This window comes from Salarias fasciatus, chromosome 4, assembly GCF_902148845.1.
Source record: "Salarias fasciatus chromosome 4, fSalaFa1.1, whole genome shotgun sequence".
Lineage (NCBI taxonomy): Eukaryota > Metazoa > Chordata > Actinopteri > Blenniiformes > Blenniidae > Salarias > Salarias fasciatus.
In genome coordinates this window covers 21,712,240-21,777,447 of record NC_043748.1, presented here as the reverse complement: position 1 = coordinate 21,777,447, position 65,208 = coordinate 21,712,240, and the positions used below count along the sequence as shown (strand labels likewise).

General features: G+C 47.4%; 7 protein-coding genes across 9 annotated transcripts; 5 read left to right on the top strand and 2 right to left on the bottom strand.

Annotated features, from left to right (window-relative positions):
- The first annotated feature begins 11,204 nt into the window (after nt 1–11,204).
- On the top strand, nt 11,205–20,613 carry ift70 (intraflagellar transport 70). Its single transcript, XM_030089563.1, has 19 exons — nt 11,205–11,356; nt 11,705–11,770; nt 12,849–13,058; nt 13,642–13,698; nt 13,777–13,912; nt 14,058–14,162; nt 14,243–14,371; nt 15,596–15,645; nt 16,231–16,383; nt 16,480–16,545; nt 16,664–16,717; nt 16,816–16,881; nt 17,139–17,215; nt 17,322–17,529; nt 18,438–18,509; nt 18,589–18,692; nt 18,860–18,938; nt 19,379–19,508; nt 19,619–20,613. Exons 1-19 carry the CDS (start codon nt 11,309–11,311, stop codon nt 19,753–19,755), a joined length of 1,947 nt encoding a protein of 648 aa, XP_029945423.1. The 5' UTR covers nt 11,205–11,308; the 3' UTR covers nt 19,756–20,613.
- Nucleotides 20,614–21,149: 536 nt separating this feature from the next.
- c4h16orf89 (chromosome 4 C16orf89 homolog) lies at nt 21,150–24,257 on the bottom strand. Its single transcript, XM_030089599.1, has 8 exons — nt 24,059–24,257; nt 23,006–23,158; nt 22,750–22,900; nt 22,097–22,214; nt 21,803–21,965; nt 21,600–21,704; nt 21,421–21,510; nt 21,150–21,296 (listed from the first exon to the last, which is right to left on the bottom strand). The coding sequence occupies exons 1-8, from the start codon at nt 24,240–24,242 to the stop codon at nt 21,193–21,195; spliced, it is 1,068 nt and encodes a 355-aa protein (XP_029945459.1). The 5' UTR covers nt 24,243–24,257; the 3' UTR covers nt 21,150–21,192.
- A 3,845-nt stretch (nt 24,258–28,102) lies between these two features.
- Nucleotides 28,103–32,750, top strand: alg1 (ALG1 chitobiosyldiphosphodolichol beta-mannosyltransferase). Of its 2 annotated transcripts, XM_030089576.1 has the most exons (13): nt 28,103–28,424; nt 29,127–29,204; nt 29,317–29,420; nt 29,500–29,648; nt 29,752–29,841; nt 29,943–30,056; nt 30,297–30,436; nt 30,634–30,672; nt 30,760–30,819; nt 30,927–31,037; nt 31,250–31,364; nt 31,549–31,624; nt 31,820–32,750. In XM_030089576.1, exons 1-13 carry the CDS (start codon nt 28,121–28,123, stop codon nt 31,952–31,954), a joined length of 1,515 nt encoding a protein of 504 aa, XP_029945436.1. In that variant the 5' UTR covers nt 28,103–28,120; the 3' UTR covers nt 31,955–32,750. The 2 variants fall into 2 exon arrangements, with proteins under 2 accessions (XP_029945436.1, XP_029945435.1); XM_030089575.1 differs by having other exon boundaries at nt 31,250–31,624; nt 31,820–31,961.
- Nucleotides 32,532–34,788, bottom strand: eef2kmt (eukaryotic elongation factor 2 lysine methyltransferase). Of its 2 annotated transcripts, none has more exons than XM_030089601.1 (8): nt 34,661–34,788; nt 34,228–34,290; nt 33,837–33,917; nt 33,658–33,759; nt 33,452–33,585; nt 33,131–33,375; nt 32,919–33,062; nt 32,532–32,839 (listed from the first exon to the last, which is right to left on the bottom strand). In XM_030089601.1, the coding sequence occupies exons 1-8, from the start codon at nt 34,775–34,777 to the stop codon at nt 32,721–32,723; spliced, it is 1,005 nt and encodes a 334-aa protein (XP_029945461.1). In that variant the 5' UTR covers nt 34,778–34,788; the 3' UTR covers nt 32,532–32,720. The 2 variants fall into 2 exon arrangements, with proteins under 2 accessions (XP_029945461.1, XP_029945462.1); XM_030089602.1 differs by having other exon boundaries at nt 33,658–33,756.
- Nucleotides 34,789–36,015: 1,227 nt separating this feature from the next.
- pigq (phosphatidylinositol glycan anchor biosynthesis, class Q) lies at nt 36,016–44,077 on the top strand. Its single transcript, XM_030089566.1, has 14 exons — nt 36,016–36,087; nt 37,328–37,500; nt 37,662–37,848; nt 37,988–38,196; nt 38,475–38,671; nt 40,416–40,547; nt 40,619–40,739; nt 40,821–40,947; nt 41,097–41,250; nt 41,556–41,667; nt 41,932–42,012; nt 42,204–42,318; nt 42,681–42,742; nt 43,374–44,077. The coding sequence occupies exons 2-14, from the start codon at nt 37,348–37,350 to the stop codon at nt 43,524–43,526; spliced, it is 1,803 nt and encodes a 600-aa protein (XP_029945426.1). The 5' UTR covers nt 36,016–36,087; nt 37,328–37,347; the 3' UTR covers nt 43,527–44,077.
- Nucleotides 44,078–48,656: 4,579 nt separating this feature from the next.
- rab40c (RAB40c, member RAS oncogene family) lies at nt 48,657–60,125 on the top strand. The gene is made up of 6 exons (XM_030089615.1): nt 48,657–50,138; nt 54,860–54,920; nt 55,316–55,376; nt 55,477–55,554; nt 56,175–56,397; nt 57,457–60,125. Exons 1-6 carry the CDS (start codon nt 49,997–49,999, stop codon nt 57,729–57,731), a joined length of 840 nt encoding a protein of 279 aa, XP_029945475.1. The 5' UTR covers nt 48,657–49,996; the 3' UTR covers nt 57,732–60,125.
- Nucleotides 60,126–60,390: 265 nt separating this feature from the next.
- On the top strand, nt 60,391–64,792 carry LOC115387042 (zinc finger protein OZF-like). Its single transcript, XM_030089570.1, has 2 exons — nt 60,391–60,654; nt 63,229–64,792. Exons 1-2 carry the CDS (start codon nt 60,471–60,473, stop codon nt 64,656–64,658), a joined length of 1,614 nt encoding a protein of 537 aa, XP_029945430.1. The 5' UTR covers nt 60,391–60,470; the 3' UTR covers nt 64,659–64,792.
- Nucleotides 64,793–65,208: the final 416 nt, after the last annotated feature.

Below are 65,208 nucleotides of genomic sequence, written 5' to 3'. Positions count from 1 at the left end.
TTCACACACATCGGATATTTAACAGTCCACCTTTGCTTCACACCAAACTCAAGCCAGCAACCTAAATATGCGTCTGTACATCGTTCCTGTGAACTCCAGAAATAAACACGGAAACATTTGGATGTTCTTCATCTCTCGGGACCTTCAGGCTCCACCGGTGGGCCGCGGGCCACGCTTTGGGAACCGGAGCTCCAGGAAGTCTGTTTGTGTTTGAACTTTTCTCTGCTCTGTCGTCTGCTGCCAAACACAACAGATGTAAAGTACCTGCTACACACACACACACACACACACACACACACACACACACACACACACACACACACAAACACACACACACACACACACACACAGAACCACATGTGTCTGACATTGGAAAGCTCCTCACGTAGGCTGAGCAGACGGTAGAGGCTGGCAGCAGTGTGTGTGTGTGTGTGTGTGTGTGTGTGTGTGTGTGTGTGTGTGTGTGTGTGTGTGTGTGTGTGTGTGTGTGTGTGTGTATGTGTGTGTGTGTCTGTGTGTGTGGCCCTGGTCTGCCCACAGGAAGTAGGACGGCCGCCCATCTTGTCTGGATCAGACTCTTCAGTGAGTTTGTCCCAGACGACATCAAAGGATGAAACGTGATTGTTGTGACAGTTTGTGAGAATCAGAAATCGATGATTAGATTACAGTTACTGACTGTAGTGACGAGGACCAAACATCTTCCAGCACCGAGTCCAGCTGAGCCGACTCACATGTTCCGGGACCCCTCCGACCGGAACGGCGTTCCTCTTCACCGTATCGGTCCACTCAGCAGCTGTAAAGAGGACAGGTCTCATCGTATGCAGATGATGGTGTAATAAACGGAGGTAAAAGCTCGGTTTATTAGAGAAGCAGTGTTCAATTCAAAACACTGGACAACACAAACAGCTCGAAGAATTCCTTCATACAGTGCACGACTCGAGCGTGTGCGGACCTGTGTTATTTTCAGCCCTGAGCCGAGGCCCCGGCTCAGGAGAGCTAACAAGCAGCCATGTCCCCTCAGCAGGAGGCGCTGCGTTTGTTTACCTGTGCAGGTGTTTGCACCACGTCTCCACTCAGACCCAGAGGCCTGGCTGCTCTCCACCGCTCGCCGCCCCATCTGGACCCTCCGACTCTCCAAACAGCAATCCATTTATCCCCCAGCCTGTGCTGAGGACATATGGTGGACCTGCATCCACTCTGCATCACTCTCCATTAACACTGCAGCAACAGAAACCTGCGGACACAATTCTTTCTTTCCTAGAGTCAGAAATAACGACCAGGAAACTCAGATCTGACGTGGATTTGTCTTCACTGCTTAATAAAAAATGTCTGCTTTAACATTTGTGAGTAATGTCACGTAAACAACAACTGATAGTTTCTACTTTCATATATTTCTTTTATCAGTTTTTTTCTTGCATTTAATAGAGGGCTCCCCCAAAGCCCTCTGGCGCCCCCCAGTGGAGGGAAACAGAATGAAAACGGCAGGAAGGGAAGTGTTTTTATTTCATTTTCACAGCTACGTTGAGCAACGTTGTCGAAACGAGCGACGGTCACAAATGTTTGTCTGAAAATAACACTTGTTTTTGTTGTTTTTGGGCTTCACTGCAGCCTTTTCTCTTTTGTTATTTCTAATCCCAGGGGGGAATTGTTAAACATTTCTTCTTCTTCCTCTTCCTCTCTTGTGTAAACAAACTGAGGCAGAGGAGCTGAATCGAGGCGGGCAGAGTAATCCCTCCTCCATCTCCCTGTCATGGCTCCTAATCCAAGTCCCAGATGCCCCGACTCCTCAGCCAACATTTCTGTGTGTGTGTGTGTGTGTGTGTGTGTGTGTGTGTGTGTGTGTGTGGGCAGACAGAGTGTGACAGACGGAAAGCAGGGGAATCAATCTCAAATTTATCCAAAACATCCCTTAAACTTTGACTAAAGTCTCCGACTGCCTCAATCATATAAATATTAATTTAAATCATATAAATAAGATAAATGTTGCTTTTTCCACCGTCAGAGCTGGAGGTTCCTCTCGGCTTGTTCACAGAGCTGATCTGGAATTGGTAAATTTAATATGAAGCTCAAGAGTCAAGTGGAAACTTTGCCTCGTTATTTTGTTTAAGTTCTTTTTCCATCTTCGATTTGTTTCATTTATTTCATGTTTTTATCATTATCTACTGTTTCAGTGCCAGACTTTGAATTATTCCTTCATAAATGTTGTACCTCTTGTTGTTTTCCTCAGAGCTGCAGTCATATTCTCAAAATGTGTTTATTTAAAATTTGATTGACACATTTCTGTGCCTAACAGTTCAACATTTATTCCCACAATTCTTTCACATGTGATCTGTTAATTTATTCGATAAATTCAAGTTAATTATTCAGGTAAATTAAACTGATTTATTTTTAAACAACATTTACATTTCAGATCCAAAAACAGTATCAGGGATTGAAAGAAGCGACCTTCGCTGGTCTGAAGAAGGACTCCTGCTTTACTGTTTTTTTCAGCCTCAGTTCACTGATGCCTCCTTCAGGTCGCTCAGGAGAAACGACTGAGGTCAGAGGTCAGACCGCTGGCGTCTCACTGACAGACGCTTAGATCGCCTGTCAGAGGACAGACAGCAGAGGACACACACACACACACACACACACACACACACACACACACACACACACACACACACACACACACATACACACACACACTCCTCTGTATAATGACTGGTGGTTCTGATAGAAAAGGAGGAGCAGTGTAGTGTGACTGCTGAATGATGATCTGATCCTGCTTCAGCTGCCGACTGAAGGTAAACCACACACACACACACACACACACACACACACACACACACACGCACACACACGTGTGAAGCTCTGAGAAGATTGATTGAAAGCGTGGAGGATCTGATCAGGACAGTTCGTTGTGATTCTTATCAGCTTCAGTTTGAGTCCGATGATCGACTCTAATGTGAGTCTGTTTCTCCTGTTTGTCATTTGATGGGACTGCTCACCTGTCTCACACACACACACACACACACACACACACACACACACACACACACACACACACACACCTGCCTGTGGATGGCGCCTCTGGAGAGCTCCCGGTCGAGTCCTGAGCCGGGTCTCACTTTCACGCCCTGATTCACCGTCGCAGGTTTTCATCAGCTCGCCTCACTCCGTCGCCTCGGGACTGGATCCCTCCCGGCCGCCGGAGTCAGAGGGCGCCCGGATCGATACGGAATTTCATGGCCCCCGGTGTCGGCGACGCCGCGCTGCCAGCCGTGTTTCTGGAACACAAGCTGCTTCTGGAAGAGGGGTGGATGGTTTTCTGACGAAGCCAACTCTGGTTGTGGAATCCTGCTGGACCGTCTGGTCTGAACCTTCCGGTCTGGACCGTCTGGTCTGAACCGTCTGGTCTGAACCTTCCGATCTGGACGGTCTGGTCTGAACCTTCCGGTCTGGACCGTCTGGTCTGAACCTTCCGGTCTGGACCGTCTGGTCTGAACCTTCCGATCTGGACCGTCTGGTCTAAACCTTCCGGTCTGGACCGTCAGGTCTGAACCGTCTGGTCTGAACCTTCCGGTCTGGACCGTCTGGTCTGAACCGTCTGGTCTGAACCGTCTGGTCTGAACCTTCCGGTCTGGACCGTCTGGTCTGAACCTTCCGGTCTGGACCTTCTGGTCCAAACGGGCGTGCTCGGCAACCCTCTGATGCCTGAATGTAAAACCTGGGCCTGCTTTCAGTCTCAGCTGCAGCTCGATTGCTTCATTTTTCCCCGGCGACACGTCGTCCCGCCTGCTTCATTTCCTGGATTTAAGAAGAGAAACCTTCAGCCGATAAAGCAAACCGACTTTTATTAGCCGCAGCTGGATGTCGGGAATCTCGTCCAAAAGCCCGTGATTCGACTCAAGAGGAGGGAAAAAGAAGAAAGATGAGAGCGGCGGTTCATAAAGTCTGCCGGGGGAACGTTTGTCTGCGGCCACGTGTGATACAGCGTAATGTAACCCGGCTTTCTGAGAGGTTCAATTTGAGCTAATGCTAGCATGAATCAGGTGGAGGGGGGTGGAGGGGGGTGGGGGGTGGAGGCGGCAGCTTCCCCCTCTGCTCTCCATCTCAAACGTCAGGCGGTTCGATTCCTGCAGGGTGAGGAGGAGGTTTGATCCACTGAAGCTTTGAGAGCATAAAGACAGGCGAAAGGAGGTGTGAAGGCTGACCGAGAACACACACACACACACACACACACACTGCATCATAGAAGCACGTTTGCCTTCACGTTTATAGAATATTGGGTGACAATTTCCTTTTCCTGAATTAATTTTGGCTGCTCCTGATGGGGGTCGACCAATCCCTGATCATCGATCGCCTCACGCCTCCTTTTGCCTGCTTCACGCTGAAACCGACTGATGACCATCTCGTCTGCTGTGGGACGTTCCTCCGGTCCCGGCTGAAGACGAACCTGTCCCCTCGGCACACCGAGGCCCTGTCCACGCCACAGCTCACACTCTCAGGCCTCGCCGAACCCTGAGCACGCTCACCTCTCCGTCACCTCCGGTTTGACCCCTCCCCTTCGGCCGGCCTCACCGTGAGGCCCCCGGCCTCTCGGGCCGATCCGCCCCACATCGCCGGAATCCAGAGCAGCGGCAGATTACACACAGTCTGCTGCCGAACATGTTTGGGATTACTGCTGTTCTTCTCACTGGCTCTGATGTAACAGAGCTCAGAGACCCGGGCGACGCGCAGTTTTATGGGTTTTTTTTTCTCCTTTTTGTTGCAAGATTTGAAGCCTTACATGGATTATATTTCATGCTCACAAATCTTTGTGCTTAATTTTGAGGCCACATATTTAAAGCTCCCATGTATCCCGAGTCCTGATGGGGGAATCAGAGTCCCAGAAACAGGCCAGATATCGTCAGCAGACAATCACTCTCTCCTGTCTGTCTCTGACGTTTGGTTCTGAAGTGTCGGAATATTTCATCCTGATCTGGTGCCGTTACTGTTCTGTAAAGTATCTGCAGCTCCTCTCATTTCACGTCAAACTAAACTCAATTTTGAAGAAACAACCACTGAACGGATGACTGGATGCAATCAGGCAGTTTATTCGCAGCTCATAGAATCCAGCAAGCAGGCAGAGTATCGACTCCAGCAGTGACTATCGTTCAGGAATCTGTGGAAAACGTCTCCAGTCCTCTTTAATGCGCTGTACCCGGTCACACTCGCAGGGGTCAGTCCATCAGATGTGCATGTGCAGCTCTTATCTGAGTCGTGACTCAAGTTCCTACTTTATTTATTACATCTGAGAATCGACTCGGGCGCCAGAAAAGTCTTATTCTTACGGTTCACTCCTCTCAGCATCTGTCCGAAGAATCAAAGGTGAATTGCAAATCATTCAGAAATAATTCAAAAGAACTGATCCAGCCCTCATGACAGACTCCTAATTTCCAGTTTTGCATCAGTTTCCAAAGTCACAATAATGGATTTCATTCAATTGGCAGTAATGGGCTTTGTCGGTTATTTGGTTGTTAAAATACAAAAAGATCCAGCATGTCAGGTTTCTGCAGTGCTGCTGTGGTGCATTAGAGGGCAGCAGCGAGTCACTGTCTTCATTCCAAAACTTTACATTTCTGAGTTTGCTGGTAGAAAATGAAATGTGTCGTCACCTGACTCTTCTTTTTCAAGAACAAAGTTTGGTCCAAAGCGGTTTTAGAAGTCTGGAAGTTTTCGGTCGGTTCGACACCTTGTTGGTGGATATCTCCACTCACACACAATGCCTTTTGTTTTAAACATATAACTAAGTGAAAAATCACAACTCCTACATTTTTAAAGCAGTTACCAGTTCTTCACCTGCAGGACTGATCACAGGTGAGACATGGCGCCACCTGGAGTTGGAAAGTGGTACTGCAACACCAGATGTGATTCATTGTACAAAATACCATAAAATTGTTCATATAAATGATAACTTTTTTTTTGTTTAAAGATCAGACATGTCAGAAATGCTCCAGCTGAAGGCTTCAGCCTCACAACAGTTTAAAAGATTCATGGTTCGGAGTAAACAGCCTTAAATATAGGATAACATTTCAGTTTGTGTCTGTTACAGACACAGATTACTGAACTGTGCGCACCATAAGAAGTGAGAGTAGATGTGTTTTTTTTAGTTGTTTTCTTTTTAACCCTCTAACATGCAGTAAGCTTTGAGCGACAGTCCCGAATCCCCGAGAGGCCATGCAGAAGCTCATTCAGTCACCAGGCTCCAGGCTCTTCAGGTTAGGATGGAGTGGTGGCCTTCTTCCTCACCACCCTCCTCCCGCCTGGCTGCCGGGGCCCCGGGGCCGGGGCCGGGGCCGGGCCGGCGGCGGCCGGGCCGGTGTTACCGGCCTTCACCTCGTCGATGAAAGTCTCGATGGCTGTGAACTTCTCGGTCAGGTCGCCCAGGTGGGCTTTGAGGGCGTTGAACTCCTTGTAGAGGTCGTCCAGCGCCTCGGACAGCGGCTGGATCCTGAAAACCAGAGCAGCAGCAGACCGTCAGAGGAAGCTCCCGTCAGGGTCTCACAGAACGCCCTCAGCTGCTGCTCAGCTTCAGGAAGAACTGAAACTTTAGAATGAAGAATTTTCACAGCAGTGGAATTCTAGTGAATGATTAAAGTTCATGTTACTTCTTTAAAAAGTCTTCAGTTACTTTCTTCGTTCCTATAGAAAGAGACAAAGTAACCAGTTATTCCATTTTAATGATAACTGATATAAATTCATCTGAAATACATCAGTGAGAGGAGGGAGATGCTCTATAGAGAGAATTTTGAAGGACTGAATACAAACGTCCTCTTCATCTCAGATCAGGTAAAACATGACACTTTTACTTCAGTGCAGGAAGAGAAAACCAAGAGAAAGAAGAGGTGAATGTAAATAAAGGAGGGGCGTGTTTATGTTGCTGCTGCAGAGCTGCTTATTTCACTGCTGGACCACAGCTGGACCGAGCCGGAGGCAGGAAGTGGGCAGGAAGTGGACAGAGAGCAGTGGGAAAACTCTTCTTTCTCCATAACAACAGGTTTCTATTTGGGCCTTTAAACGGCAGCCAGAGCTGCAGGAGCAGGACCAGGAGACAGGAGACATGGAAACAGCAGGAAACACCAGCCTGCTGACTGTCGTCACCCGGTGGCAGCACTCACAAGAGGAATGAGAGCGTTTAGTAATGAGGCCACACACACACACACACACACACACACACACACACACACACACACACACACACACACACACACACACACACACACCTGGCGTAGTCGGGCAGCAGGGACTGGTGGTCGTTCTGCAGGAGGCTCTTCATCTGGCTCAGGATGTCGAACCTCCAGTCGTCCAGGACCTGCGTCAGGTTGGCCACGTTGCGCATGTTGACCCTCTCAGCTGACAAGAGGCACAGACGAGAGTTGGGGTCAGAGGTCAGAGTCTTGCTGACTTTCTTTCTGAAGTGTTAAACTAGTCCATCCTCATTGATACTATTACGTCTTCCTCTCTACATTGCTGCTGTCATACTAAATGCGTCCACTAGAGGGCAACATGCATCAGCTCTCCAGGCTACGGGAGGCTGAACGAGGCTCCAGCTTGCTCTAACGTTCCCAACCCGGCACCAGGCTAGTCTGGATGCTCACAGCCGTCCCTGTAGTTCCACTCATTGGTGGTGGAGGAGGAGGAGGAGGAGGAGGAGGAGGTGGAGGTGGGCCGTTTCCTCTGGGCCAGCACCGTGGACACGGTGAAGACCAGGATCAGCAGCAGACTCAGTCTGGAGGCCATGATCCAAGCAGCACCTGGAGGACCGGGCAGAAGACTCGTTTATTCTGACAAACAGAGACGGACTCAGGCGAGGAGCAGAGGGTCAACAGAAAACTGATGTCTGGAATTATTATAGTGACGGTCAGCTCTACAACTACCAAACTGTTCTGTTTCGACTGCTTCATTTGAATGAAAATACCTTCTTAAACATGTCTAACTACTTTTATTTAAAAACTTTTCCAAAGTTTTTGCTGTTATTGAGTCACCTGAATATTCTAAACAAAAGAAACAACATGAAATCACACCTCAGCAGCGGGTTTGGCTGAAGGGAAACGTGATCAGATGTTTCAGAGCGAAGCAGCAGAAACAGGATCGGCGGCGTCTTCACACTCTCTCAATATTTCAAACGCCTGATTTAAATTCACGCTTCACATTAATGGAGAGCCACATTCGGTTTCATCTGCAGCGCGCCGCCGCGGGACAGGCCCCCCACACACCAGTGTGTGAGTGTGTGTGTGTGAGACTTAATTTATGTGTGTGTGATTAGATTTGCCAACCTGTATTGGCATTTGTGCATGTACAGATCTGCGCATACTGATTTGTGTGTGCATATTATGTTTATTTGTGTTTTTCTTTGTGTGTGTGTGTGTGTGTGTGTGTGTGTGTGTGCGCGCTCTTTTAGTTCTTCTATCTGAGTTCCTCACAGCGAGCAGAGTCGTGTGTTTGTGTATCTTAATCTGTGTGTTGAGGCTTGTGTCTGTCATGCGATGTGTGTGTGCCTGCATGGGATTGTGTGAAATACCACTTTCTTTCCCCTCAGTTCAGACTTGCAGGCTGTCCCCTCGCTGTAACGTTATGGTTAAAATCCCAACGCAAGAGTGGAACTGATGAAGGCTCTGTATCAGGGGTGTTCAACCTGCGGCTCTGGAGCCACATGTGGCTCTTCAGTCCCGCTGTAGCGGTTTCATGAAGCCTTCACAACATGATACGTGAATAAGCATTTATCTTATTTTTACAATATTTTACGACTCGTCACTTTCGGTTCAAAAGGGAATCAAAGAAGGTTCAAGTAAAACTGGGAATAATAGCAAAAACCACAAGAAATGGGGGAAAAATGACAGAACAGCTTAAAAAACCTGAAATGTCTCCAAATTCTGACATAGGAAAATGAAAAAGCATACAAAACTGTTTAAAAAGACATAAAATGGCTAAAACAGCTAAAATTTCAAAACTGTCAACGAAAAAAGCTTGAAAAGAGGAACGAAACTGTTAAAATCAGGTGCAAAAATAAGTTCAAGGTAATGAAATGTTCACTATTCTGAACTGTAGTAAAAACTTCATGAATGCATCATAAGATCTAGTTTTAGTTTGTTCATCAAAACCAAGAATGAAACTTCCTGAGCTGCATTCGCCTCATTTTTATGTTCTTTATGGCTCCAGAACTACTGGACTTCACAGGCAAGTCACTGAAGTTTTGGTCATAAAGGTTGCAGAACCCTGCTCTATATACACTGAGATACGGTGCAGACCGAAAACCAACGGAGAGATGAGAGAGGGGGCCGACCAGTCTGCATCAAGGGCAGCAAACCCAGCACCCCCACCCAAAAAGAAAAAGAAGACATGCACATGAATGTCTATGAAGGAAAAGAGCAAAGCCAGCAGCTGGGTGAGGTGGAGATGAGGAGCAGAGACACCGACAGGTTTCTGCAGACACACACCAGATATATCACACACACTGGATACATTTTCCACAAACCTGTGTGAGTCTACACACACATTGTGAATTAAAACCTTGTATAAACACACAGACACACACGGACACAAATACACTTTCAGTGCAATTTGAAAACACGTGAAGTGAAGATAAAGCAGAAATAATGGAAGCAGAACTCTGACCCTTCCACCAGTGGAGCCATGGATCCAGATCAGTGTTCGTACCTGCCAGTTTCCCAGAAGCAGCTCCTGTCCTGCAGCTTTCCACAGCTCTGCCGGAGCTGAGTGACAGGCCTGCAGACAGAGCCAGGGGGCGGGAGAAAACACACCCTGCTGCACACCAGCATGCAAGCACATGCAAATACATACACACACCCCAAAGCACACACACACACACACACACACACACACACACACACACACACACACACACACACACACACACACACATAGAGGAGCAGCCCTTCATTATGGAGGCCCGGTGTCGGTCAGCGCCCTGCGGTTTGGGTTGGAGGCAAAGCTCCAACACTTCTGCCGGTTTCATGTGTTCTGGCCTCCGTTTGTCCCAAATCCTTCAACCATGAGATCACTGGAGCGTTTCACCAGTCTGTGCATGTTCCTCCACCCTGCGTGTGAGAGAGAAAGACCCAGCAAAGGCTCCAAGTAACCCCAAAAACACCAACAAGAGTCTCAGAATAACCAGACATGTGCTCACAGCCCACAGAGTGGAGGAACCAGGAGTCAGAGGAGGGTGGAAATAGAGCAAACAAAGGAAAAACACACAAACTGAGGGAAAATATGCAAGCCAATCTAAAAGAGGTGGGAATGATTACGTTTTATATAAATAGCAGTGATAAAAAAAAAAAAAAACACCGTAGACTCATAGAAATTCACAACTGCAAAGAACACAAATAGTCGAGATTCAAGAGGTGAAACAGAGATCAAAACTAAATGAGAAGAATACAAGATAAATCAGTGCGGAGATAAAAACACAAACAAAAACAAAAAAAAACTAAAATGACTGGGAAAACATCAGAACTAAGGAAAGAAAGAGTAAAATAATCCGCAAAGAGAAGAAATCAGCAGTGAAAATGATCAAATTCAAATGTGGTGCTGAAAATAAAGTTCAAGAATCATTTAAAATGAATGATAAATATGGAAACTTGTCTTAAGGAGATACAACTGATGAGTGTCCCACAGGAAGTTGCTGAATGACAAAAAAATTGACAAAATGACTACAAGGAAACACAAGCTTATTTCAACAAGCACTAACAAAAACACTTGCTACAAGAGGGATATAAAATGTGAATGAAAGGATAAAATCCAAAGAAAGATTTTGATTAATTAAGACAAAGTACTTAAAACCGTCTGATGAAGAAAATAAGTTTAACTAAGATCCCAGTTAAAGCGCCCGAATTTACAGATGGACATGTAAACCACACACGTCAGAGGAAGCAGAAACGGACACAAACTACACACAAAATCAATGCAGAGACAAAAGAGCTGAATTTTACGAGCCACTAAAGGGGCACGAGGACGCAATACAACCATATGTAGACGCAAAATCAATATTTTTATAAAAGAAAAATTGACTGAATCAAAACAACCGAATTTAAAAAATGAGAAAATGAGTAAATAAGGGGCGGGAGCGCCTCGGCTCGTGACCCTTGGATCTGATTGGCTGTTACTCCCGTCCGTCAAAACTCGTCTTCCGGTCCGTTGCTTAGTAACGGCTGCTACGCTCTCCATCCGTCCACCAAACAGAAGCTAAATGCTACAAGCTACATGCAGAAACCCATAAATAAACAAAACCGCGGCGCCTTTGGACGTATTAAGCCTTTCACCTGAAGCCATGACCGCCATAAAAGACGGAGAATACACGGCTACAATCTACAAACTGGTGAGAAAGATGCTGTTTGGTTTGTAGTTAGCCCGTTAGCTTAGCAGCCGTGTGCCGAACCGCGTTCTGAAGCTCCTTTTAATGTCTTCTGCTTAATAAGACACGCGCGCGCGCGGCTTTAAAGAGTTTAACTTTAACTATAATGGAATAACAGCATCGTGCGAAAACTTATACAGCTTGTTGAGCTTTCTTAATGTCGTGTTACACGGAACAGAATACATTAAAAGTCTTCCTGCTGCGGATCAGAACTTGATGAAGGGCTGAGAGGCTCAGATCAGGACTGGTCCTCAGTCTGGACCCCCTCTCTGGCAGAGTCCATCTCACCCCTCTCTTTGAATTCCCTCCTAGATCCAGGACAGTCAGTATGTGGAGGCAATTCATGTCCTCAACGGACAACTTCAAAAACACACCAAGGTAAGTGTGTTCTAAACACTACAGATGATTCAACACACTCAAAGCAAATATATCATCAGAACTCCACAGTGAGGGTCAGGATGGAGCCTGAAATCCAACAATGGCATTCGTAAAACAACTGCAGAGTCAGAAAATGATCTTAAAAAAATTCAAAAGTGACAAAAACTTTAAATAATTAAATTAATTTTAAGTGTGATTCAAACTGAACAGAAAGGATTAAATTTGATCAAAAGTAGATCAAACTTAATCTCGTCAGCCTAGAGACAAAAAATGACCAGGAAAAGGAAAAAAAAATCATCCACAACGAAAACGAACAGACTAAGCAGACTGTAAATATTCGTAAACAAGATGTAACTCTGGAAAAAAAATCTTCTAATCGATAAAACCTACTAGAAAAAATAATAAACCACCATGAAAACATTAGTTTTAAAATACTGAAATGATCATATAAAAGGCAAGAAAACCAAATTTAAGGCACAAAAAAGTGCAGCAAAGACACAAAAAATCAATCAGAAAAGCATTGAACCAACTGAAAAATGAAGAAAAGTCAGAAGACGTAAAATGTGATGCAAACTAAATGAAATGATCAGAAAATTAACCCTGAATGCACAGATGATCTACAAACTTAAAAATCATTTCAACCTCTGATGCTAAAATAGTTGAATCAGCATTGTCAAATGCATATTGAAGATAAAAAAAACCCCTTGAATAAATTTTCCTCCAGCTGTTTTTCAGAAACGCTCCTTGTGCTTCCACTTCTTATGAAATCTGCTGCTGCCATCTAATGTCATGAGCCCCTATTCTACAGTAAATGTTTTTTTTTTCAGCATCTGGGTGTAAATAAATAATACAAGTTTATTGAAATTAATAATCAATCTCCCCTTTTTTTAACATAACACGTTTTGCTCAAGCTTTTCTGGGATTATGTTGGTATTTATAAGGTCTTTTTGGACTTTTGACTTTCATGAAACACACACACACACTCTGACAGCTTCACACACCTCATCCTGACGGACGCTGCGCTCGGCTCCGTCCAGATCTGTGTGGCTGATCTCAGGCTGCGTTTCCCGCCTCTCAGTCCAGGGCGGCGCTCTCCCTGCTGGGCTTCTGTTACTACCACATCCAGGACTTCGGCGGCGCTGCCGAGTGCTACGAGCAGCTGACGCAGCTCCACCCCGAGGTGGAGGAGTACAAGGTGTACTACGCCCAGTCGCTCTACAAGGCCGGGGCCTATCCGGACGCCACCAAGGCCTCCTTCGCCCTGGATAACCCCAAGAGCCACACCAAGGTGTGGGAACACACACACACACACACACACACACACACACACACACACACACACACACACTTGAGTGTTGCTGTCTGTATTTTCAGACGTGTTGGAAACGAGTTAAACTAAATGTGGAGCCTGAGTTTTATGAGGACCTGAAAGAGGACAGCTGCTCCATGTCACTCCGCTCCCTCTGAATTGTCTCGCCGCTCTTCTCTCCGTCTCTGAGAACGTTTGTTCTGAGCTCAGCACCTGAAGTTTACCTTCGTCCTGCCAGCGTGACACAAGATTTATGGCGTTTCTGCGCAGCGGCGCTCGAGTAATTGCGGGGAAACAAGTTGAAGCTCATGAAAATGAGTCAGTGATGTCAGTTTGGATCACAGTCGACCGTTTGCTTTCACCTTTACTTACCTCAGCCCGGCCCCGTTCCACCTTTCATTTAATTTATTCTGATGATGCCGTGAATTTCCCAACAGGGATGAATAGAGTGTGTGAGGAGGAGGAGGAGGAAGCGGGCGTGGCTCTTCAGATGCTCTGTGAAGCTTTCAGGTTATAGAATGAAAATAAACATCTTGATTTCATCTTTATTTTGCTGCTTCAGATGCTGAAGCTGCAGGCCTGCATCAAGTACTGCGAGGAGGATTACTCCGCCTCCAAGGTGAGCGCCGCCGCACACGCTGCAGTGTGACCCGCCGGCGCGCCGCTCGCTGCTCACGGTGTGCCGGTTTGATTCCAGTCCCTGCTGGAGCAGCTGCCGCCGGACGACCCCGACTACATCTACAACAGCGGCTGCCTGCTGTACCAGGACGGGAAGTACGAGGAGGCCTGCAAGAAGTTCACGTCGGCCATGCAGGTGCTGGGCTACGTGCCAGGTAATCCCTCCAGCAGGGGGCGTGGGGGACACAGGAACAGCTCTGATCCAGCTGCCTGCCTGCAGAAAGCACTGGAAGTTTGTCTGAAGAATAAATGTGAGATGATAACGTAAATAAGCGTAATATTTTTTTCCGTGTGACTTAGCGCTGTCCTACAACATCGCCCTGACCCACTACAGCCTGAAGAACTACGACCCGGCCCTGAAATACATCGCAGAGATCATTGAGCGAGGAATCAGAGAACATCCAGGTCAGTTAGACACCGTGAACGGACTCACCTCTTCTTTTTTTAGCTTCTCTCTGAGCTGCTGTTCCTCTCCTGCGACCCAGAGCTGAGCGTGGGGATGACGACCGAGGGCATCGACGTGCCCAGCGTGGGAAACACGCTGGTGCTGCACCAGACCGCCCTGATCGAAGCCTTCAACCTCAAGGCGGCCATCGAGTACCAGCTGAAGAACCGTAAGACAGCTCGCTCAGCCCGACGGCTAACGGGACACGTAGAGACCAACCTGCTGGGTTCAGGCTGCAGCGAGATCAGTGTCGTGATGGCTGCGTCCACTGGGCGGTGCTGCTGAGCCGCTGAAACGCTCCGATTCTCACAGTTAGTTCATAGTTTTTGTGCGACTCACTGCACAGCCTGCTGGTTCAAACGGGTATAATTACCACATCAGGCTCACATTAGCCTGCTAGCTTCATTTTAGCCTGCTAGCTTCACACTTTAGCCTGGTAGCTTTACACATTAGCCTGCTAGCTTCATTTTAGCCTGCTGCCTTCACACTTTAGCCTACTAGCTTCACATTAGCCTGCTAGCTTCACACTTTAGCCTGCTAGCATCATATTAGCCTGCTAGCTTCACACTTTAGCCTGCCAGCTTCATGTTAGCCTGCTAGCTTCACGTTAGCCTGTTAGCTTCACACTTTATCCTGCTAGCTTTGTTAGTCTGTTAGCTTCATACTTTAGCCTGCTAGCTTCGTATTAGCCTGCTAGCATCGTGTTAGCGCGCTAGCTTCACATTAGCCATCACAGTTCTGCAGTTATTCATATTTTCCATTGCGATCTGCAGTAGAGATGATGTTGGAAGATGGCGTGACGGTCCGTTGAATCGTCTTCAGTTTCACTGACAGAAGAGACTGAGACGTTAAAATCAGCGGTGAAAGAGTCGGTGAAGATCTTAAACGCTCCCTCGGCCGCTCGCCTTTCCAGACTTCAGAGAGCAGCGATCAGAGGATGAGCAGGAAGCAGGACGAGGACGTCTCGCTTCAAACAGCCTGCGTCGTCACATCTGACCCGCAGGAAGCAGCTCCAGCGAGAAGTGACTCCTCAGGGCCCCTCAGGGCCCGGGGACCTGAGGTTTCACCTCTTCCAGCTCTTTAAGGCCTCCATCAGACAGAAACACTGCTGGTGTAACTCCACAGCAGAGTGTTGTGTTTTGCTGAACGTACAGTTTCCAAGGTGATGCTTGTTATTCCTGTGAGAGTTCAGTCTGATACGGGATCAATACACATCGTATTTCTATGTAGACAGGATTACAGAACACACTTGCTTCCTCGGCGCCGCTCTCGGGGCTGACGGTGACAGTCGCTCACGTTCAGGATATCGGCAGCGCTGTGAAGGTCAGGCTGTGGCGGGAAGTGTGTTTGTTCGCCGTCACTTCAGCGGCTCCGTTTCCTCTGATCCCTGCAGAGAAAGGAGCTCAGGAGGCCCTGACCGACATGCCGCCCAGGTCCGAGGAGGTAACGCACTCTGCTCTGTGTGTGTGTGTGTGTGTGTGTGTGTGTGTGTGTGTGTGTGTGTGTGTGTGTGTGTGTGTGTGTGTATGTGTTCAAATTCTTAAAGATAATTTAGAAATCATCCTAGAATGCAGTCATAAACAACCTAAAATCAAAAAGTAGAAGTAGTGCGTGTTCTGCTGGTTCTCTGCTCTCAGTACACAGACACTGCCCCCTGCTGGATTCTCACCTTTGGTGCAGCTTGTTGGATTTGTACAGATTTCCAAGCATCTGCTCACGTTTGCTTCCATCAATAAAGAATTCGTGGTTTTCCCTGTAAATTCCACATTACCATCACAAACGACGATCAGATTGATTGATTTCACCTTTATGCCAGCAGGTAGATCCGCTGAGAACCAGGTCTTATGTCTTATCTACCGATCAGTAAATGGAATACAGACTGAAACAGAGAGTTTGATGAGTCCCTGAGTGTGGAGCTCAGATACAGCTGCTCTGGGACTGATGAAGTGTTTCTGTTCTGCTGTGTGTGTGTGTGTGTGTGTGTGTGTGTGTGTGTGTGTGTGTGTGTGTGTGTGTGTGTGTGTGCAGGAGCTGGACCCGGTGACCCTCCATAACCAGGCTCTGGTCAACATGGACACCAAGCCGTCAGAGGGCTTCGAGAAGCTGGCCTTCCTGCTGCAGCAGCCCTCCTTCCCTCCCGTCACCTTCGGCAACCTGCTGCTGCTCTACTGCAAACACGAGGTGAACCCTGAACGCCTCGCTCACACACCTGAGCGGTGTGTGTGTGTGTGTGTGTGCTGCAGGCAGTCATCAGGTGACTGCTTCATGTCTCCTCAGTACTTCGACCTGGCCGCCGACGTCCTGGCGGAAAACGCTCACCTCACCTACAAGTTCCTGTCTCCTGTGAGTCTCTGATCCACGTCATGCAGACCTTCTCCTGGGTCACTAATCCAGAACGTTCTCCGGAGTGAACCCCTCCCAGGCCTCGGCTCCAGCCTGAAGTGTCTCCTTTGCTCTGCAGTACATGTACGAGTTCCTGGACGCCCTGCTGACCTGCCAGACGGCGCCAGAGGAGGTGGGCTGTGGAGCCTGCGTGCTTCCTGCTGTCTGTCAGCGCGGTGATGCAGATAGCTCAGACTACAGTCGCTCACTGATACGCTGCTTTTCTTCCAGGCTTTCAGGAAGTTGGACGAGATGAACGGGAAACTGACGGAGCAGCTGCGAAAGCTGACGAAGCAGGTTCTCTGTTTCCATCCGCTCTGTCCTGTTAGCAGACGTTTATTCCTCCAGTGCTCCAGTCATTCTGTCGCTTCCACAGATTCATCTGGGTTCCAGACCTGATCTGAATGATAGAAGCTCTCGCATTTTTCACTTCAAACTGATTTTCTGATGATCAATAGATTACATTATCAATAGATACGTAACTTCATACGAATAAATCATTTCAGTTTATTGGCACTGAAATAAATACGACTGTTGTTTTTCTGCTCCGTCAGATTCAGGAGGCTCAGCTGGCTCGAGACGACGAGACGCAGAAGAAAGCTCTGCAGGACTACGACCTGCTGCTGGAGAAGTCAGAACACACACACACGCACACACACACACACACACACACACACACACACACACACACACACACACACACACAGCTGCAGCTCCCGGGTTTCCTCTGCTCTCAGGTACATCGTGGTCCTCATGGCTCAGGCCAAGATCTACTGGAACCGGGAGAACTACCAGATGGTGGAGAAGATCTTCCGGAAGTCGGTGGAGGTCTGCAACGACGACGACACCTGGAAGCTCAACGTGGCGCACGTGCTCTTCATGCAGAACAAGTACAAGGAGGCCATCGGCTTCTACGAGCCCATCGTCAAGAAGCACTACGACAACGTGAGTCCCCGCCCCGCCCCGCCCCGCCCCGCCACGCCCCCTCCACGCCCCGCCCCCTCCTCAGAGCCGCCCGCCCTGAGCCGGGACTCACCCGCTGGGCTTTGTGTGCAGGTGGAGCAGTGTAACATTCAGGAGTGTCCCTGCAAGTGCAAAATCTCGGTAACGGCAGAAACCAGAAGCTGCTTGTTGTTTTTTCCTGCTCTTGCAGTGTCTTCAGGTCTGAGCATGACGACCTGATGTGCAGTGATCCTCTGTTTGCAGTGACCTCTGACCTTTATGATCTGAGAATGACACATGTCTTTGGTGTTATTATTTGATTATTGTATAAGATCAAGTTTGTCTGAATGTTCTTTGGTCAGAAATCTTTCAGGTCGTCTGCTGAGTTTCTTATTGTCTGAACTGAATCTGGGCTTTGAGTTTCAGGTTAGAGTCTGCAGTCTCTCCCAGATTCCTGCCTTGATTTGTTGTCTTGAGTGACTTTGATTCAAGATGAATTCCGAACTTTGACTTTTCCTCTTTGCAGCCAAAAACGTCAACCTCCCTTTTTGTAAAAAGTTGTGACTCCGCTCGTTGGTTTCATTTGAGGCTGAGGTTTCTCACTGACACTGATATTTATAGAGCTGCAGAACGATTCTTTAACGTTCCTGATCTGACATTTTAAATGAAAGTGGCCCCAGGATGCAGCCCTGAGGAACCCCACAAGTGATTTCCATTCACGAAGATTCAGAATTACCTGTTGACACAGATCAGTTCCAGTGTAAAGCAGTGTGTTCTGTTGAACTGTGTCAGAAGCAGCACTGAGTTTTAGCACATTTAAAAGAATTGCATGATGAACTCTGAGATCTTGTTCTTGTTCTAATTAAATGTTCCAGTGCTTCGAAGTGAATGTGTGTGTTCGTCCTGTGCAGATCCTGAACGTGAGCGCCGTGGTCCTCGCCAACCTGTGTGTGTCCTACATCATGACCAGTCAGAACAAAGAGGTACGGCGGCATTGCCAGAGGCCGAGGCGGCGTCCGTTAACGTGACAACCGGAAAGCTTTGACGTTCTCTGTGAGGCAGGCCGAGGAGCTGATGAGGAAGATCGAGAAGGAGGAGGAGCAGATCTCGTACGACGACCCGGACAAGAAGGTGTTCCACCTGTGCATCGTCAACCTGGTGATCGGGTGAGTCGCTGGGACGGGTCTGATTGGATCCATCAAGTCCAGGATGTGCTCCAACCTCTGTGGTGCTATTTTCACCCCGGATCATGAGGATCCTGACGGTCTTTCAGTTCTGACTGGAACCGAGTTCTGAGAACCAGACCTAGAAGGTTCTGTGTTCTGTGTTTCAGGACTCTGTACTGTGCCAAAGGAAACCACGACTTCGGCATCTCCCGCGTCATCAAGAGCCTGGAGCCGTACAACAAGAAGGTCAGCCCGTCTCTCACACACACACACACACACACACACACACACACACACACACACACACACACACAGCGCTGGCTCTCAATGTGTGTGTGGCTCAATAACCGAGGCGTTGAGTCTCACTCTGACCAGAGAACAGAGAGAGATCTGACCAGAAGTTGATTCAGCCGAAAACTCCCACTGAGCCGCTACAGACCCTGAGACCCCCGAGACCCCCAGAGACCCCCAGAGACCCCCAGAGACCCCCAGAGACCCCTACAGATTCCAACGCTCCAGCTGACACACAGCTGTCTGCTCCTCACTGTTTCTCCTCACTCATCTTTCAACACACACATTTCATCCTGTAGTTTAATCTGCACTAAGTTGATTTCAGTTCTGACAAATGCATGCGAGCAACTTTTGATTTTGTGTGTGTGTGTGCGTGTGCGTGCGTGTGTGTGCAGCTGGGGACCGACACCTGGTTCTACGCTAAGCGCTGCTTCCTCTCCCTGCTGGAGAACATGTCCAAACACATGATCATGCTGAGAGACGCCGTGGTCCAGGACTGCATCCAGTTCCTGGAACACTGTGAGGGTGAGAACACAAACACACACACACACACACTCACACACGCTCACACACAGATGCTTATTCTTCACTGCTTTAAAAGAGGTGATCTGAGGTGTGTGTGTGTTCACCTGCAGTTTACGGGAAGGAGGTGCCGGCGCTCATCGAGCAGCCCCTGGAGGAGGTCCGCATCCACAGCGGGAAGAACACCGTCACCTACGAGTCCCGCCTCCTCAAGGCTCTCTTCTACGAGGTGATTGGCTGGAACAAGTGACACCGCCGCCACAGACAACCGGCCCAGCGGTGCGTTTCTTCTTCTCTTGTCTGTATCGTTTCATTTTGGAAAAACAAGAGCAGTAACTGACGTGGAAACTGGGAAATTCCTACTTGGAATGTTGGAACTGCAGAACTCAACATCACTGTAAATATTACAAGCATTTTTTGAGGCGGATATTTCCCAGTGGAGCTCCTCCTCCTCCTCCTCCTCCCTGCTGGTTTTCTGGCAGGAAGAGGCGACCCCCGCTGAGCTCTATCAGATCTCAGAACATCTCTGGTCGTATCACACAGAGACCCCTTGCAGCCACAGGAACACTTTATTTATTCTGCTGATGTACATTCACACAATAACAGCAGCTGTGGAGCCTCGGCTCCCCGCCTCACACCCTCCCGATGGGAACATTGTGGGAGAAACAACATTTATAGACAATAAAAAGTGACTTATCTTATAAACAAACTTATCGCCTCGTGTCGAAAAGCTAATCAAGTGATTCTAGTGTGTTTTTTACTAACAGTAAAGAAATGAAGTGAAAGTGGGATTGAAACAGACCAGCTCCAAACCAAAACCTGCTTTTCTCATGACTGCAAATCTTTTTCCCTCTCAGTGTGTTCATTTAAATAGAGATGAACAAGATGAAGTGTAACAATAAAAAGTTGTCGTACATCATATTATCACATATATACAACTATGTGCTGATAAATGAACATATTTAATAACTTCACAGTTTGTCATGGTGATGATTTTCTGTAACTTTTAGAGAGAAAAACGTTTTCCTAATTTATTTTTCTACAGTAAAATGTGCTTTTGGCAGATAAATAAATCATTAAAAAGATGTTTATACATTTACACATCTGAATCATCCTTAACTATTCAGTTTGTGTGTGTGTGTGTGTGTGTGTGTGTGTGTGTGTGTGTGTGTGTGTGTGTGTGTGTGTGTGTGTGTGTGTGGTTTACATCTTAGAAGTATAAACTTTTGCATTAGCTTGATGGCTACATGTTTAGCATTAGCTGGTGGCTACTTGTTTAGCTTTAGCTTTATGGCTACATGTTTAGCATTAGCTTGGTGGCTACATGTTTAGCATTAGCTGGTGGCTACATCTCTAGCATGGAGCTGATACAAAGACTTGCATTTCTTTTGCATATTTGTCATGTTTAAATGTTTGTTAATGCACTTGGATTTTGTGTGTTTTGGTTGAAATGACAGTAACTGTTAGTCAGACGGGATATTTTTAACTCTGTTTACAACAACAAAGTCCAACATCACATCGAGGAAGTCTCTAATTCGACTCCCTCCTCGCTGGATTCATTTGGGTTTTATTCCGTTCTTGTAATTCAGCCTGCACTCTGAGTTCAAGTTCCTGTTTGCTGTGAGTCGTTCTTCAGTGTTTTTCTGAATCTGCTCTGTGATTGGACGCTGGCGCTCCCTGGACTGGCTCAGGTGAGCGGCCTCTTGGTGATGTCCTGCTCCGCCAGGTAGAAGTTGAGGTATCCTCCCAGAGCGCCGACCGCCACCGCCGTCATGTGGCTGGAGCATCCGTCTGTCAGCCCGGAGACACGGACACAAGGTCAAAGAACCCAAACACACCAAACACACCTCCATCTCCAGACGTGGACAGGAAAGAGCTCAAATATGTGAAACTGCGAGACCAGTGCTGTTCAGACCTGGAAGGATCTTCTCCCTCCTCTTCACCCTCCTGTGAGGCTGCAGCTGCTCCAGCAGCTCGTCTCCGATGATCTGGGAGATGATGCTCTCTGAGGAGGCAAGTCACGAAGCTGAGATCCGCTGCAGCCAGAGCGGGGACAGAAGCAAGACGCTAACGCTAATGCTAGCTCATACTCACTGTCTCTCCCGAAGCAGCCCACTTCCTCGTCCTGCAGTCTCAGGATGTGCTGCAGCCAATCAGCTTTGAGGAAGTCTGAGAAACCGGCCAATCCACAGATCAGGACTGTCAACACAGACCACGCCCACAAGGTTAGACCACACCCACCAGGGCAGGGCTCATACCCAAGATGCGAGAGATCAGTGAGGGCGGCGGAGTCTCACTGTTCTCGATGAAGATGTCCAGCGTCTGCTCGGTCAGGCCGTCTCGGATGATGTCCTGGTTGGTCTTCATCATGTTGGAGCAGAAGATCCTCTGGTAGTTCTGCTCCGTCATGTTGGCTCTGGACGCCCGCGTGTCGCCCTTCAGCAGGTCGCTGCAGCCTCTCTGAAACACCAAGCTCAGCTGCAGACCTCGCCACGGAACAACAACCAGCCTGATCTGATCCCGGATCCACCGAGAGTCTTCCAGAAGGCTTTTTAAAGTTTGTCTCAGGAGCTTCTGGTGGAGACGCTCACCATTTTCCCGATCATGAAATAAAGCAGCTGGTGTGACAGGGAGTAGTGAGGACAGCCGAAGCGGGTCATGGTGTCCCTGCAGGGCCTGGTGACGATGCAGGGCGTCCCGTTCATCTTCCTGCTCTCACACACACACACACACACACACACACACACACACCGATCACAGTCGTTAAATCAACAACAAACCTTCAATTTTACTCCCAAATTAACAGTAGTTGCTACATTGGCTAAATACTACAGCTTCAATGGAAAAATCTTCAAGAACAAGTCCAGTGAGAAACTTTTAGGGACTCCAAAATGACTTAGACGTGGTTATTGCAGAGGTACGGAGCTCCTCCGTTTATCTTAATATCTGCTGAACAATTTCTATCTTGAAACTGCACATTCAACTCCTAAAACACACGCAAACAAACAGTAAAGTCAGAAACTGGAGAAATCAGGAGCATCAATTCTGAAACTGTGGTACATGGACCTCCAGTAGTGCCAGCTCCCTCTAGAGGAGCCAGGAGGAATGGCATATACAGTGAAAATACAATATGTTACTAAAAGTGTACAAAACTGTTGAAAAATACTTTTTTAAAACCTGGAAAAACATGAATACAAACACCAGTTAAAGCTTCTCCGTTCCAGATGAAGCCAGAGTCTCGTACCAGGTTCCCAGCAGCAGCGTCAGGCACTTGTCGCTGAGCTGCTCGTCGTAGCACTCGGTGGTCAGGGTGGAGGAGTAGACCAGGCTGGGGTCGGTGGCGCGCCACTCCTGAGGAACCATCCAGAAGGTCCACGACAGCAGAGGCTCGAACTCTGGAGGAAGACATCCCAGCAAGCTGCTTCAGCCGAGAGAAACAGTCGCTGTCACTGTTTCTCATGAGCTTGGGTCCGGCACCGGTACCGGCACCGGTTCCTCACCCCAGTAGTACTTGGGGTCGTTCTCCTGCAGGGCGGCGACGGCCTTCTCCAGGCTCTGGTCCAGGCGTTTGAGCAGAGCGACGGCGGTGGTCCTCTGGGCCCAGCTGAGCGGGTCGGTGTGAGGCCACGTCCGGACCGCCTCCTTCAGCTCCGCTGAGCCGCCGCAGCACAAACACAAAACATGGACAGACCACCCAGGTGGATTACTACTACTGAGACCGTCAACTCTAAAACTACCAAGTCCAGGGGAATCTGGACCAGGACCAGGACTATCTGGACAGGAACCATTAGAAAACATGGTTCTGACTGTCCGTCTGATCACGTGCGGAGCCACCACACAGCCATGCTGCTCATACAGGGCAGCAGTACATCTGCCATTTTTAGAAAGTTGCATTTTCCCACGTTTCCCTAGAGACGGACTCCAGTCGGAGCATCTGCGTTTCCTTTTAACCTTCACTGTGCTTTAAGATAGTCAGGAAAAAAAATCTAAATTATTATACTGAGTTTATACAACTATTGTTATAGCAGTTACATTAGGAGCAACAATTTCAGGAGGATTTTTTTTCATTTAAAAATAGAAATAATCTTAAATTGTGGGGTTGTGGCTGCAACATTATTCTGTTCCAGTTTATTACTTAACATGAAATATATACATTACGCAGATACATTTAGTATAATCAGTATTATCATGGAACACATTTTGGAATTCAGCGAAAAGGTATGAAATCCATTGTTCTGGTTTTCTTCTCCCTGAGGGAAGCAGTGGCTCCTGATGTGAAAACTTCTGACGCTCAGATTAAGATTTATTCTCTTTAAATCTGGGATGATGCTTCATGGCATCCTAGATATTACTTATTATAATATCCTGTATGAGCAGCAACAGTGTGATAAACATGTTTTAAGGATTTTTTTTTCTCTCTCTTTTAAGATTGTAATTGAAATCTCCCGGGTTAAATCTGCGGATTGAAGCAGCATCAGAAACAGGAAAAAAAAAGTAAACAAGTAAACAAACAAACAAGGGACCCCTGCACCCGCACCCGCACGCGCACCTACCCTGCAGCATGACGAAGCCCACCGCCCCGTCCAGGTTGATGTGCTCGTGCTGCCGCTCCAGGAACGACACCCCGCGCGACACGCTGCCCAGGACGTCATCGATCACCTCCGCGCGCGAGCCGCACAGCGCCGCGGCAAAGAGCGCGAGCGCCGCGGCCAGCCGCCGCCGCGTGTCCGCCCGCATCGCGTCTGGACCCGCAGCCCGGAGGAGCCTTTTAACGGACACACCGCAGAGCCGCAGAGGGGCGGGGCGGGGCCGTGACGTCAGAGGGGCGTCATGACGTCAATCTGTTTTTTTTTATTCAAATCAAATACACATTCTGTACAGGTATATGCATATAACATGCAATGATATATGGACATTATGAAAGAGACAAAAGACATAAAAGACAATCATGTAAAAACACAATATTCACTGTATCAGAAATTTCAACATTTAAATTGTCAACAAAATATAAAATAAGCCAAGAACAGAGATGTTTGAAATGTGTAGAGAAAGTAAATGGATGAACAATACAAGTAAAAAAAAAAAAAAAAGATGCTCTAAGGATTCCCCAGGAAAATAAAAAAAACACAGCTCGTCTTCTCAATTTTTATTTTGTTTAAGTTGAAAATTGGGCACTGGATGACAATATTTAAAATGTGTCTCTAACTTTAGGTGAAATCGGCCATTTAATATACTTAAAAAAGGCCCTTTCTGATAAGGCATATAGCAAATATTTTCCCATTATAATAATGAAAGAGTCCAGACTTGAAGGCATCAGTTACAAATTTGTTATTACATTTTTTATCCAACAAATAACGATTTTCAATCAACAAGTTTGGCAAAGCTGGGGTGACAATAGAGTATATTACAGCATTTTGAATTCACTGGATCAAGACAGTTGGAATAGCTTTACATATAGTAAGTATATTATATGGTATACTTTCTGGACAAACCAAATTGAAACTTTCAACAAAGCCTCTGTGATCCAGTAAAGCCCCACTGCAGTCCATTACTGTATATTACTGTCCAGTTAAAAACCAATTCCCTTCCTCCTAATAAGTATAGTCCTGTTTTTCAAAAAGACAGATTCATGTGGCGTTCATTTACGTGTAAATATTAGGGATGAGCGAGTACACCACTATCTGTATCTGTATCTGTTTACCCATCCAAATTATCTGTATCTGTACTCAGAGGGGGCGTGGCCTAAAACGGAAGTGGTCGTGGTTTACCCGGAAATGGGGTGGGGGCAGAAATTGGCACACTATTTTACGTCTGAAATTGATATGGATTGCTCAGAAGTTGCTATATTTGTTCTTTATTTGAAAACTATTTACAGAACTGTTTCAATGATACAATGTACAAGTTTTTTTTAATTTTAGTCAGAACATGAACATTTTTAAAGTTATATAAATGATTATTCATTCACACAACAGCCTCAGAATAAAGATTTGAATATTTTTTTTTTGTCACAATAGTAAAAGAACTATTTACAGAACAAGTATTTTTATTGAGGCAGAACATGAAGATTTTTAATTTACATAACAGCTTCTCTATAATTGTTGTCCGGACTCCAGCTGGAGTCCAAGGAAAGGAACAGGTCTTCCTGGGTTGGGACTGCCTCCCCCACGATCCCCACCAGAATCTCCCCGGTGTCCCGGAAAATCTCTGATCCGCCCCTGTTGAGCTTCCTGGTCCTGTCCGCGGCTGCAGCGCTGATCATATGGACCTCGGTCCAGTTATCATCTCTCTCCCACAGATCACAGCCTCCAGGTGGAGCACAAGCCCAAATTAATATGAAAAATAAGAGAAAAAAACGAAAAACAAAACTGTGAGGGAAAACGAAACTTAAAACCCCCTGGAAAAAAAAAACCCGTGCGTGCACAGTAGCACGACATTTCGACTTTAAAAGGTTTTCCTCAGGCACAATGCACGCTACAATGAAATAAAAAAAACTAATTTTTAATTTACCAGCACTGATTGGCTTCTCTGACAAGGATCCTGTCGTCTCAGTCAAGCATGGAGCAGAATGAAAGACCAATGAGGATCTCCCATCAGCATGAGGACGAATAATGACCGACAATGCTCGGGTCATACTCGGATTTGAAAAAAATGCATTATCCGTAATGAGTACTTGTTTAAAACGAGTATTTGGCTCACCCCTAGTAAATATCATTTTCCAAAAATGCAATGAAACTTTTAAATTTTATGCCACAATAAACACAATATTTAAAGGAATACTCCGAAGATTTTGGACCCCCGCCCTTTCCCGAACATTGACAAAGTTAGACAAGCTCATAAATACATTGTTTGTGTCTGTGCGTCCAGTGGCTGGTTCCCGGCTGTTAGCATCATAGTTAGCTTAGCTCAATTGCTGGAAGTCAATAGGAATCAGAGCCAGACTGACGAAAGTGGACAAAATACTCCTTACAGTGGTTCAGGGCATGGCGTATTAGCACGTGAAGTAAATCCGAATGGTTATAAAACATTTTAAAAGACGTGTTATCTTTTCAATCCGCTAAAATAACATTTTGATACACACAGACCTGTGCATGTGCAGTGCTCCGCGGAAGGATATACCGGCGCACAGCGGCTGAAGTCTATGGCTTCTACTGCTGTGCTCTGGTATATCCTTCTTTAAATATTGTGTTTATTGTGCCATAAAATTTAAAAGACGATTGAATTGGCCTTCTTAATGTTGTTATCTGAGATGAAAAGACAATGACAAGGCTATTAATTTAGACAGACCTTTGGCTTTAAGCAACAAACCCTTCCAAAGATTGTAAGGTCTCTTGTGAGCCAGTGTGGAGATTTTTTCACGTTCCTTCATGTTAACCTCCTCCATTTTAGCAGAATACAAAAAACATTACATAGAAACAATCTGCTGACATACATTTTGAAATTAATTTGAATTATGTTGTCAAAGTATTAGTTTTGTGTTTTTAATTTGTTTTTGATCATTTTCGGATGTGCTCTTATTTAAGTACCGTATTGGCCCGAATATAAGACGACTCCGATTATAACACGACCCCTATTTTTCAAAGATCATTTTGAGAACAAAAAAAAAAAAATGCTGAAGACAAGAAGGTCACTCATAAAACAACTTTTTATTATACAATTATTATAAACTCAAAAACTCACAACTGAGACAACATTTCACGAGATATAAAATGAAAAAATATATTACTACAGTATTGAATAAAAACTATATTCTCTTTCTCAAAATAAGAAACAGTAAGCAACAAATAAGAAGCCTCAAGGGGTCAAAACTGCATAAATGATGTAAATAACTTTCCAGTGCCTTCAGCTGAATCAGGCTCTGGTGGTGGACATTCCGTCTTCCGTTTTTCGGTGACGTTTCACTCACCCTTCTATCAGTCTCTCTGAAGCGTCGCTCTCGGGACCACGGAAAGCTTTTCTCATAGCGTTTTTTCTGTGCTCTCCAATAAGAACGAGGCGCTCTGCTACACCAGATCTCCTGGCGGCTTGGCAGTGGTTTGATGACTCTGCTGCGTTGATCACCGTCAGTTTAAAGTCAGTATCATAACTTCGCCTCTGTTGTTTGCTCAGTTGTCCAGCGTTCCAGCCCCTTTGTTCCAGATGATCCGCCATTTTTCATCAGATCATTTGATCTCATTTCATCGCTCCACTCACTCGCTGGTCAGTGATACTTTGGCTCCATCTAGCTGCGCGGATGGGTATTGACCATCTACCGTAAGTCCGCGATTATAACACGACCCCACTTTTGAGGATGCAATTTCTGGAAAAAAAAAACATCGTCTTATATTCGGGCCAATACGGTACTCAAAATAGATTGTTACCTGTTTTTCTTCTGTTTAATTTCGATTATATTTTCCAATGTGGAGCTGCTGTGATGATGGGACACACACACTTACAGGTGTGTATAAATAAATCTACACACACATATTTACTCCCATTATATACACGTTATTGCTCAATCACGTTTATGTGTTTACATCTTTCCGAGCTGCCCTGAACGCCTCAGATGCTGCGGTCCCTTTAAATCAGTAGCCCCGCCCCCTGGCCGTAAGCCGCGTCATCACAAATCTGAAACAAACATGTCGACGCGCTGCTGGAGCTTCTTCCTGCTGCTGCTGGCCGCTCTGCTGGCGGGGTCAGCGGCGCTGTTAGCGGCCGGGGACGCCCCGGACTGCTTCCTCCCGGTACCGGCGGTGCTCGTGACGGCGCTGGCCGGGCTGCTGACGCTGCTGTGCGGCTGGAGGCTGCGGCGGAGGGACGGCGGGACCGAGCGGCGGGTGTGCGTGCTCGTGCTCGGCGACGTCGGACGCAGTCCTCGGATGCAGTATCACGCGCTGTCCCTGAGCAGACACCTGTATCACGTGACCGTGGTGGGCTTCCTAGGTAACGTTCATTCATTACAGTAACTCTGAGATCAAATGAATATAAACTTAATTCCACCATCCAGAAAACTCCTTTTTGAACTCAGAAAACACTTTGAGATTACAGGAGAAATGTTCCCTCAAAAGGTTTAGTCAAAGCACATTATAGCAAATTTCTTTCAAATACAAAAACTGTTGTATGTTTGTGATTCACAGTGGATCATTTATCACCATTCATTTGTACTCAGTCAAACACTAAGACTTTTCAGCCTTTGTGCATGAATTACACATCTTCAATCAATTTTGAAATTTGTTGAATTATTTTGTCTACTTTTTAGACTGATACACAAAGGGAGCAGCATCTGTAGTTTTATTATGTGTGATATGTAATAACAGCAAAGCTGTGCTGTTAAGGATAATTTTTCCCACTATGTCATGTTGTTTGGAAGTGTGCCATCACAAGGTTAAGAAAGATAAAAATGTAAAACCACGCCTTTATAAATGATCTCAGACATCAGAATACACAGATTTTTGGAGGATGAAATGACACTACATTTCTGACCATCAGGTTACATAAATCTGTTCATATCTGTGAACAGATCAGTGGAACATTGTCACTGTCGCATTGTCACATTGTCAATCGGGAAGTAAAACATCAAAGTCTACCGTAATATGCAGCAGTGGTGAAGATAGAAACTCTCCTTTGATTTCATTCACTTTTCAGACTCTAAACCTCATCAAGACGTTCTGAATCAGCAGAGAATCAGAATCCTTCCCATCACTGAAGTGAGAGGCGTTCAAGGTAACTGGGACATCCCAGCACTCTGACTTCACTTCAACGTACCTTGAAAGTAAAGCTGCACTGCTGCGGAGGTGGAGGAGGAGGAGTGACGATCAGAGTTGTGTTTTCCCAGCGGGACCGAAGCTGCTCCGCTACGTGACGAAGGTTCTGGTCCAGTCGCTGCAGCTGCTCCGAGTGCTGCTGAGCATGGAGCTGCAGGCGCTGGTCCTCATGCAGGTCTGTGACCCCGCCCACCTCAGCTACTTCCTCGGACCCGGTGAACCTATGAATGAACCTGATCCCGTTTCCCTCCCAGAATCCCCCGGGGCTGCCGGGCATCGCCGTGGCCTGGCTGGTGTGCGTCCTGCGTGGCAGCAGGTTGATCGTCGACTGGCACAACTACGGCTACACCATCATGGCTCTGAGCCACGGGCCAGCCCACCCGGTGGTCCGCCTGGCCAGGTGGTGAGTCCTGCTGCAGAGCTCAGCTTCAGGCTCCCAGGTTCAGGTTCTGATTCTGGTTCCGGTTCCCTCGGTTCCTGACAGTCGTGCGGTTCTCGTCTCGCAGGTACGAGCACTTCTTCGGTCCTCTGGCCTCTGACAACCTGTGTGTGACCAACGCCATGAAGGAGGACCTGCAGGAGAACTGGAACATCCGGTACGCTTCACGCCCCTCTTTGGTGGGACGGCACCGTCAGGCGTAAACAGCAGGGGAGGCGGGGCTTGTTGGTTTCCATGGTAACAGTGTGACGTCCGCAGGGCGACGACTCTGTACGACCGGCCGGCCTCCATCTTCAGAGAGACGCCGCTCCGCCTGCAGCACGAACTCTTCAGGAGGCTCGGACACTCGTACCCCGAGTTCTGCTTCAGAGGGTGAGAGAACCCAGGGAACCGAGAGAACCGAGAGAAGGGAGCGATTCGAGAGAACATAGGGAACATGGTGAATGGAGAGGACAGAGGGAGCAGTGGGACCGTAGAGAAGTAAGACCAGACCAGATCAGAAGTCCTCCTCCTCTCGGACCGGTTTTTGACGTTTCCTCGTCAGATCAGCTCGAACATCGTGAACCGAACCAGAATACTGAATCTGTTCCCCTTGCTGCTCCGTGTTTTCAGGTTCGATGGTTCTGATCCGGACCCGGATCTGGATCTGGATCTGGAGCGGACGGCTTTCTCTGTTCGGGATCCTGCTGACGACTCGGTGACGCTGAGGTCCGAACGACCGGCTCTGCTGCTGAGCAGCACCAGCTGGACAGGTCAGGACGAAGACCTGCCCCCAGGTCCAGAACCAGCATGAAGCCAGGTCCAGAACCAGTCTTAAACCTGGTCCAGAACCAGCATCAAATCTGGTCCAGAATCAGCATGTAGCCAGGTCTGAGTCTGGTCTTAAACCAGATCTGAATCCAGGTCTGAGGCTCTTGTGAACCCGGTCTGAATGTGTTTTTCCCTCCAGAGGACGAGGACTTCTCCATCCTGCTGAAAGCTCTGGAAGGTGTGAACCGCTTCCCCCTGACCTCTGACCTCTGACCCCTGACCCCTGTCGTCCCGCCGTCTCCTCTGACGTCTCGTTTCCTCTCAGATTACGAAGGTTTCATCCGAGCAGGAGCGTCGTTACCGTCGCTGGTCTGTGTGATCACAGGTAAACCCGTCCAGACCGCAAACACCCAGTCAGTCCAGGACCCTCGGTTAGAGGTGTGTGTGTGTGTGTGTGTGTGTGTGTGTGTGTGTGCGTGTGTGCGCGCGCAGGTAAAGGCCCTCAGAAGGAGCACTACCGGAGGATCATCGACTCGCTGCATTTGGAGCATGTGCAGATCTGCACTCCCTGGCTGGAGGCTGAGGATTATCCTGTGCTACTGGGTAATCTCTCATTCCGTCGCCCCCTTGTGGCTAAATCCTGAATTTATTCTGCAGCCGCATCGAGATTACACAGAAAGGTTTGCAGGAAATAAACTGGGAGTTGAGCAGGTTTAGAATCAGCAGATTTCCAGATTCCTTTGAGGTGAAGGAGGGAGAATGGCAGCGGATGAGTGAACCGGACTGGAGGAGCTCAGCCTGTTCTCACCCTGCAGGGTCGGCCGATCTGGGAGTCTGCCTCCACAAGTCGTCCAGCGGTCTGGATCTGCCCATGAAGGTGGTGGACATGTTCGGCTGCTGCCTGCCCGTCTGCGCCGTCCACTTCCGCTGGTCAGACCCGAAGCTCCGCCCACACCGTCACACGAACGCCACCCAGCAGAAAACCAGCCGAATGACCTCAGTTCAAACAGACAATGAATTTCATGTTCCATTCTGTTCTTCAGTGCTGAGCTTGGTTTTAAACCTGTGTGTGTTTCTCTGTGTGTGTTTCTCCGTGTGTGTTTCTCCGTTGCAGTTTGCAGGAGCTGGTGAAGCACGAGGAGAACGGGCTGATCTTCAGAGACTCTGACGAGCTGGCCCAGCAGCTCAAGGTCAGAATCAAAACTTTAACATCCTCCACATAGATGCTCCACACTGCCCCCTCAGGTCGCCAGTGGTATTACAGTGCGCTAAACATATATAATCTCCCTGAAATGAACTCAGTAATGAACAGTGAAGACAGACTGAGGCTCAGCCTTCATCTGTAGCTTGAAACCAGACGTCAGCCTCGACTTTTCTGTTTCCAGTCTCTCCTGTCGGAGTTTCCCGGCTCGGACGGCCGGCTGGCCGCCTTCAGGAGGAACCTCCGCTCCAGCAGGGGGCAGCGTTGGGACGACAACTGGGACCAGAACGTCCTGCCTATGATCTCCGGCGGCAGGTGACCGAGGACGAGGACGTTCTGACGGACGTTCTGACACAAACCTGAAGACGTGGAGGAGACACGGTCCACTCCTCGTCAGAACTTCTTCTTCTTCACGGAAAATGAAGAAATCCATCCTGCAGGAGGAAACTGAAACCCGGAATGTTGAGAACTGAGCTGGACTTTCCTCAGATGATGAGCTGCATGCAGCAGACACTTCCTGGTCCAGATGTTGAAACATCAGCAGGAGACGCTTCAGTAAAACTCTCCTCTGCGACAAACTGTCCACTGTCTTCATCCGTCCAAAGCTCCGGACCAGAAGGAGGTGCCGTGCTGCTCAGGACTTTCGGAAAAGTTGTGTTTTCCCTGTTGAGTTTGGAAAACTAAAACAAAGCGGAGCCTTGTTAACATGTTTTCCAAAACGCCAAACCTCCGTTGGGTTTTCAGCTTCTGTTTTCAGGCCAAGGTTCTACGGGGAACGAAACTTTTCTGAAAGTCTTCAGCTGAGCCTGGATACCTGGTTTCTGATCAGATTATGTTATTGCTTATTTCTGCTCTGTTCATTTGGAATAAAGGGAAACGTCGCCCACAGAAAGGTTTTAATGAATTCTTTATTTGAACACAAGTAAAAAAAAGAAAAACAGTCTCACAAACATCCGGAGAAAACCTTCTGGACCGTCGTGTTGAATCTAATTCAGGTGAAAATCTGATTAAAGTCTAAAAAGTTAACAGAAGAAAATCCTGAACGTGTTTCTTGTTGACTTTTCTCTGGAAATGTTTGGTGAGACTCAGACCTGAAGCCCGTCTGCTGCCGTCAGTCTGATCAGCTCCATGTGGGACAGTCTGTCGTAGGGAAACACGTGGCTCACGGCCCCGTCCAGGACCTCCGGTTGGATTCCACGGCTCTCTAACAGACAGAGAGCAGCAGTGAGCAGTGGGCGGATTCCCTGCCCTCCCTCCGGTCCCGGTCATCCCCGGCTCCTCACCCAGCTGCCGTCTGAAGCCGCCGTACGTCTGCGGGTTTCTGACGGCGCAGCAGACCAGGACGGCGGGCGGCGGGGACGAGCGCGTCAGGACGAGCCGCAGCAGCTCCACCAGGCTGTGCGCCACGTCCGGGTCGTACACCACGTCTGCCGGGAGACGGACGTCTTCATGTCTGTCCGACTGAATCTGCACCGCCGCCGGCTCCGCTTCTCACCTGCAGCGATCACCACGTCGGCGCCGACCTCCCTCAGCTCGTCCTCGGTGGCCGTGGTCCAGTCCAGCCGCCGCACGCTGACGGCCGGCGCCGCCCGCCCGTCCAGGCCGTTGAGCCGGACGTTGTCCCGCAGCGCCTGCAGCACGGCGGCGTGGCAGTCGCTGAACACAAACCTCCTGGGCCGGCAGGAGCGGCAGATGGCGACGCCGGTGAGGCCCACGCCGCTGCCCAGCTCCAGCACCGTCCTGCAGGGGGCAACGCAGCCGACGACGCACTGAATACACACACCGCACGGCCCGAGCGGCCGAGGGGCGGGGTTACCTGTCGGAGAAGAATTCCCGGTGATCCAGAGCCCACTCAGCCAGGTACAGCGCCGCCTCCCAGGTCACCAGGCCGGTCGTCCCCTCCGAGATCAACGCCACCTTCTCCAGGAGGCTGACGGCGCCGCCGCAGGGCTGAACGCCACGGGGAGAAGAGAGAATCAGCGGATTTCCCAGAATTCCAGGTCCAAGTTCATCTCCATTTACCAGGAAGTAGCTCTTGTAGCACTCGCTGCCCTCCGCCTCGCCGACCACCTCGCCCAGGGCGTCGTACAGCTCGTCCAGAGGGTCGCAGCCGGCGGCCTCCTGCTGCGAGACAGAGCGGGGAGCCTCAGCTTGAACACCGCAGGCCTCAGGATGAAAGCAGAGTGTGTGGAAACACCGACCAGCCTGATGAGCTCCGACAGAAACAGCCTCCTGTAGCGGACCGAGGGTGGGAAGGAGCGGCACAGCGGGTGGAGGCACGTCTGCACGCACGCACACACACACACACACACACACACACACACACACACACACACACACACACACACAGTAAAATCATCAGGTGATGGAAAACTATGTTGAGAATCGCCATTATTATCTCGACTTAACGATATTGTTCCTTTCAGTTTCGTGAAGTAAGAACAAAAATATGAACATCAGTTCAGAAAAGGGAAACTTCATCAAGAAAATCTCAAACCTAAAATCCGAAATTTGAAATTGTTTTATAACGTCAAACTGCTCAGAGGTCAAACTTTTCCTGTTGGGTTCAAAGCTGAGCTGAGGTCTTCTTACCTGTTTCAGGATCTCTGAGATTATTTCTGATGATTTGTTCCTCTGAAGATCATTTTCTACAAACTGGAAACAAACAGGAGCAAATATTCTGAGTGTCATTTAACTGATGCTTCACTTTAATTTAATCAAACTGCAAAAGAGCAAGAAAACACATCCGGAAAGACTGATTTCATCCTCTATATGATGATACCGTCACATCAGGAAGATGCTCTATAATCTAGACAGATCGTTCATATATAACGCTCCTTCCAGTGGAACACGTGTTTCGTGTCGCTCTCAGGATCGAGAGAGTTCGGGATTAATGAAGCTCGTCCTCCAGTCCGCAGAATTCAGGTTTTATTAAGTGTTTGTACAAACGGACCTGACTTTACTGCAGATTCCTCCGCTTGATGATTTCAGATGTTTCATGCTGCAGACGTGAGAATAAACTGACCTTCCAGTTGAAAGACTTCAGACGGCTCATCGTGAAGAACCACCGCTGGAAGTCTGTCAGCACATCTGGCTCCGCCACGGCTCCATCAGCCTCCGCCGCGGCTTCTCTGGCCTCCATCACGGATCCATTTTCCACGTGGTTTTGTTTACATCCGCATTACCCACAATCCACCGTGACTGCATCTCGCTGAGTCTTCTGGGTAATGTAGTTTAATTCATTTTAAAACTAAAACCCAAAGCGTTTTTAAAACAGGCGATAAAAACCTGAATATTTTAGTTTTTCCGGTCAAAAAATATTAAATACCATCATTACGTGCAAAATACTACATTTTGGGAATCTGAGAAAAAAAAAATCATTATTTATTTTAAAGTGCTAAAATAATTAAAATATATGTAACTGTACAGAAATGTGTCACAAAACAGACAAATGAAATACACTTCAAATGTTAACATAACTTTAATATTTATTTTCTATCATTATTAATATTGATTATAATCATAATATAATAATTACAAAACGGAGCCATGGTCTATGAAAATAAAATGAAATAAAATAAAATAAAATAAAATAAAATAGCTCACGTCTTAAAAAAAGGAGGCCAATCAAAAATAATTTTGATGACAATTATTATAAGATACAGTACAATGGTTCTTGAAGTCCCCCTTGTTGTTTGTTTGTCATTGTCTGAAGGTTTTAACTCTCCCGCCCTTTTCTTGCTGCATCACCGCAAGAAAAGAGATAACTCTCTTCAGTTGAGCCAACACCTCATTCACAGCAGCACAAACACACACACACTCTCACACACATTGGATATTCACTGGTGAGTAACTCATCATCACTGTCACTATTATTATTAGTCGTGGTAGTATGTAGAAACAGGAATAGAGTGATTCCTGGAGATACTTAGTCCTGTTTATTTAGAAAATATGCATCACTGATGTGATTATTACAATATTGTATCTCAATAGGAGAGTCTATTGATAAAATGTTTTTATGTAACCGGGAATCCAAGACGTTCCATTTCCAGGTTTTGAGCATTCTTGTCATAACAACAAAAAGAATAGATTAATTAAATGCTTCTAACTTTGTTTTTTGTCCATATAAAGCATTACTTTATCCATATACCAACACTTTGTCCATGCAATCCTACACACGATACATCCAAACCAGATATTTTTTTCTTTAAAACCAACACTGTATCCACATACAAGCTTTTAGTGAAACTTTAACGAAAGGAATGTTGTTATTTAATTATTTGTCAGATAAGGATTTCTCCAAGTAAAAGTTTGTAATCGTGAGAGGCGGAACTCTATATCGACCCTCGTTTCTGGCCGGACCGTTTAAACGTGCCGGACCATAAACAGAGAAAATGAAGCTTGCTCGGTGTCACAGGTGAACTCTAAAGGCTTACATTCGTTTTAAATAAGGTAATTTAGTGTGTTTTTTGTGGTTATATTGCAGTTACACAGTGATAACGACGCGTGCCAAACGCTGTCTGTGTTAAATGCGTCTTAAATGTTTCTGTTCATTGGGATTTTAAAAACGAGTTTGACTAATTAACTAAATAAATCTGGATTTTAGTGGCATCTCTGATGCACGTTGAGCCTGTCCGCCACATGTCTGTTGCCCTATTTCCTCTGCTGCCTCTGAGATCGATGGCCTGGTTGCCTTCGGCTCTCTGTTGCCACAACAACCCGCCCCACACTCGATATTTGAAGGGCAAAAAGAGGCCGGCCGGCGGCGTCCTGCTGCTCCAGACTCCGCCCGAAAACAGGGAAATTTAATGTTTTTTCTGCCGCTTCGCTAATATGCGAGCATCTCCTCCTCTTTTTATAGCGTTCAGTTGACGACCAGGAGCCTTTCTGTAATCCGGCAGGTAGGACTTTCCTGGTTGTGGCTCATTTTTCTGTGAGCTTGAAGATTTGTTGTCAGTTCAACTCATGTAAAAGAAAAACTGTGATTTGAACGGGTGTTTTTTTCAAAACCTACAGCTTAAGATGAAAGTTACCACCAGTTAACTCTTGTCAAGTGTGAATATTTTCGGTCTCTCTTAGTTTCACAGTTATTCTTGGTTGTAGACTGTTATTGAAAGTAAATGTGGGCATTTATCTCAGGTTTGTCAGGCGTGTATTGGTATGGTCAAAAGCTTGGTCTCGGCCTCTGAAAGTCTTGAGCTTATCTTGATTATTAACCTGAGCCTCATGAATCCTTCTGTCAGGTGGAGTTTATAAACTACAATTAAGGTTTCCAGTCTGTTTGAAAGAGATCAGATGTGGTTCATAAAGTGGTTTTTTGTGATGGGTGTTCTGGTTTAGATTAACGGGTCTGTGTGGACTTTAAGAGTCTTGCTCTGATTGAGGGAATCATTTTTACACTGATGATTTTGAATGGTTGCAGGATTTCTGCAGTGTTTCTTTAACTTGATGCTAATGTTGCTTTACCTCAGTGCCGTCTGTTCCTCTCTCTAGAGCAGTGTGAGTTTATGTATTGAACGTACTCTGTGAAACCCAAAGGTGAAATTAAAAGCAGCAGCTTCTCTCGTTCAGACTCCTCTGACACTCTGTGAACTCATCCCCTGGACCGTGTTTCCTCCTCCGGCGGGCCCGTGTTGGCCGGCAGACCTTATGTTGGCCGTCCTGTTCTCTCACCTCTCCTGTTGGTCCTCAGAGCTGCGGGAGGCCGCCGCCATGGTGCTGAAGATCTTCTTCCCGCAGTGCTGCAACCGGGCCGACAGCGGGCTGCTGGTGGGCCGCTGGCTGTCCGGGCAGGACTCGGCCGTGGTGCTGGCGGTGATCCACTACCCCTTCATCCCGGGGCAGGTCAAGCAGTACCTGCAGCAGGTGGGTGCAGCTCCAGCAGGCTCCTCTGCAGGACGGCAGCTTGTCCAGCAGGTGTCACCATCGAGCTGCGAAGAACCTTTTTCCTCCTCTGAAAGCAATTTTTGGAGGTTTCCTCAAGATTGTGACTCCTGTCCTGACACGTGGTGAATTTGTGCCGTCAGATGCAGAGTCAGAGCGGCGTGGAGCTGTCGGTGCTCGGCTCCTGGAGTTTACCGGCGGAGGGGCAGGAGGGCATGGAGAGCTTCCTCAGGGACCTCAGCACCATCTTCCCCCAGCAGCCCTGGCTCCAGATCCGACGGGAGCTGGGAAAGACCGGCTTCACCTGCGAGGTCCTGCGCCGGGATCAGAGTGAGACACACACACACACACACACACACACACACACACACACCTCATGTTCTTTTCACGGCTCTCATCACTCGAACACAGTATCTGCTCTCACGGCTCCTTCATGTCCTCCGATTTAACAAACCACTGTCATTTCCAGAGGGGAGACGAGCTCAACAAGAAGCCACCAAGAGGAGGAAGAAGGAGGGGGAGGAGGAGGAGGACGGTGAGGATGGAGATAAAGAGGAGGAGGACGACGAAGAGAAAGTGATCTTCGTCCACTACGAGCAGAGGAAAGTCATGCTGTCGCAGCTTCATCCCATCCAGAGCCGAGACGAGAAAACTGATCCCCCGTCTGAACTCCGACAGGTAGAAACACACTTTGTCCTCAGCTGCTTTGCTCTGTCTTCTCATGCTGAAATCCGCAGAAACACAGAAAACACCTTTTAAAAACCTCCTGTGTTGAGTCCATGCGTCCCAGCAGACAGTGAGACGAAGTGAAGCTGCTGTTCTCCAGATGAACCTCTCCTCCTCCTCCTCCTCTTCCTCCTCCTCTTCCTCCTCCCCCTCCCCCTCCTCCTCCTCCCCCTCCCTCTCCCCCTCCTCCTCCTCCTCCTCCTCCTCCTCCTCCTCCTCCTCCTCCCCAGATGTTCCGGACGGTGGCCCTCAGCCAGCCCCTCTTCTTCCTGGACCGGTACGACGACGGCCCTCTGAAGTCGACCCACTGGCAGTCTGAGGGCCGGGAGGCCAGCATCATCGTGGAGCTGCTCAAACAAGCGTCGGTGCCGGTCTGCCTGCTGCTGCGCTGTCTGCTGGCCGTGTGGACCGGCGTCTGCAGCGCCCGGTGAGACCACAGGGGGGCGCTCACACGACACCTTGAGTAAAGGCCAATTCATACTCCACAAGAACAGGGAACAAAGTTCGGCTAGGAGGCGGTGCGAGAACAAAATGACGTCATTTTGTTCTGCACCGCCTCCTAGCCGAGCAAACTCCGGCAGCCTCGCTCCCTCCTCCTGTAAGAACTTTGTTCGGCTGGGTGATCGAGAAGTCTTCTGTGATTGGTCAGATTTTCCTGCTTACCTCGACACTCCCATTATTGCCGACTGAAGAGACGGCGCTTTATTAAATGGAGCAGAAAGCTCCAAGTTTTCCAACAGTTGCTCATAAAGTCAACTGAATTCGTCTTGAGAATGATTTAACTGTCCAGGTATATATTTACATTACTTGTACCTCTTTTTGTTTAACAAAATGTTACCACTGTTCAACTGCCTCGTTTGGTTATTTATACATTGAAAATTATTCTGGACTCAGATCATATCTTAAACTGATTTTTTTAATGACTGAAGTGAACACATTTTCAAAGGAAGGATTTCATAACTGATAATCTTCAACCATAATGGCTTTATTATATAGTGTCAATTAAGAACCACAAACACTTCATATCCCCGGAAAAATAAACAAATACAGCTTGTACAGTCCTCACAATCTCTCCAAAAAATCATGAGCTATATTTCACAGTTAATAATCAAAGCTATATTTCTGAATCAAACGTCTTTAAAAGACATGACAGAAATGATTCACATCGATTAATTGCTGTATTTAAAATATTTTTGTTGAAATGTTTTGGTTTTAAAATGAATGAATGCAGCCTGTATAATTCCCTCCTGCCAGGCAGAAGTCCTGGAGGAGTCTGGAAAACTCAGCAAGTCATCGACGGTTTCTCCCTTCCTCCACACTGCCACTGAGCAGGAGCAGCAGTGCAGGAGAAGTTGGTGGAGGTATCTCGCAGGTGGTGCAGCAGCTGCATCTGTACAGATCATGATAAAATCATGTTCAATGCCTTGACCAGTAATTTAAGAGCTTATCAGCATGAGACTGGATCTAGAGACGGATCAGTAAAACAGAAGGTGTCTTAATACCTGATGATTTGATGGTCAAAGCAGGAGAAAGGAATCATGAAGAAATTTAAATATATTCAACATTATTTTTAAAATGATGTAAAAATAAAATACGTATTATTTATAGACTGGAATGTGCATAAAAGCAAAACTGGGTTCTTAATTTGGGAGAATTCATTTAAAAAAATATTACAAAGGAGCATAAATTAATGTTGGTGGAGCAGCGCATATCTGTCCATTTGTGTGGCTCCTTGACATACTCTGAAAAATAATTTAGAAGCTAATTACTTATATACATTTTTTGGGGGGGTATTACTGGCTAAATAGAGGAAAATTGAAATATTTAATAATGAAAGAACAATAGAAAAACTGATGAAGCTCTTCTGATCAAATCTGCAGCTCTCTGATCTGTTTACCATCAAGCAACCTGCCCTGCCTCCAGCCATGAAAAAAAAAAACTTTTACAGCTTTTGCAGAACAAAAATGGGCCTATTTCTATTTATTTTATGTACCGACAAGAGATTAATTGATCACCAATACCTGAATGAGGACGGTGAAGTGGTGAATTCTGCTGAACCAGCTGGACTCTCTTTTCTTCATCTGCTCATGGAGGGCAAGCTTCAATAAGTAATCCTTCATCAGGATGTAGGGGCCTCGAGACGTGTTGACGTTCCTGATGTTCCTCTGCAGGATCTTCAGTCTGGCCCCGCTCACCTTCCTGTCCAGTAAACTGTCCACCTGCGTCCAGCTGAGCTACAGAACCGACCACCTGAGGGCGCTGTGCTCGCCCAAACCCGCCGCCGACCACCCGCAGTTCATGAGGTGAGGACCCGCGGTGCTGCTGAAGGGCGAAAACGGCGGCGAGTTGTTCTGACGGCGCCGGTGTTTCTCAGGAAAGCCAACATCCTGGTGTCCCTCCTGCTGGACGCGGCTCTGGGCCTGCTGCTCATCTGGTGGCTCTACACGGACGACCACATCGCCCGGCTGGCCGGCGCCCTGGTCCCCGCGGCCGACGTGAGTCCGAGCGCCGCCCGCCGGCCCGGCTCCGCCCCTCACCACACGCTCACCCTCTCTGTTCGCCCTCCTCTTCCTCAGCGGGTGGCCCGGGAGCTGGAGGAGCTGCTGCAGTGGCTGATGGGAGCTCCGGCAGGTCTGAAGATGAACCGGGCCCTGGACCAGGTCCTGGGCCGATTCTTTCTCTACCACATTCACCTCTGGATCAGTGAGTCTCGGCGGGTTTTCTTGAACCTTTCTGATTCTTAATTGGTCAGAATGTCTTTAAACCTGCCCAGCAGCAGAGGAGAAGCAGATCATTTGCTTCTACTCAGTTGAGGAAGTTGCCTCTGAGGTCTGAGCGCCGTCTCCCTGCAGGCTACATCCACCTCATGGCGCCCTTCATCGGTGGCGTCCTGTGGTACGGCGGGCTGTCGGCCTGCCTCGGACTCACCTTCGCCCTGTCGCTGCTCTCCGACATGGTGGCCCTCTTCACCTTCCACATCTACTGCTTCTACGTGTACGGGGCCAGGTGAGTCCCACGCCGGGCCGGGCCGGGTCTGTGAAGTCCAGGAGAGGCTCCAGAGGCCGTTCTGCTCTTCTGAGCTGATGTTCACACCGAAACTGCTCGACCATGAAAGAAGAGAAAGAATCACCTGAATTATGCATTTAGCTCCAAGAATAGTTTCCATTAGTCTGCATGATGACAGATTATCATCTGCTGCTGAGGAGGAGGAGGAGGAGGAGGAGGAAGAAGGGGGTGAAAAAGTGGAGGAGGAGGAGGAGGTGGTGGGGGGAGGTGACAGGAGGTGACCTGCTCCGTCTCGTCTCCTTCAGGCTTTACTGTCTGAAGATTTACGGCCTCTCGTCTCTCTGGAGACTCTTCAGAGGAAAGAAGTGGAACGTTCTGAGGCAGCGAGTCGACTCCTGCTCCTACGACCTGGACCAGGTAGACCGCCTCAGACCAGTACAGACCACTAAAGACCACCTCAGACCGCCTCAGACCAGTACAGACCGCCTGAAACCACCTTAGACCACTGCAGAACACTACAAATCATTATAGACCACCTTAGACCACAGCACAGAAAAACCGAAACCTGTCAACAAACAAAAAATACTCAGAAGCATTTTCTCACAATCTGATTGGTTTCTTTGTGTGTTTTTCCTGTGTGTACGTGTGTGTGTGTGTCTGTGTGTTTTTCCTGTGTTGCAGCTCTTCATCGGGACGCTGCTCTTCACCGTGCTGCTCTTCCTGCTGCCCACCACTGCTCTCTACTACCTGGTCTTCACTCTGGTACGTCGCTGCTCTGCGTCCAGCTTCACTCGGACCTGTTGGCGCCTCAGAGACAGACTGGAGCTCAGCTGCTTCTCTCACGTTCACACTGGAGTCGTCTGCATACAGAGTTCAGCTGTGGAACAGGAAGCTTCCCTGTGGCACCGCTAAGCTGTCAGATTAACCTGTGTGTGTGTGTGTGTGTGTTCCAGTTGAGGCTGGTGGTGGTCTTCTTCCAGGGCCTCCTCCACCTCAGTGTGGACTTCATCAACTCCTTCCCGCTCTTCGCCGTCGGCCTCCGACTCTTCCGGCCCTACAGACTGGCAGGTGCGCCCCACTAGCGCCCCCTAGAGGCGGATCTTTAACCCTTTTAAACTCTCCTGATCTCTCAGTTCTTCAATGTTTCTGTGTTTAAACATGCCGAGTATCTGAACTCTGAAGATACAGTGTAAAATATTAAATAATGCATATTAGCTTGTTTGCTAGTAAAATGCTAAGCGGCCTAAAAAAAATACTTCCTGAAAGTTTACAGGCTGACTGGGACTAGTGACAGTCTGATAGCTAGCTACCAAGCTAATGTTTGTTATGAACACTAAATATCTGTGTGTGTGTGTATATTTAACGTGTTTATATTTAGTGTGTGTGTATATTTGATGTGTGTGTGATGTCTGTATATATTTTGTGTCCAGAGGGAGTGAAGTTCAGGGTTCTGTGTGATGAACCAGGTGTGGCTCTTCACCTGCTGATGGAGGTATGACTTCCGTGTGTGTGTGTGTGTGCGTGTGCGTGTGTGTGTGTGATATTTTTAGATATATTGATATGTAATTGTGTAAATAAATAAATCCAGGGCTTCACAGAGATGTATAGGTTTGATGTGTGTATGTAGATAGAGTGTGACAGACAGTTGATTTGGATGAATCGATCTACAGACGGATGTTTTTGATGGGATTATCAAGCTTGTTGCCACGGAGACGAACGGAGGGTCCGTTTACACGACAATATTTCCAGTGAAGACATGAAGCTTTGGCAGCGTTTCAATCGTCTGTTGAATGAGGAGGACCTGAAAACGTCACTTTCTGAAATCAGATGCTGGTGCTGGTGCTGCGGTTTCGGGTCAGTGTCAGTATTAGGGTCAGGGTTCGGGTCAGTGTCAGTTTTAGGGTCAGGGTTCGGGTCAGTGTCAGTATTAGGGTCAGGGTTCGGGTCAGGATCAGGGTTTGGGTCAGGGTTTACGGTCAGGGCAAAAACGCAGCCAGATCACTGAAGATGTTGTGAGGAAACGGTCCTGATGTGGAGGATCTGGGTGACGTTTGGCTCTGAAGGAGCTCCTGGCCGTTTCTTCTTCTCTGGTCTCAATCCCCGCCGGTTCCTCCTCCTCCCAGATCAACCCCCTGCGGTGCAGCTCGGTGCTGCAGACCTACCGAACCCCCACCTACAGCTGCTACCCCAGAGACTCCTGGGCCGCCCTGGTCAAGAAGCTGTTCGTAGGCGAGCTGGTTTACCCCTGGAGACACAAGACGGCCAAGACCGAGTGAGAGGACCAGGACTGGAGGACCGGAGGACAGTCTGGGACACGACCCGCCATCAGCTGGGAGGAAGAACTTCCAGCAGGTCACGAACTCACTTCTCCATGAGAATAAATCCAGATGCTGAAGGAAAGTCTGCTCCTTCTGTTTTGCAGATCATGTGTGTTGATAGGAGGGGCAGATCTGAGAGGGCAAACGGTAAAGAAATGTTTGTCTAAAAGAAACTATTTTCACACTGAATAGAAAAAAGTTTTTAATTTAGCTGAAAAAAAGGAAAAAACTGAAGAGTTGAAAACCAGACTGATTTAAAATAAGTTATTTTTAAATCAGTCACAGATTTCATTGCAATAACTAATTCAAGCACCTCTTAGTTTTAATTATTTTATTGAACAAAAATGTTTTTAATTTAGGTAAAAGAAACTACAAATAAGATTGGATCATTTAAAGGTGCTGTAGGCAGGATTTTGCTCGTCAGTGCTAATGTTTCTGTGTTTTCTTTGGATTAAATGTTAGAGTATCCATTGATAATCCTTTAGGAGTGTAGCATAACTGCTCTACCGCGAGGGCGCAGCGTTTCCATCTGTCTCTGTTCTGAGCTGAAAAGGAATCTCGACAGCTCCAGGTATCTTTGACCAATCAGAAGAGCCCCTGAGGCTCTAACCGTGATTGGTTGAGGGGCGTTCGTTGCACGTTCTTGTGGGAGGGGCTTAACTTGCGTAAGGGCGTGATGTCACAGAAAACAGGACAGGATTGGCTGTGCTGGATTTCAAATCGCCGTCTTAGATGGGTCAAATCGCCATCTTGCTTAGGTAACCCTAAGCAAGATGGCGGAGATGCGGAATCCTGCCTACAGCACCTTTAAATCACAGTGAAAGAAAACTCACTAATTTCCCAGCAAACACTTTTTTTAACTTCTTCATGAACAATATTTTAAAAAAATCATTATTTAATAGAAAACATTTAAAAGATTTTGTAGAAAAACAACAAACTTTGAGTGTTTTCCCCTAAATCTTTGGAAAAAAACAACTTTGATATTAACCTTTTTTTAATTCAACTGGAATTCACAGCAAAAACATTGAGATTTAAAAAATGTGGAAACTAAATTTGAACTTTTAAGAATTAAAAAAAATAACTAATTAAAGGTGGTATGGACGATTTTAGTGCCTTTTTGAAAGATGCGCAGGCGCCAGACCATCCCACCGTACGCATGCGCAGCCCGCGGAGCCAGCAAGGAGCGAGAACGTCGGCGCCAATGACGTAGAGCTCTACGATACACGTCATTGGTCAGCGCCTCAGCAGATTGATTGACGTGGCCGGGAGCCAATAGCTGAGGAGATCCACCCGAGAAAGGAGAAACCCTCCAGACCTCCTTTAAAGAGACAAATATGAACGATGCACAATTTTAAACTATAAATGGATGATTATAAAAAATATAAAAATAAAAAACTCTAAAAATGTATGGAGATGTTTATCAGGAAAATATGTAAATATTTAGAAGTTTTGGAAAAAAGCAATATTCAGAAATAAATACACATTTTAGGGGAAAAAATTTAACTTAATTTCAGATTACAGAAAAATAAATAATGAGAAAAATAAATTGAAATAATACATTTAAAGATTTGAGGGGAAAATTGTACTACTATAACCTGTGAAACACCTTTGATTTTATAAAAAAAATGAGAATAGTGTATTTCACCTCTTTTTAAAAAAGTGGTAATTTTCGAGAAAACGTAGTGTTTTACTCTCTGACGTTGATTCTTTAAAACTCTTCAAAACTACAGAAAGGGACCAAAATTCTTTAAAGACGTGATGAAGTAAATGAAAGTATTGAAAATGGACTGACTGCACTGACTCTGTGAGGAACGTTTTATTTTACACTCCACACAAAACAAAACTTTACATTTTTGTTATTAGGAGTTTTATCGGAGTTGTTATTTGTTTGGAGGAGGAGTTACAGCAAGAGAAAGATCATCAGTGTTTCTGTCTTTGGGACAAATTTAGAGAAAAACACACATGAAGCTTTTTTCCTGTACTTTGGGGAAAAATTACATTTATTTCGAATGAAATAAAGTCAAAATACAGACAATTATTAAGTTTATCCTTATGAAGTATCTGATCCTTGGAAATGTTTCCATTTCAAAAACATTTTTATGCATTTGGTTTCTTAACAAAATCAGCATTCTTCTTAATTAAAAAAATTGTTTTTTTTTCTTTTAAATAAAATTGTAATGTTTGAAAATTGTCTCGATTTTCAAACATTCTTTTTTTTTCAACCCAAATTGTGTGTTTTCCTCAAATCTTTTGCCTTTATTTGTTTTTATTTTTATTCCCTTTGTCTACTTTCTGGATGAGTTTCTATTCAAAATAGAAAAAAAGATCTGGCATTTTCCACTGGATATTGTTTCATTTACTTTTTCATTTGTTTTACTTCCAAAAATCACCTGGTTTTAATGTTCTGTGAAAACTTCTCAGAATTCCTCAGATGAAATGTTGCTTTTGTTCCTAAAATATTTATATCCTTATTTTTTCACATTGCAGGAAACAGTTTGGTTCAAACTCACCAGATGATTTTTTTTCATGAAATAAATGTGAATTCATTGAAAAAGTTCCAGTAATTTTTTAAAAACTTTTTAAGTCTTAATTTGCCTCTTTAATGTGAATTTTGTCTCCACATCTTGTGTCTTTTGTAACTTTACTTTCATTTAGTCTTCTGTTACAGCTGTGATGTTTCTTTACTTGATTTGATCTTTAATGAAATAAACACTTGAATCTTTGATTGTTTCAGTGTTTTCTTTCTTTAACAGTTTTCAGTAGAAACCTTTTGTTCATGTTTAAAAGATTTTTAGCTGACCGGAAAAAAAAAAAAAATCAAAACTCTTGAGTAAACCATTTCTCACCAGAAACTAACAAAGAAAGTTTGATTTGAGCTCAAAGACACAAGAATTTTTTTTTTTAATAAAACTTGTTTCTTATCAGCAGTTGATTTTATTTTTGTCAATTATTAGAATTCAGTGTTTATATAAATTACAAAAAAATTCTGTGAAATTTAACATTTTTTTTAGTTGTGACACAAACACATTTTTTAAATCTAAAAGTAACTTGTAAAAACAGGAATTGTTACCAAAAATCTTTAAAAACATTTTTTTGATAAGAACTCAACAAGAAACTGACTTTGTGTAAAATATCTTAAACATATATTTTCAAAAAAATGATCATTTCATGATTCAAACCTTGAAAAATGTGTTTTTGTTGTGTGTGTGTGTGTGTGTGTGTGTGTGTGTGTGTGTGTGTGTGTGTGTGTGTGTGTAGGAGTCGCTCTTCAGTAGGGAGCCATGACTCAGAATGTTTCAAAACAGATCTGAACCACACACACACACACACACACACACAGTGTCAGCCCACGAATGCACATCCCATAATAACACTGAGGTTGTGTAACAGCGGCAAGAGAAACTTGGAGGGAAAATATTCAGAAATCACTGATGTGAAGGAAGGAAGAGGAGCAGGAAGAAGAGTGAGGAGGAGGAGGAGGAGGAGAAGGAGGAAGAGTGAGGAGGAGGAGGAGGAAGGAGAGGAGCAAGTGGATGAGAGACACTGAATGAGACATAAACTGACAATCACACAATGAATGCATGAAAACAAAAATGAAATCTCACAGAAAAACAACGTGAAACCTGAAAATAGGTCGAAAGAAGAAAAGAACTGTGGCAGGAAACATAAAATGAGGAGAAATATGAAAACTGCATAAGATGATGTGAAAGAAGCTCAAAGTGGAGAAAGCAGAGGAAACAGATTCAAAACGGAAAAGAACAGTGAAAGTGTCATGTTGTATTTCTGTGGAGTTATTCTTCATCTTTTCAGGGTTTTTTTTGTGAAATCTGTTGTTCTTTTGTCTTTTTGTGTAAGTTATATTCTTTGATGATGTTTTTGGATTCCTCCATTCTTATTAGTTCATATCCTTTTTGGTTTTCTTCGTTCTCTTTTCACATTTTCACAGATGTTTGTAGACGAATATTTGATCTTTTTTTAGGTGTACTTGTAATATTTGGAATGCTTTTCACCGTTTCGGTTCCATTCCCTCTAATTTTGTCTTTGTGTGTATGGCTTTGCATTTGATTTTGTTCTTTTTTTGTCTCATTTAGATGTTTTTGGTATCTTGTCACCTGGTTTGTTCTTATTCTGTTTTGCTGATGTTTGTGGAGAAATGTTGGAACTTCTTGCTGTTTAGATCTTCTCTCTCACATTAGCGTGTTGTAATCCTGATACCACTGAAGTCTTTTTCAGATCATTCTCCATCCATTTTTTTCAATCATGGTGTGTGTTCCATCATATTGTGATCTTTTTGTCACATTTTTAACCCATCAAACAGTTGTCTTGTGTCTCAGTTTGCTTGATGGTTGATTTTCTGCATGTCTTTGTTAACATTTGGGTTCTTTGTCCTCATTTTGTGTTATAACTTGGTTTATAGTGTCACACTTGGATTCTTTATGTATCTTCATAGACATTTGAAGTTATATTGGTTCACATTGTGATTGCTCTGTGTGTCATTTTAATAGATTATTTAACCATCTGGAGGCATTGTGTGTCTCTTTGTAGTAATGATGCATCTCATTATAGTTATTTTTTTCTTCCTTGCCCTTCTTTTTTTTGTCCGTTTGCATCTTATCTTAACGTTTAAAATCGTTTTACAGTCATCATTTCCCTCTTTAGCTATTTTCCATGTGATTTTTGGATGTTTTGTTGCCTCTTTGTGGTCATTGTGGGCCTGTTTTCGTGTGTTTTCAGCAGTTTGATGTCCTTCTCTCTGGGTGTGCAGTCCCTGACCCCTGGCTGTCTGGACCCCCGGTCCTGGCCGCTCGGCTCCGGTGCCGCTGTGTCCTCTGCTCTCACGTTTAATCCGTGATGGAGCCTCTTTGTTCTGAGTACATGCTCAGAGATGTGAATCATCTTTGTTGTCCACATTTTCCTCCTCGCCATCTGCGCCTTGTTGACAGCAGGCTGTGACGGACGTGCGGCTGCAGCCAATCACAACCCGTGTGCGTGCTGGAGTGGGCGGGGTTTCCGTGTCGGAGGCGGGGCCAGAGGGAGGGGTTTGGCTCCCGGCGGGTCCGTCCGCCTCAGTGTTGCCGAGTGGCAGCGGAGGAGACACCGCCTCCGCCTCCGAGCTGAGCCGAGACGAGCCGAGCCGCCGCTAATGGAGCGACATGGAGGCGCCGCGGACTGAGGATACCCGCACCGATTCGGACTGGACGTTAAGCCTCTGGAGGATTATCCGGACTCCTTCCCAGCCCAGTGACAGCTCCCCCGAGTCCGTCCGAGGAGGCTGAACGCGGGCCTGAATTCACAGGGACGGCGGTGGAAGTTGGGCTAAGCTAAATTAGCTGTTAGCTCTGTGTGAAATAACGCCGCTCTGCTTCTTTTATTCACTCTTTTGACTCTCAAAACCTGTGCGGGATTTGTTTTTGCCTGTAAATATTGCGTGGTGGCGGTGTTTAAATATTAATTATCTGACGTACGCTGCGTCAGTAGCAGGGAAAGCAGCTCATGAAGCTAAGTTAGCCTCTGAGCTTTTTCTCCTACATGGAGGAAAAACAAAGCAGCTGCTTCACCTTTGTGAATATTTATCTCCACAGATATCAGTAAGCAGCTGCTTCAGGTTCACGTCTGTGGATATTGGTCACTCAGAGACCTGCTGAGAGGTTAGAGAAGTGGCATCAACCAGCATGTTCCCCTCAAACACCTTCATGTGATTATTCAAGCTCAACTTAATGTGAATATTCCTATTATAAGGGATTGTTTTGGAACAAATAATCAGCTGGTTGTAATTACAATTTCTTTGCTTGTTTACGTCCCGTTAACGTATTTTTCTCCCAGTTTTATTACTTTATTGTCACTAAAATTGGAAAATTAGTGACATTAATTGAGGAATGTGTGTTTTTTACTGGTCAGAGGGGAAATTAGAGCCATTGTAAATAAGCTACAGCTCTCCTGGAGTGCTCACTTATTTTATATTGAGTGTGTATAAGGTTGGAAATAAGTAGGTTCAGCCTGTGTTTGGGCTCGGTCATTTTTTCCATCTCGAACCAAACAATTATTCCTCTTATCTTCAGCAATAAGAATGTTTTTCTTCCCAGAAGCACATTTTTTGGCAGCCACGTTGTTTGTGGAGCAGGACTGAAAATTAGCTGCTTGCACACATTTCGGTGAGACACAGACTTCAGCAGTGAGTGCATGTTGGGTCCAGCGTGAGGACACACTCACTCCCACAGAGACAGAGCTGCAGGTTGGTCACCTGGTGCACGCCTCCCCAGCATCCCCAGCCTCCTCACCATCCTCAGCCTCCTCAGCATCCCCAGTCTCCCCAGCATCCCCAGCCTCCTCACCATCCTCAGCCTCCTCAGCCTCCTCGGCATCATCCCACGCCTCCCCAGCCTCAGCATCGTCCCACGCCCCCCTGCTGGGTGCGGATGTGAGTGGAGATGGGGAGTCAGGGCAGCCCCGTGAAAAGCTACGACTACCTGCTGAAGTTCCTGCTGGTGGGAGACAGCGACGTGGGCAAGGGGGAGATCCTGGACAGCCTGCAGGACGGATCGGCCGAGTCCCCGTACGCTTACAGCAGCGGTGAGTGGAATCCACTGTCTCCTCATATCATTTTCCATAGTAATTAATACTGATGAAAGATTTCTGGATTTATAATGATGTTTGACTCTAAACTGGGGGTGTTAATCATAGGAGCCGACCTGCAGGGGGGATTTCACGTGGGAAAAGCAGGAATGGTAGATAATGAAACGGGATACTTTAAATACAGTGAAGTAAGAGTGTCTTGAACTTCAGCTCCTGTCATCATGCATTGGAGGTCAGAGGTCAACAGATGCTTTGTTTACCAGTTCTTGGAGCATCAGTGTGTCTCTTCCAGGTTTGATCTGAGTGTACTTCACTGCCTAGATCTGTGTTTTTGAGTCCTGTCTGTCTCTACAGCTCGAGTTTGTCTTGAAATGACAGGTTTTTTCCTCTTTTTTTTTTTCCCATGATGCTGTTTGAATGGTGCTGGAATAGTGGTTAGCTCTCATCGTGAAGAGGTCATGGATTTGAACCTGGACCAGCTCGTTCTGGGATTAATAAACCTGTGCGGCGGAATCTGGAACATAAAACACAAAGCTTGGAGCCAAACACAGATAAATTCCTGATTTCTGGAGGTTTGTTGCCACCGAAGAGTGAGACAACAGCTTTTTACAGAATGAACAAACAGCCTTATCTCCGTCCTCAGTGTGAAGCCATAAATACCTCCACATGTGACGGCCGTGCTCACCATTGTTCTCTATTTTCAGACCAAAAACAAACTGCTGTGAGCGTTAAACAGCTGGCATAAGGTTCAGTATACTGAGTGAGAGCGGCATGATCCATTGATTTATCTGTTGATTCCACCTTATCCACAGAAGGGAAATAGATAGATTTGTCCCTCCAGAGCTCCCGTACTCATCCGTTCGGCCCAGTCGGCACATTAAAACATTTGGTAACGTGTAAACTGGACTTTGTGAGGCTGCTGTCAGGCTGGCTCGTCTCAAACAGTCCTGAAGGTTCTGGCTCTGCCGGCGTCAACAATGAGCTGCCTTCATTCAGCAGCACGGGCTGGAATAACACTGTGTGTGTGTGTGTGTGTGTGTGTGTGTGTGTGTGTGTGTGTGTGTGTGTGTGTGTGTGTGTGTGTGTGTGTGTGTGTGTGTGTGTGAGAGAGAATAAAACTAATTTCAACCAATACAAAACTTTTTCTAATGGATATTAAGTTTATATTTGATCGTATTTTTGAATTTTTTTTTTTTGCCCCAATCAGTTCTTTCTCCTGGTTTTCTGTCTGTTTTCAGGTGATCTCCTCCTTTCTGCAGTGAAATTATCTTATTTACTCATTAATATGGTGGATCACTGCGCTCACACAGTTAAATCAGGAGTCAGTTTTTACATTATCAGTGCATCAATGTCCTTCATGAATAATCGCACGTATTGGAAATACCTTAAAATCAGATTGAGCTGTGCTGTTAGCTCGTTCCGTCAAAGCACCATGGTGAAATAGTACACACACGCTACTGGGTAAAGAAACTGACATAACTCTCAACACACCGGGTTTATTAAAAAGCAGCGGACGTGTGTGTAGATATTTCAGGTGAGCCTGTTCTGTCAGCTCGTCTTCTCAGCGCGTCGTCACACTGACGGGGCGTTCTGCGGAGTTTCAGGTCGACCACGCTTCACGCTGATATTTGCACGAGGCAGGGTTTTTATTTTGGCAACGAGCTTCTTGTTTCACATGTAAACAGAGGCCGGGCGACGGTCAGTCAGAGGAGCGTCACAGCGGCGGCGTCCCTGCAGCTGGAACCGGCTGATCGGACGGTCCGCCGGGGAAAACATGGAGGAGAGCAGCGCCTCTCGTTCAGGCTGCGTGAGATCAGAACAGACGGTTCAAGTGAAAACATGCTGTTTTTGCATTTTGCGAGCTTGTCACCAACACTTTACACACTAAACTCTAAACACACACATCTCCGGAGTGGGCGGGACTTTGAGGCAGTGAAGCTCCTGATCTGTTGACCTGATGAGTATGAATCGGTGATCCAGCTCTAACTCGCATGAAACCCAATCCAGAAGCGTAGGAACCACGTCTAGCAGGACCCAGGTGTCTCCATGACGACTGTTGATGCTAACAGAGGAATTACGGCTTGAAAATGAAAACCTTCAGATGTCTTCTGCCGCGTTTGATTCCCCGAGCGTCTCTTTCCTTCTCTGGTTTGAAGCTTTGCGTCTCCTCCCTTCAGTTCATGAAAAATACATCAGTCAGCAGAATGACCCGTTTTCCAATCGCTCCGCGCTGCCTCTCGGCGTCTGGCAGAGAGCGACCCTCCTCCGGGTTCTCCGAGGGCCTGTTGGAGAGAATCAGATGGAAAACACTCTCTGAACATGAAGACGATCCGGAGTGCAGTGCAGACCGGGGAGCCCGGCCCGTCGGCGGAGGAGACGACGTCCAGCGCCCGGTTGCTTCACCTGCGGTCCGGAACCCGCCGTCGTCACCGGGTCACCCGTCCAACAGGAAGCTGTGTTTGCATGTAGAACCGCTGTGCCAAAAGACTCGAGCTCCTGAACAGCCTCAGAACGAGGACGGCGTCCCGGCTGATGGAGGCAGATCAAAGCCTTCAAACGTCTTCATTAAATATGGAACGGCAGCATGTTTCTGTCCACACAAGCTCTGATATTGATTCCTATCCCTCCGGCAAGAGAGGGTGGTGTGTGTGTGGTGGTGTGTGGGAGTGGGGGGGGGGGGCAGATCCAGGACCCTGAATATTTCAGAAGGAGAATATCAGAACCGGGGAGCAGACGTTGATTGGATAACGCCATCCTCAGGCTGGGATTGGACGTTATCGACTCGTTCCACCTTCCAGCACTCTTTAGTCTGCGGTTGCTCGCCGAACGCTCTCCACACGGCCGTAAACACTCCGAGCAGGAAGGTCCCGCAGCACCTGGTCGGGTGTGAGGACAGACCCTCTTCACATGTTCCGTGAAAAACTTCCCAGGTGTCTGTTGGCACGACAGCGGTGCTCAGCGCCACTGAAAACACAACTTTTAGAAAACGTCTCCGTCTCTGCGGTTTCAGGAACAGCAGCGTCGGCTCGTGGCCCGACATGCTAACGGCATCATTTTCAGCGTTTCTGCCGTTGTTGTGTGAACAGACGTGGTTTTCAAAACGTTGTCGTGTGAACGGGAAACTTTGCTGAAACGCCGTCGTGTCATCAGCCGTCCGGTAAACGAAGTCCTCGTGTTCCTGCTCAGGACTGTAGCACAGTAATTAGTCTGCATCGCGTCGCGGACAGAATCTTCCACAGTTTGATTTATCTGCAGACTCACAGTCAATCTGTCGGCGTTTTAATAAACTCTCGGAGGATTATCAGGATTAATTTCCCACATTGTGACGAGCGGTTCGGCGGACAGCAGCCGCCAGATAAAATCCAATTAAAGCGAAGAAAGGCAGCTTGAAAAGACACTTTCTCTCTCTGCGTCTGCCACGCGAGCGAGCGAGCCGCTTCAGTCTGCTGTCACTCGGCGCACGCAAACAATGGAGTATTCCCCCGGGGCCAGCGGGCACGGCGCTCCATTGTTCCCTCACGCCGGGAGCCGCTGGAGGCAGTCCAGCTCGGGGATGAGGCGGCGGCGGCGGCGGCGGCCAGCTCGCCTGCTGGAAACTCTTCTCACTTTTATAAAGGTGCAGAATGTGAGCTGGCGGTAACGCCTCCTCTGGGCTTTAGGTGGCAGTAATGAGTCTTCATTTCGAATTGACTCAATTAGACCAGGAGTTTCAAAGGTGCGGTTCAGGGGACAGAACTGGCCCGACTTGGCAGGCTTGGTCATCCAACAGCCTGAGTGTGAATCGAGAGGCGTAGATTCAACTGGAAAAATGTTTTTGTTTCAGTATCCAGTGTGATTGATCTACAAAGCCCCCGATTAATGAGATGATTTTTTTAATGGATTCATTCTATAAATAATCTAAACAGCAGGAATAAACTGGACCGCGGCGCCACTTCAGCGCCTCTCGTCTGATACGAAGCGGAGCGTTTGAAGCTCGACGGGGCGTCGAGAGAACAAACCGGCTCCCGGAATAGAAGCAGCAGTTTGTCAGTGAAGACGAGCGAGCAGCTCATTGATTCTCTGAAGCCGAGCGCCCCTCTCTCCAGTTCAATTAGGCCGTCCTGAGCTCAGCGCTTCAGCTCGGCGGCGGCTTTCGGCTCGCTGTCGGGGAATCGGAGGAGGCTGCTGGTGTGGCTCCACATTTCAACAGAGACACTGAAAACAATGTAGCGAACATGTTGGCCACTAGTGGGTGCTGTTGGCTGTTTTTTTTTTTTTTTTTTTTTAATAGAACATGCTGCAGATCAGAATACCGACTGGAGCTGAGGATGTGCTGGACTCGCCTGTTCAGCCTCACTCATTCATTTGAACAGGATCATCCATGAAAGGCTCAGAGAGCTGCAGACCTGCCGGCCTGTAGAGTGTAGAGATAAACTGGAGGCGGTGGAGGTTTGGCCTCCGGCGGGAAGCCTGTCCGGACGTGGAGCGACAGGTGGAGCAGTCAGACAGGTTTTTTTTAGACGACGTGCTCAACAATGAGCGGCAGGTCTGTTAGCCCGCGGCGCTGACCGGTTAGCCCGGTGAAATCCGATCTCTGCTGTCATGACGGCGCTTCAGACCACCGCTAAAGCTCTGTGGCGGCAATTTCTCACCGTCAGGACGGAGACATGTCTCTGAATGGGGATGAGACTCATCTTCCTGCGTACTGACTCCGCCCCCTTTCTGCTCTCTGTGTCCAGGCATCGACTATAAAACCACCACGATTCTCCTGGACGGTCGGAGAGTGAAGCTGGAGCTGTGGTGAGTCGACTTCCTGTCTCTCCTCTCGTCCATCTCTAAATCCAGATCACCTGAATCATCACTGCTTTGAATTCTTACCTCCTCATTTAATCAACTCAATAACTTTAATTGCTGTGGATTAATGTAAGAACTGGATTAATATAGTTATTGTTGAGGATTAATGTGGGGATATTGTGGATTAAAATTAGGGAATGAATGGATTGAAATGGTCGCTGAGACTCTGAATCCTCTCACACCTGTTCCATTCTGTCGTCTGCTCCCATTGTTTCATCTGTGTGTTTGTGAGCTGCTTTTAAAAGCGCCTGTGTGTGTGTGTCTGTGTCTGTGTGTGTGTCTGTGTCTGTGTGTGTGTGGAGCGTAGCGTAGAGTCACACTAACGCTGGCCCTCTCCTCAGGGACACCTCCGGACAGGGACGCTTCTGCACCATCTTCCGCTCGTATTCCCGCGGCGCTCAGGTGAGAAACACCGACCGCATCACGTGACCGCCATCCGGAGCCCCGCTCACTTCCTGCTCTGTGTGTGTGTGTGTGTGTGTGTGTGTGTGTGTGTGTGCAGGGCATCCTGCTGGTCTACGACATCACCAACCGGTGGTCCTTCGACGGCATCGACAGGTGGATCAGAGAGATCGACGAGGTGAGGCCGAGTGGCGGAGGACGCTCCGGAGCACAGCAGCAGCGGCTGTGACTGTATCACTCTGACAACTGGACACTGTGTGTGCGTGTGTGTGTGTGTTTCCCACTTTGTCCTTCCTGCTAAACGTGGAAACCAAAGGGATGTCCGCTCTGTGTGTGTGTGGTGTGTGTGTGTGTGTGTGTGTGTGTGTGTGTGTGTGTGTGTGTGTGTGTGTGTGTGTGTGTGTGTGTGTGTGGTGTGTGTGTGTGTGTGTGTGTGTGTGTGTGTGTGTGTGTGTGTGTGTGTGTTTTTATTCTGTCCTGAGGAATGTGTGTTTCCTGCTCCTCCTCCTCTGAAGTGGGGCTTGAGTGTGTTTCTGACCACACGAGTCGCTTTAATTCCAGATTTTTATCACGAGTCCACATTTCTACCAACTTTCACGTCAAAACGTCATTTTTGTGTTTTTGTTTCATGTTTGAGACAAAGTGTTTGAAAATGACGTCTGTTTACACGCAAATAGAAACGGTGATAACACTGTAGTTTTCGCGTCGGGCCACCAGAGGGTGCTGTTCCTTTTAGGAAACTTTTGAAAGCGTGGTGAACCTCACTCAGCCCCTCCTCCCGGCTGTGTTTTTTCCCAGCATGCCCCGGGCGTGCCGCGGATCCTGGTGGGGAACCGGCTGCACCTGGCGTTCAAGCGGCAGGTTCCCACGGAGCAGGCCCGGGCGTACGCCGAGAAGAACGGCATGACCTTCTTCGAAGTGAGCCCGCTGTGCAACTTCAACGTGATCGAGTCGTTCACCGAGCTGTCGCGCATCGTGCTCATGAGGCACGGCATGGAGAAGTTCTGGAGGCCCAACAGAGGTACCGGCTCCTCCTCCTCTGCTCGCTTTGCTCTGCACTCATTCACTGCTTTCACCCCGTCAGCCTGACATTTTCACTCACTTTTCCTCATTTTGATCGACTTCAGGCTCATTACTTTAAAATTTAAGTCGTATTTTTGGTTGCTCAAAGTTTGGTCCCTTCTTCATCGTTTCAGTTTAGTTTAAAATGATGTTCATGAATTTTTTTCATCCTATGAAAATGTAGTCCACTTTTGTTTTGTGTCAGTCGTAGGAAGTATTCACAGTTCTTCATATTTTATATTCTTCATATTTTATATTCTAGCCTTATTCCAAAACTGATTTGTTTCTCTTTAAATTATACAAAAACAACACCCTATAATGATAAGATCATCTGCAAATTTATTAAAAAACTAAATTAGATGTATGTACATATTCAGTCTTTGCTCTACACTTCGTTTGCTAAATATTCTGTTTTTGTAATTTTTTTGCACAAATTCCTTGACATTTCTGAGCTTTATCCACCTTTATTTTATTGTATAATCCATTCTATGAACCTCGGCTTTCTAAACAGATTTTCTAATCTCCTATTCTTTTTAATCAGTTTGCGTTTTCATGGTAATTTCACTGTTTGGCTCCTCCTGCTGGCTCAAAGTGGTACTGTAGCTCCTCCTGCAGGCTGCAGGCAGTACTGCAGTTCGCCTGCTGGCTTGCGGCGGTGCTGCAGCTCCTCCTGCTGGCTCCAGGCAGTACTGCAGCTCCTCCTGCTGGCTGGAGGCGGTACTGCAGTTCCTCCTGCTGGCTGGCGGCGGTACTGCAGTTCCTCCTGCTGGCTGGCGGCGGTACTGCAGCTCCTCGTCCTGGCTAGAGGCGGTACTGCAGTTCCTCTTGTTGGCTCCAGGTGGTGCTGCAGCTCCTCCTGCTGGCTGGCGGCGGTACTGCAGTTCCTCCTGCTGGCTGGCGGCGGTACTGCAGTTCCTCTTGTTGGCTCCAGGCGGTGCTGCAGCTCCTCCTCCTGGCTGGAGGTGGTACTGCGGCCTGGTGTTGATGGCTCTCTGGTGTCTGTGCCCCTCCCCCGCAGTGTTCAGCCTGCAGGACCTGTGCTGCAGAGCCATCGTGTCGTGCACGCCGGTCCACCTCATCGACAAGCTCCCGCTGCCCGTCGCCATCAAGTCCCACCTCAAGTCCTTCTCCATGGCCAACGGCATGAACGCCGTCATGATGCACGGACGCTCGTATTCGCTGGCCAACCCGGCCGGAGGCTCCAAAGGAAACAGCCTGAAGCGCTCCAAGTCCATCCGGCCGCCGCAGAGCCCCCCGCAGAACTGCACCCGCAGCAACTGCAAGATCTCCTAAAGGTGGAGGCCGGGCTGCCGAGAGACAGAATGAAGGACTCCGTGAGGAGGCGGGGGCTAAAACGGCGTCTCAGGATATCAGACAGTGTTCACTACATGTACAGGAATCACTCTCTCACACACACACACACACACACACACACACACACACACACACACAAGCATATTTTCGTCCCCTCAAAGCAGAAGTTTGAGAGAACGACCCCACCCCCACCCCCACCCCCACCTCTGCTGCCACTCATCGGTGAGACTGCAGGGGAACGAATGGTTTTCGCCTGAACCCAGATGTCCATCCTTCCTCCCAACAGGTCCAGCTGGACAGGAGAGGAGTCCAGCACACACACACACACACACACACACACACACACACACACACACACACACACACACACACACACACACACACACACACACAGGGAGAACATGCAGGTTCCACAGGACAGACTCGAACCGGGGACCTGGTCATCAGGTTGTTTGAGGGGATTTCCAGCTGGCTCAACTCTGTCTCTCTCTGCTTTCTATTGCTAGTGCTGTGTGGCGCCCCCCAGAGGACGCCGCACACACACACACACACACACACACACACACACACACACACACACACACACTTCTAAAAACCACTGAGCGCCTGGAACTTCACTCCACTGTCTGCCCCTCCCCCCTCCTTCAACACCGATAAGCTAACAGTCAAACACACTAACCAGCCGGCACGTTTCAGCGTTTAATTCCATCTCCAAGTGAAGGCCTGCGAGGGATCCTGACCAGTGTGAAGGACTGAAAAGTACTACCTCATCACACTTCTACTTACTTTGAAAAGTAACTAGTTACTTGGTAAAGTCCCTGTCTTAAAAATGATCACATGTATTATCATAAAGTTAGCATTAGCATTAGCTGAGCTGTCAGCACTGTGTGTGATTCACTCATTGAGTTCAGACCAGGTAGTGGGAGGAAGCTGCTCTACGTGTTGCCTTTGTTTTGGGTTTTTATTGGTCAAGTCTACATCCTGGTCCGGCAGTGACATGAGACTGTCCGCCATGCTAATGCTAATGCTAACAGTCACTCAGTGAGCAATACCACATCAAACAGCAGCTTGAAGCTAACGCTAACGTCACAGAGAGACAGCAGCTCTGTAACAAAAACAAGCTCCCCGAAACTTCTGGAGAAGCTGCGAGACTCTTGTCGGGTTAGTAATCAGTTACTGTGAACCGGTTTAAACAGGATTCTCAGCTCCGGTGCTGAGCTCCCAAACACTTTCCTACTCTTCACTCTGCTGTTCCTCTAAACTGCTCCCCAGCGCTTGGAGGACGTTTTCAGCCGAGTGTTGAAAATAGAGCCGGTTTGAGGGTCTAATTGGGGGCTGTTTTCATCAGAGGATGAATCTACTTCCTGTAACGATCTGGAAGAGGTGTGTCGGGTTTGATCCACACGTCTTTCTGCATCGGCATCATTTCCCGTTAACCATCGTTTGATTTGTGTCTCGGGATCATTCTTACATTGTCACTCCTGACCTGGCAGCAGGTCTTGTGAAATGTGAGGAGGACCTGTGACCTCTGATGACCTCTGAGGACTCGTTAAATTCACTTCAGAGCGTTCTCGCTCTGCTGCCTTCGGGCTCTGAGGGAAGAACGCCTGCCGCTCGTGTAGAAAGGCGTCTCAACACGTGAACTCTTCCGAGTCGCTGAGTTTTATCCACTCGGGCTGGATGTCCTCCGGAAGAATGCAGCGCGCCCTCCTCCTCTTCAATCCTCCTGCTGAATAATGATGCTTCTGGTTCGTTTCTCTCTCGGTGAAACACGCTGCAGCTGCTCACATCAGTTAGTTTTTCTCCTTTTGAATCCACCTGTAAGCTTTACATGTTTCACCTTGTTTTCATTCTCTCCTCAGAGGATGATCACCATGTTCTAAAGATCATGTTATTTTAGTGACAATTAGATATTTGGTGGGATCCTGCAAAAGTTCATTTGAATTTATTGTGAACACAAAAATCACCTTTTCTGAATTGATGGGGTTTATTTTTATTTTTTGGCTGCTTTCTATGCGTTTGCAGCGAAGGATTTATCCTCATTTCATCGCATTTAAAGTGAGGCAGAGGCGTCACCGGAGTGTTTCTGTGCAATTTACAGAGAAATTAAAGTCATGCTACCACCGAATTTCATAGAATTGAAGAGGTTTGGGAAAAATCTCCGAAAGTAAAAATAATCTGTCCTGAAAAAAGAAAAGAATTTAAAACATGAATTGATTGAAGGAGTGAAAAAGTAGGACCCGGTGGACAGTTTCTCCCTTCACACTGACTCGGCCTGATCCTCCTCTGGTCTGAACTTTCAGCTTCTGGTCCTGTGGTCTCTGTCCTCTCACGCCTGGGGGGGTGGGGGTTGGGGGGGGTCTTCATCCGTTTTGTTTTGTTTTTAAATTATTGATTGTACAGTTCAAAGAAACATGTATAAAGAGACTTTTTCACAATAAAATTATTGAATGTCAAAGTCCACAAATCTCACTTTGGCTTTTATTTAAAAAAAACACAAGATGGAAGTAGGAGCTGGGGAGTAAACATCTGGGAAAATCCCAGTTACGAGTCTTCAGGTTTGACATTTCATCAAGTTGGTGTCTCCTGCCCTCTGCTGGTCGGGACAGGTATTACAGCTACAGTCAGACCGGAAGTGACGCTCGCGCGCTGCCTCTCACGTGTCGGTGTTGTATTTGTGAGCTCCTCGGTGTGTTTTTTGGTGAATTCCTGCTCGCCATGTCCCGGGCTCAGCTGCTGCAGCTGCTGGTCAGGGAGCGTCTGACCGCCGCCGCGGAGGAGATCCTGGCCGCGGTGACGAAGAGCGTCGCGGGCTACGAGGAGGAGCTGCGGCTGTGCAGGCTGGAGATCCGCCGGCTGCGGCAGGCCGACGCTCGGTCCCCGAGCCCCGAAGCGCAGACGGGTGGGTGGGCCTCCCCTCTCCCCTCTCCCCTCTCCCCTCCCCCCGCAGACCCCGGGCTTGCCCTCTCCCCGCTCCCGGAGCTTCGCAGAGCTCCGTCCACTTCCTGCCCCGGAGCCGGTTGACGGGAAAAGTTGACAAATAAACCCGCTTTTAATCCTCCTCCTCTGATGCGACTATTTTTACATCAATAAATAAACAGATTAGTGTTTTAAATCTGAAAAAACTCATTGCAGATATTAGACACCTCATCTCCAGAAACCAAAGTCCCATTTAATTTCATTAAATTGAAATGTTTTTATTTTATACACGGAGTTAAAGGTGCTGTAGTAGGGCTGGGCGATATGGCAAAAAAAATGATCACGATTTTTTTTTTTTTCATATCATTCGATCTCGATTATAATCATGATATGTTATATTGTTTTTAAACCAGTTTTAAAGCATCTGCACTGAAAATTAGAACTATACAATAGTTTAACATTTTATTAACAAACCAAGAAAACAGCAATGCAAATTAAATAATATAAACAGAGAAAAATATAAGAACAACCTCCCTTAACAGTGCAGTAAATGGGGAAAAAAATCTAGCACCAAGATAATACAATCTTGCAATGCACCGCTTTTTTCAGTGAAAGAGAAGAACTGAACGACCGCTAGTTAAAGTGTGACAGTTTACAGCCCTGAGGATTTTTGTTGCTATAAATGATTAAAAAACTAAAGAAACCGCCTGGGGATAATGAAGGTGCTTTAGAATGTAAACATTATTTTCAGCTTATGATGCTAAATATGCTGCTGCCATCATTAATGCTTGCATCAAATGTACAAAATTTAAATAATCTAGATTGGACAGATTAGACTTAAAATGTAACAGCACAAAAAATCCAATAATACAAAAAAATAGACAAAAGTAATCGTTTTGCTCCTCTTAGAATGTTGCTCGTGTGGTGCAGTGGTCTGAAAAGATGACACTGGCTGCGTTTACGTGCAGTCAATATTCGTGTTAAGATCAATACTCTGGTTTCTGAAACATTTGGAATAACCCCAGGGAGATCCTCATTCAGACCTCGGCCACAGACGACGTCATGACTGCAGTTGCACTTCATGCCACTAGCGGTGCTGTTTGCATGTTCAACCTTATTTTACACAGACACCGCAGAGGAAGAACGGCGCTGCAGGCCGCTGCAGGCCGCTGCAGGCTCTCTCTGTGTGTTATTAGAAGAGTGTTGGCAGCAAGACGTGGTGATATGTTTAATGATGCGATGCATCGTTTTTTCAGTGAAAGAGAAGAACTGAACTATCGTTAGTTAAACTGTATCACAAGTAGTTCCTGGATTCAAAAGACCAGATTCCTTGCGGATCGGTGTGCTAGCAGCGGTGAGCTCGCAGCGGTGAGCTAGCAGCGGCGCGGCATGGAGCAGCCTTTCCTGTCAGCAGCAGCCTCATCTTAAGAGGATAACGCCGAGGCATGGCTGACTTCATCTGCTTCACTGCCCTCGGCTCCACCTTCAGCTCCATCTCTGTTTACTTCTCGGACAACTTACAGGCGGAAGTTGAGCAGGAAAAAGTTGACTGTGATTGGCTGTGGTCACGCATATTTCTGCCATGTCTGATCGAGTAAATGTGCTCACAGCTGATCACCGTGATCGACTGGAAATTAATCGCGATCACCAATCACGATCATGTAATCGCCCAGGCCTATGCTGTAGGCAGGATTTGCTAGTCAGTGCTAATTTTTCTGTGTTTTCTTTGGATTAAATGTTAGAGTATCCATTGATAATCCTTTAGGAGTGTAGCATAACTGCACTACCGCGAGGGCGCAGCGTTTCCATCTGTCTCTGTTCTGAGCTGAAAAGGAATCTCGACAGCTCCAGGTATCTTTGACCAATCAGAAGAGCCCCTGAGGCTCTAACCGTGATTGGTCGAGGGGCGTTCGTCGCACATTCTTGTGGGAGGGGCTTAACTTGCCTAAGGGCGTGATGTCAGAGAAAACAGGACAGGATTGGCTGTGCTGGGTTTCAAATCACCATCAAAGATGGGTCAAATCACCATCTTGCTTAGGTAACCCTAAGCAAGATGGCGGAGATGCCGAATCCTGCCTACAGCACCTTTAAGCGACCGACAGACTGAAGTTTTATATATGTTCTTATTCACAGCAGTAAGTTTTTACATTCGGCCTTTTTTTTGCTGATTTATTTTAGACAAGTTTCAATGTTTTATCATCACATTTAAGGATTTGACAAGATTCCTACAAATTATACTCAGGATAGATCATAATGTTAAATTTAATGTCGGTCATCACAGTCTACCGATGTGTTCCACGTGACTGTCTTCCATTACCTCAACAATAACAGTAAAAAACTAACATTTTTGCACCTGGACATTTAAAGTTTTCATTGATTCTTGAAATTCAGAATTAAAAACATAATAACGTTTACCTTGCTATATTTATGAGTTTGATAAATGAACTGATTCTTTAGATTTTATTGTTGCATCATAATGAAACCTGTAAAGCTGTGAAGTGATCCTGGAGATGGACTTGTTTATTTGAGCAGTGCTCTTTGGTTTTTTTCTCCACAGAAGAAGCTCAGCTGTCCGTCCCGGACAGCGACGCCCCCGACCGGCAGGAGAAGGAAGGGCGATGCGAGTCGGAGTGGAGCTCCGGTCAGGACGCAGACGGGCCTGCCTGCACCACCAAAGAAGAGCGGGAGGAGAACGAAGCCTTCCTGGTCATCATCTCGCCTCCGTACGTGAAGAGCAAGCTGGACCGGCTGCAGGCCGACTCTCCGAGCCCGGCAGGCGGCGCGGACCCCCAGCCCGGCTCCTCCGTCCAGCAGGTGGAGGTGGAGATCGAAGACGGCGACGTGGCGTCTCCCGGGGTCAACAGCGACGAGGAGTGGACGTTCGAGAGCGAGGCGTGTGACGACCAGCCGCAGAGGAAGAAGAAGAGGAGGAAGAGGCGGGCGACCGCGGCGTCCATGTTCCACCTGAGCCTCAACAACAAATCCAGGATCTCCTGCAAAGTGTGCGGCAAGGCCTTCCACGCCAACGTCTCGCTGGTCAACCACATGGCGGCGCACCCCAGGGACCTGTGCGGCGTGTGCGGCCAGCGCTTCGACGACGACGAGGACGGCTTCCTGCTGCACCTGAAGACGCACGTGTCCGGAGAGGTGTGCGGCGTCTGCGGCAAGTGCTTCGGCGGCGCCCGCTCGCTGGAGATGCACATGCGGGTGCACACGGGCGAGAAGCCCTTCGTCTGCGGCGAGTGCGGCAAGTCCTTCAACTGCCGCCACAACATGATGCGGCACATGCGCATCCACACGGGCGAGAAGCCGTACACCTGCTCCGTCTGCCAGAGGAGCTTCAACGACTACAGCACGCTCAAGCGCCACCTGCGGGTTCACGTTGCAGACGGGAGCCTCGAGGCGCCGGTGGGGGGCGACGCCGGCGCCGGGAAGCCGCCGCCGCCGATAGCCACGCCCCGGAAGCAGCCGCCCCGCGCCATGTGCGAGGTGTGCGGCAAAACGTTCCACTCCAACATCTCCCTGCTGAACCACGCCAAGCAGCACGCGGCGGACGCGTGCGGCGTCTGCGGGACGCACTTCGACACGGAGGAGGAGCTCATCCTGCACCTGACCACGCACGCCAACGGCAAGGTCTGCCGGCTGTGCGGCAAGTGCTTCGACAGCCAGAAGAACCTGGACATGCACACGAGGACGCACACGGGCGAGAAGCCCTTCCTCTGCAGCGAGTGCGGCAAGTCCTTCAACTGCCGGCACAACATGAGCCGGCACATGAGGATCCACACCGGCGAGAAGCCGTACGCCTGCGGCGTGTGCGACCGCCGCTTCAGCGACCACACCTCCCTCAAGCAGCACAGCAGCCTGCACGGCGCCGACAAGCCGCACTGCTGCCACGTCTGCGGGAAGGGCTTCCACCGAGTCACCCGGCTCAAGGCCCACATGAGGAACCACCCGGACCTGGGTTCCCAGGGAGGACCGGCCAGCTGAAGGTCCTCGGGACTGACTCAGGACTGACTGATCAACCAGAGGTTTCCGTGGGAAACGTGACCCCGTCCCGACTCTTCTGACATTCTGCTGTTCCTCATTTTCAACTGATGTTCATGTTGAATAAAATATCAGATTTAAGACTCGATGCTTCTTGTTTCATTGGCGGTTCTCCCAGCCTCCCAGCTTCATTGATCGGTGTTTGCCAGCTGCAGCTGTGGGTACATTACCGTCACTCTTTTGTTGTAAGTGAGTAGTTCCAGCCGTAGTCTCGTGGAACCGTTCTACTGGGTTCTGCTCAGCCTGACTGGACTGGCCTCACTCTGGTTCTTGACGTATCTATACCCTCATACCAGATATTTCTCAGGTGTGTCTTCGTCTGCGGTTCCAAGCAAGCCGAGTCGGGCCGAGAACGTGACGCCGGCCACCGATTGGCTGGGGCGTGACGTCAGTAGTCCGGTCCGACTCGCCGCCGCCATTTTTAAAGCCTCACAGCAGCAATCATGATAAAATATGCTCAAATCAACCCCCAAGGGAAACCATGAAGCTGCCA

Excerpts from the sequence above, each read along its gene's own strand:
- pigq (XM_030089566.1), top strand. The coding sequence starts at position 37,348 with ATGGTGCTGAAGATCTTCTTCCCGCAGTGCTGCAACCGGGCCGACAGC. Across the intron at positions 38,197-38,474 it reads CCCCGTCTGAACTCCGACAG|ATGTTCCGGACGGTGGCCCT; the intron begins GTAGAAACACAC and ends CCTCCTCCCCAG. Across the intron at positions 41,668-41,931 it reads GCTCCTACGACCTGGACCAG|CTCTTCATCGGGACGCTGCT; the intron begins GTAGACCGCCTC and ends CCTGTGTTGCAG.
- alg1 (XM_030089575.1), top strand. The coding sequence starts at position 28,121 with ATGTCGACGCGCTGCTGGAGCTTCTTCCTGCTGCTGCTGGCCGCTCTG. Across the intron at positions 30,057-30,296 it reads CCCGAGTTCTGCTTCAGAGG|GTTCGATGGTTCTGATCCGG; the intron begins GTGAGAGAACCC and ends CCGTGTTTTCAG. Across the intron at positions 30,437-30,633 it reads GAGCAGCACCAGCTGGACAG|AGGACGAGGACTTCTCCATC; the intron begins GTCAGGACGAAG and ends TTTTCCCTCCAG.
- rab40c (XM_030089615.1), top strand. The coding sequence starts at position 49,997 with ATGGGGAGTCAGGGCAGCCCCGTGAAAAGCTACGACTACCTGCTGAAG. Across the intron at positions 54,921-55,315 it reads AGAGTGAAGCTGGAGCTGTG|GGACACCTCCGGACAGGGAC; the intron begins GTGAGTCGACTT and ends CCCTCTCCTCAG. Across the intron at positions 55,555-56,174 it reads GGATCAGAGAGATCGACGAG|CATGCCCCGGGCGTGCCGCG; the intron begins GTGAGGCCGAGT and ends GTTTTTTCCCAG.
- LOC115387042 (XM_030089570.1), top strand. The coding sequence starts at position 60,471 with ATGTCCCGGGCTCAGCTGCTGCAGCTGCTGGTCAGGGAGCGTCTGACC. Across the intron at positions 60,655-63,228 it reads GAGCCCCGAAGCGCAGACGG|AAGAAGCTCAGCTGTCCGTC; the intron begins GTGGGTGGGCCT and ends TTTTCTCCACAG.
- eef2kmt (XM_030089601.1), bottom strand. The coding sequence starts at position 34,777 with ATGGAGGCCAGAGAAGCCGCGGCGGAGGCTGATGGAGCCGTGGCGGAG. Across the intron at positions 33,586-33,657 it reads GCTACAAGAGCTACTTCCTG|CCCTGCGGCGGCGCCGTCAG; the intron begins GTAAATGGAGAT and ends CGTGGCGTTCAG. Across the intron at positions 33,376-33,451 it reads CGGGAATTCTTCTCCGACAG|GACGGTGCTGGAGCTGGGCA; the intron begins GTAACCCCGCCC and ends TGCCCCCTGCAG.
- ift70 (XM_030089563.1), top strand. The coding sequence starts at position 11,309 with ATGACCGCCATAAAAGACGGAGAATACACGGCTACAATCTACAAACTG. Across the intron at positions 17,216-17,321 it reads TACGACCTGCTGCTGGAGAA|GTACATCGTGGTCCTCATGG; the intron begins GTCAGAACACAC and ends CTCTGCTCTCAG. Across the intron at positions 18,510-18,588 it reads TGACCAGTCAGAACAAAGAG|GCCGAGGAGCTGATGAGGAA; the intron begins GTACGGCGGCAT and ends TCTGTGAGGCAG.
- c4h16orf89 (XM_030089599.1), bottom strand. The coding sequence starts at position 24,242 with ATGCGGGCGGACACGCGGCGGCGGCTGGCCGCGGCGCTCGCGCTCTTT. Across the intron at positions 22,901-23,005 it reads CGACCCCAAGTACTACTGGG|AGTTCGAGCCTCTGCTGTCG; the intron begins GTGAGGAACCGG and ends GTCTTCCTCCAG. Across the intron at positions 21,511-21,599 it reads GGGCTGCTTCGGGAGAGACA|AGAGCATCATCTCCCAGATC; the intron begins GTGAGTATGAGC and ends TTGCCTCCTCAG.